This window comes from Dipteris shenzhenensis, chromosome 2 (genome assembly GCF_047967505.1).
Source record: "Dipteris shenzhenensis isolate YYH24624 ecotype China chromosome 2, Dip_SZ_1.0, whole genome shotgun sequence".
NCBI classification, from domain to species: Eukaryota; Viridiplantae; Streptophyta; class Polypodiopsida; order Gleicheniales; family Dipteridaceae; genus Dipteris; species Dipteris shenzhenensis.
In genome coordinates, this window is record NC_141597.1 from 30939592 (window position 1) to 31011680 (window position 72089).

Sequence of the window (72089 nt, forward strand, 5' to 3'; positions counted from 1 at the left end):
CCGTGGGGAAAATTGATGTCGCAAATTCAAACCATGTGTGTATGCAAGATGCGTGAAAGAACGGCATTTCAAATCAAAAGGAGAAGTGTTCAAAAGACAAACCATTTGCGAGGGAGTTCCCTGAAAGAATGACAGGCGTTTGAAATCCAAAGAGAAAGCATTCGTGAGCCAAAGTGGGGTGATTTTGCAATCTCCGGAGAGCGATGTACTTGTGGTGCTTTTGAAAAAGTTTCATGCGCATTTGGTTCTAAATTTCATCCAAAGTTCTAAGTGATATGAGTAATTGGTGGATTTTGAGTACCTCTTCTGAGGTCGAGACTTACAAGATACCAGTGGACATTTGAGCTACGTTCCTATCGAGAACGGGAAGCTAGACTACTAGTTGACAAGCCGAGCAACTACGCATGCGCATTGCTTAAAACATCAATAAATCAGCGTGTCACACCGCACCTACCACCAACATCTCACAGACTACAGTTGATCACAAAGTTAGAGCGCTTACACATTCTTGCCAGATATCATCTATATTATGAGCATGCAGTGATTTCATGAATCGTCTACTGTTGCATATCCTATTCAAACACCCATCAGACATCTCATCATTTGTGATCGATTGATCCAACAAGTCGTTTTTAGCATGCTTCAGACGTTCGTCTGTGTATAATTTCTTAAAATTTGTTCGAAGTTATTATAGTCTCCGTGCCTCCACGACTGTGTGTGCATGTATATATATTTGGTTTTGCTTTCTCACTAGAGATACGTCCAATTTCCACCCGTTCTTCCTCTTGCATGGGCTTCAGACCATCGAGCCTGATATCTTGATACAACGTTGACGTACGAGTCTCCAATAAGGGCCATAAGGAGAAAATCCAATATACTGCTGCCGCTGCGCACAATGTTTGTTGTAATGAAACATGGTATCAGTCTTACGTGCAGTCAATGAACGATAGATGTATCAAATAAATCCATTGTTCGTATATGGATCAAAATCCTTGAAATGAGACTTGGAAGCTCTGTTCAAAGAGAAAATTTACAAAACAAGTCAATCTGAACCTTCTAAGGCCTATGAGAAGTTCAAGAGATAGGCTCTATAACGTACACAGCAGCCGATTTAAAACTGCTAGCATGTTCGAGAGTACACAATGCAAAGCTAAAAAGGATTGGAGAGGCTTCTCTTTGTACTCTTTAGGTCCCCAGCTTCCTTCTTTTGATGATCGGACTGCTCATCATAAAGTGGATCTCTATAGGCAACGAGAAGCAAATCCGCATGGACTTGATCAAATGGCTAGGTTTCTTCCTCTACTTCTACCAAGACAACGTCAAGAACCAAGGCAATTACAAGCTCACATACAATAGAAGCAGTGCCAACGACAATCAGCTGCTCTCTCTTGATATGCGAGCTTGGATGATAGCTCTATGAACATTTGCCAACGAGCTTCATCCTTCCAACACCTCCAGCATCATAGATTTGGCCACACCAGCAATGGCAAGGACCTCTCTAGGTTTTGTGTTGTAAAGCTGACATAGAGGGGATTGAGGCACGCTCGAAAGTATGCAATACAACCTTGAAATGCAGGAGAGCTACTATCATGGTGTGTAGGAGACTTTCATCCAAGTTTCCAACCACTCGAGATTCGAAAATTCATCAAATTAGGGCTGCATTTTTTACATGCTCAGATAGCAACTTGCTATGTTTAAGATCCAATGGAAATACTAATAGCAACTTGCTATGTTTAAGATCCAATGGAAATACTAATAGCAACGGATGAGTATTCATTTGTCTATTTGGGTGATCAATCACATTGTGCCTCACCTGCAACTCACAAAGGGATATTTATATTCAATTCTTACACTGGGCAGATTTGTAGCCTACAAGACTTGCCCTTGAATTACAGAATCGAACATGAGCATGAGATGAATGCTCCATTTTGTAGGTTCTCTTGCATAGCTGAAGGTCTCTCCCCCTAGGGTCTTGAATAATCTATAGCATTTGAAAGTGAAATGTCTAGATGTTCTCATGAACAACATCCAACTCTTCTTCATAAAATGGATTATATTTTTCATATGCCTAGTGCCATATTATGCTTGCTTATGCTTCTTTTTCTTCGTGTGTTTGTTACCACCACCTATTGTCAAAGTTCGCTAAAGACAATAGCCAAAATCATGCCACATATGATCTAAGCACTTGCTCCTTCTTCTAGAACATGAGCATCATTGTATGGTATCATCCTTCTTTGATTTTCTTTTTAAAAAGCCATATGTTCTATTATAACCATCCTTCTTTGATTTTCTTTTTTTAAAAGCCATATATTCTATTATACACTTAGAAGAAAAAGATGTGAAGAAAAAGGTGTGTTTTTCAAAAAGCCATATGTTCTATTATACGGTTAGAAGAAAAAGATGTGACCATGTGACCATGTGTTTTCTACACTTGCATTCTGTTTATTGTTATTTAATTATCACATGGGTTTTTAGAGTAGTGAGGTAATGTTCATTTCCATCTCTACATCATGTGCTAGATGATACTCAAGTTTATTTTGGAGAGAGAAGATACACGGAGGCTTGAACCTTAATGTTTTGATTTTTTCTTTGACATTTTTCTTGCAAGAACTCTAAAGCTCACCAACTCTTCACCTTATGAGAAGCTCCCCCTCTACCTCCTTTAGGTTGGTGTTGTTTCTTTCTTTGTTTTTTTTTGCAACAGGTTCTTTTTTTAAAATTTTGGTTGTAAGAATATTAAAGATACACCTTAGACATAGATATTTTTCTAAAGTTGTTTATTATTTTTCAATAATGTTTTTGTTAAAAATAGTGTAAATTGCACTATCCACATAGGGCATAGGGGCAAACCCTAACCTTAACCTTAAGGGGTTCACACGTATATCTTCATGTTCATTCTCAATACACTTAGTGTACAGGTAGCTATATCGTGTGCACTCCTCTCTTTCTCCCTCTCTCACTTTTGTTATCATGGTATGAGAGCACGAGGTGCTCCCACTCCCTTCATAAGTGTCAAGCCCTCCTTCAGTGAGGCATCTTTCATCATGAGAGAGATTTTCGTCAAAGAGAGTGAAAGCCCTTGTTCCGTCAAGGCACGCAAGCCCTTGCTAAGTCAAGGCACAAGCCCTCTCCTTGAGGCATTTCTATTCCATCTCTAGCTCTCATCGTAGAACTCATTCTCGTCTGCAATTTGAGATGGAAAGCTCCAGATTCCGCTTCTTGCAACTCACGATATCCTCTATTGAGTGATGCTGTCCATTCTTGAGAGAGAGATCTCGATCAGCCGGCCTAGCAGCTTCGACAACACGGCCATGCACAAACAAAGGCACACAGCTCTACAGCTAGCTAGGGCTACTTTGATTAAAATAGCTCCTTCTCCGCAGCCATTTGCAAGCAAATGCGACTCTTGAACAATATCCTCCTCTTGAGCGACTCATCGCAAACGGCCTCCCTCAGACTTCTCTAGTCTAGAGCAACAAAGCACCAAAGGTGGTTGTACAACTCCGCAAGTCTGCGGCGGCTCGACACAGCAACGACCTGTAGCAAAGAAGAACGGCATCTATGTCAAAGCTTCGTGCAGGCAGTCTCAACGGCGCTATCTATGCCAAAGCTTCCTGTAGGCAGTTTCAATGGCGCTATCTCCATAGCGCCTCCCAGACATGCAAACAAGGATGACGCCAAGCATCTCCAAAGGCTCCTGAGGCGTAGCCCAACAAACTTTGGCTCGCTTCAAGCTCTCGGAGCAGCAAGCAACCAGCCTCTATGGCTCCTCTGACCTCCCTTAGAGCCGCCTCCACGAGTACACATGACGGGCAACACAGGAATGCCTCTCCACCATGAGTGACTCCACGAGCAGCAATGCCGCTCCTCCAAAGACTGCTCAAAGTCTTCACAGTCAGCCTGGCTCCTCCACTCGCTCCCGCTACGGTGACGAGTCAAGTCTTCACAGTCAGCCTGGCTCCTCCACTCGCTCCCGCTACGGTGTCGCCTCGTCCAATGCTCGTCAACAAGCAAGCACCTAAATCTCCAACGCTTAGTTCCACGGTCTGCAGTGCCAAACGACCTCCAGCCCTAGCATTTGCACCCATAGCTCCAGCAAGTGCTTGCACGTCTCCAAGCTCCAAACGGCTGCTCGGCTCGCCTCCTCTATCAACCGTCATCGCAAATGAGCACACTCAGCCGAAGCAATGAGCAGCTCCAAAACCTTGAACCTATGCCTGGCTGACTGCTAGATGACTCCAATTAACAGCCCAGGCTTCAAGCGACACATGCAAGCGACTGCACAACTGCGCGTCCAGCACTAACTTGGACGACCAGCTAGACAGCCAAGGCGCTATCAGCCTCAGCTCCATTCAAGCTGACCCGCTGCGCTACACCACCTTCAACGCGCTACTCCATGTCCAAACCTCAACAAAGGGTGACTTTCCATGAAGCTTTCTTTCCACATGTTCTTCAAAGGCTACCTTCACCAACGTAGCGTCAATCAACGAATTTCGTACGTCAATCGATTCTAGACTTCTAGGACTTTATACTATCAGCTCCTTCTCGACGAGCCTATGACAGATGCTACATCCTATGTCGATGGATGTTTACCTACTATGCACACATCATACAACCTTCAGCTCATGACAATTGAGCTTATAGGTTTGACAGGTTGCCATACCTTGCCAGTTTTATGTGCCTCTTCATCAACAGAGCATCGTATCATACCTGTACCTTTGGTCCCAGATTTTGAGCCCTTGGATCACTTTGTCCACACTGACTATGTGGTCTTCTTCGACCTTGCATCATTTGACCGAGATTATACCTCTATTGTAGCATACCTCACACATTGTTGTTAGTTCTTTTGGGTTGGTGACACCCTTGTTTGTCACAACCTATCGGATTGTTTCTCCATCATTGCATCGACTAGCCTCACATCCAGATGCCTCTTCTTCAGAGCAGCTGCATAGTCCACGGTGACTTATGACATGTTCAGCACGTAGCCATACATACCGTTCTTCACGCAGTCATCATTCGATCGACTAGTCTTCGATCCAGGTGAGCTTGACTTTTTGCATATTTCCTTCCTCTTCCTTTCGGCCTATATTCTAGGTTTTATTCCCAAAGGCAAAGGATGACCCACAACTTAAGAGGGGGAAATCGACGATATGTACAGGACCACATAAGTTGTACTCATTGTACATGCTTCCAGCCACTACATAGTCACTGTGCTCACATACGCACATACTACTTTGATTTCTTTTCAATTTGCATGGGTTGAGAAGGGATTAGTGGAGGTATGGGCCGATTAGTGGGCTTGGTGTGTGGGGTGGTTTAAAAAAGAGTGTGTAAACAGGAGATTTTAATGGGGGGTACATAAAAGAATAATTCATAGTTGGGAAAATATACATGTGTGTGTGTGTGTGAAACCCCAACATGCACATACAAGAAACCTGTGTGTGGTCAACAAACATGGTCAAGGTGGAGGGAAAGTGGTATGTAGTGTGAAGCATGTAAGAATTGGTGAAAGAAGGACATGAGGTGGCTCACCATAGAGTACAAGGTTGATGGATTGTGGTCAAGATGGTAGATAGAATCTAGTACATAGGTGAACCCTTATAATCCCTTATAACAAAGAGTTGCAACTCCTCAAGGAGATGATGAGAGAGATTGAAGAGATGAAAAAAAAAGATATCAAAATGAGTTGAGTAGACAATGGAGTAGCCAAAGAGAAAAAAAAGGCTAAAACAAAGTCTCTAGGATGATTAGAGAGTGTTTCCTTCGATGTCCCTTTTGTGCACTGTTGCACAAGAAAGAAATAGAGAGAGGAAGGTGTCCTGCACAAGAAAGAAATAGAGAGAGGAAGGTGTCCTCACACTCACAAGAGCTAGCACTATCATGGAACATCAACTATTTGTAGTATCATGCATTAGCATCAACTATTTGTCCGGCCTAGAGCTCCCTTTTGTTACTTAACACTTGTACTCTTGCATCTCCATAAGTGTTCATTCTAATCATCTTCATATGCCTTTACAACCATGTTACAGCAATCTGTTAGGATGTTGATGCTCAATTCTTACTCAGTTACCCCTTAGCAACCAGAGTAGTATCACTTAGTGTAGGTGACTCATTGTCTACTTGAGTTACTAAGTATAGAGCAATCATTTTACCATGCTTTCTTTCCAATGTGTTGACATCAATGTTGAAAAAGAGGCTGTAATAAGCGTCACTAATACTGTTGAAGTATGTATTCATACTGCATGTCTCTCCAGGTGCTAATATAGCTTGCAAGCAGCCCCATAAATGGTTTTTGGTCCGACCATAACATGCAAATCACACTAAATGCAATACCTTGTCTTGTTTGCAAGGATAAGGTGCTTTGTCAAAGACAAAGCTCAATGGCTAAGAGAAAGAGTTATTCTACAAGCTTGAATTCCATTTTTTTGACAATCCACCTTCATGCTTAAATTTGAGAACAAATGTACTGGGAAATGAAGGACTAAAGTGCCAATCAGTATTCATGCTTCTTGTTTCATGTCCTCTTCTAAAGTCTCTCTCTCTCTCTCTCTCTCTCTCTCTCCTTTATCTGTGTATCTATCTATCTATCTATACATACATACATATATATATACATACATACACACATATAAATATATATAATATTTATATTTATATATTCCTTCTTCTATGTACAAAGGCTCACTTTTTGGTTCTAGGTTCCAACTTGCAAATGAAATGCAAGCTCTTATCTTGCTCATAAGGATACAGGACTTCATAAAAGACATAAGCTCAACACCTAGGTGAAAAAGTGTGGTCCACAAGCTAGAGTTCCATTTTTTTGAATACCACCCTCTTGCTTAAATTTGAGATGGAAGACTAACGTGACCATGGGTTTCATGCTTCTTGTTTCATGTCCTCTTTTAAGGAATCTCTCTCTCTCTCTCTCTCTCTCTCTCTCTCTCTCTCTCTCTCTCTCTCTATCTATCTATCTATCTATCTATCTATCTATCTATCTATCTACCTATCTATCTATCTATATATATATATATATTTTTCTTCCTTGACATGATGAAGATGATATTTTTGTGGGTCTTGATGGGCAAAATATCATCTTCTAAATGTGTACTTATTGTGCATGTAACCTGAATTCCATTACCCACACTAGGAAGGAACTTTGCATTGGTGAAGTTTCTCCCATCCAGAGTCTATCATTACAAGCTCATCATGAATGATAAGAAGAGGCATTTGCTAGGTATTCCATGTATATATGATGAAAAGTTGAATGACAATCCTGAATGTACAGGTGAGTCTAGTGTCTTGCATGTCACTTCCATCAATTGTTGTTTTTGGGATTAACTCTTGGCAAAGTTTTGAATGGTGTTTACTTCATTTGGGTAAGGAAAGATACAGTCCATCCCCCATTGTCATTTGTCCACATGCACACATGGACCCCACCTAGGTGCCCCACGGGTCCAACTCCCTTTCCGATAGTCAAACATAAACTCCAATGGGTTGAGGTTGTCGTTTTAACATGTGGACATCCACATCATCCTGCCCACATGGACACTTATGCCCTGTCACCATCAACATGGATGGGAATGCCTTGTAAGTTGTTAGACTGCCACAAAGGCATGCAAACATGGCGTGACATGACAATGTGGATGCCATGGAGGAACGTATGGGGGTCAATTATCAGACTCTTACATTGGCATGCATAATTACCTTCCTCGTTCTCTTTGAATGCATGATTAAAACATCCAAATGATGATAGCACTATCATCGCCACAATTGGAGATGCCAAGTCATCCATCTTCCTGCCACCCAAAAATGGTCACATATTTTGAATTGACCAATGGAAAGGACTGGGAACCCCTATAGGCATAATTTCTTTGAAAGAAGAAAGACATCACATGGGCACATGCCTTGTGGATAGAACTGACTGCTCAACTTGACCCACATGGAAATGCCATATCAGTTAAGTTGCCTGAAGAGGAACATCCAGAAGTCACCTTGGACAAGCAACATTATTAAAGTCACCATAGACAGCCTGCTAGGGTTGCGTGTGGAAATACCACATCATTAAAGTGGTATGGACATGGCTTTTGGATTACACGTGGACATGCCATGTTGGTGCGGACATCTCAATTAGATCTCGTGCATGCCTTGTCACTCGTGGGCATGCCCCACCCATACACGTCAATGTGAAACATCATTAATGTCAGCATGGATAGCCCATTTAGGGAACATGTGGACGTGCCACATTGGCAAGGACATCTCCTTTGGGTCTCACACATGCCTCATCACTCTTGGGCATGGCCCACCCATCCACATGAACATTACATGTCATTAAAGTTTATGTGGATAGCTCATGTGGACATGCCACATCATTAAGTCGGCATGGACACCTCAATTGGGTCACATGTGGGCATGCCATGTCATCCATGGCCATGGCCTACTTCCCACATGGACATGCCATGATATCCCTATCAACATGGACAAGCGCGGGTAGCAAGAAAATATTTTGAGGATGGCCCACCATCACATGAGTACATGACACATCATCCATTGTCCACATTAGCATTAGTGGCCATCACACATGGCCACACTTGGCAACGTGGCAATGGATAACTTGTTGGGAATGCAAAATTTTCTAGAAATGGCCATTGGAAAGGACTGGCAATACATGATTTTCCAAGATGGCCCACAGATATTACAACTATCACGTGAGGACATCAATTTTTTCACATGGAGACACAGTGTCACATGTGGACATGCCTCTTGTCCATTGAGGGCGTGGTAGTTGCATGGCATGTCCATGTGGGAATCATGCACTCATCATTATTTAAGACCTGCCACATACAACTCGGAGGAATGTTGGCATACATTTATGATGATTATCCCCACCTGAAAACCGGTTTGAAATGCTTAAAAGCATCTAGTTGGTGCTCCACCATAGTTGATTGTAACTCCACACTAAGCTTATGTCTGAACTCAAAGATTGACTATCTTTAGTTGCACAAGAGTTCTCCAAGGTACATTTCCAACCCTCTTACCTTCTGTTGATTCTTCAAAGTACATGCATTTGTTTCATTCCAAATGTGTAAGAAGCTCCATGATCAGATTGAGTCAACCCCATCAGATTGAGTTGGATGTTACTTGGCCTTTGTTTCCCCACAGAATGGCAAGCAGTCAGTCAAAATCGAGGTCACTGTGCATCACATGATAACACAATAGACTCTATTCGAAGGTGCTTGGCTACAAGGCAAAGATGCACAATGATTGGCACAAGGAATGATGGAGAGGAGGTCTTATCGGAGAGCAACAAAGAAAGGGAGAACACCAAAATTGTGGGTGCTAACTCACCCAGATCAAGGTAAGCTCTTATTATCTATGTATGGTACAAAGCAGTATATACTAGGCCATTGGCCTTTACCCCAACAACCTCCCACTTAAAGGCCAATGTGCCTTTAAGGGAGAAGATGGGCATCCTAATGTCATCTGACACCCATCAATACTCTGCAATGTGCAAACTGCTATGAGGAAAGACTCTTTGTAAGAAGATCTGCAGGGTTCTCATCTGTGTGAACGTTGACAAGTTGGATGTGCTTGTCCTCAATCACCTCTTTGATGAAGTGATATTTTACATCAATATGCTTTGTCTTCGCATGGAAAGACAGGATTCCGTGCCAACTGGATCGCACTCTGACTATCACAGTGCAAAACTGGAACCTCTCCTGCAATGCTCAAGTCTCCCACTAGATGAGTAAGCCATATAGCTTCCTTGCATGCCTCAGTGGCTGCAACATACTCTGCCTCAGTGGTAGACAAAGCCATACGTGGCTGCAAATGAGAGACCCATGAAATTGCACCTCCAGTGAATGAGAAAACATATCCTGTAGTAGACCTCCTGGTGTCTACATTCCTTGCAAAATCAACATCTACATATCCAACAACAGATGTGTCCTTCCTCCCAAAGAAAATGCACATGTTCTTTGTACTATTCAAGTATCTCATGATACCTTTCACTGCCTCCCAATGCTTCTTGCCAGGATTTTCCATATACCTGCTAATAGCTCCCACTGCAAAAGCAATATCTGGACGTGTAGCAACCATGGCATACATCAAGCTTCCTATTGTGGATGCATAAGGTATCTTTGCCATTTCAGCCCGCTCCTCATCTGACTTAGGGCTGTCCGCTTCGCTGAGTTTCACATATGGAGGCAACGGAGTACTTATGGACTTCCCCATCTCCATATTGAAATGCTCAAGTACTTTGCTAATGTACTCTTTTTGTGACAAATGAAGAAGTTTCTTGTTCCTATCCCGAACAATCCTCATGCCAAGTATGTGATTGGCATCACCCAAGTCCTTCATGTCAAAGGTCTCATGCAACCTTTTCTTCAAGGCATCCACATCCAAAGTAGATTTCCCAACAATAAGCATGTCATCAACATATAAAATCAAAATAAGAAGGCTGCCATCTGATGCCTTCTTTGTGTAGAGGCAATGATTTGTCTCACTCCGTGTGTACCCTTGGGATCGCATAAATGCATCAAACTTATGGTACCACTCCCTAGGAGCCTACTTCAGCCCATAAAGACTTTTCCGAAGTTTGCATACCATCCGTTCTTTGCCTTGCACAACAAACCCCTCTGGCTACTACATATAGATGTTCTCATGAAGATCTCCATGTAGAAAAGCTATTTTTACATCCATTTGGACAAGCTCCATGTCCTCTTTGGCAACCAATGCAAGCACTATATGAAGGGTAGTCATCTTCACCACTGGGGAAAAGATCTCATCAAAGTCAATACCCTTCTCTTGCTTAAAACCCTTGGCTACCAACCTTGCCTTATACGAGCCTTATACTTAGGTGATGCATCTGCGGGAGACATCTTCAGCTTGTAAACCCATTTACATGGCAATGCATGCTTTCCTTTGGGAAAATAAACCAAATCCCAAGTAGCATTCTTCATCAAAGAATCCATCTCTGACTGCATAGCCTTCTTCCACTTATGCTTGTCATTCCTAGACATAGCATCCTCAAAGCATGAAGGCTCACCACAATCTGTCAACATGACATAATCTAGAGATGGAGCATATCTCTGTGGAGGTCGTGAGACTCTAGTGGAACATCTCAACACTTGCTCACCATGAGCATCTTACTGTCCCAACTGATTTTCCTGCATAACCTAAGGTTGTTCACCTAGATGTGGCTCTCCCACCTCACGATCTATGGGCTATCCATGCCCTGCATCATGTGGAATAGGTTGTGCATGCCTCTCATATGGTGGTTGTCCATCCTCTTGAAACACCACTTTGTGTATCTCAATAGTCTTTTTTGGCTTCTTGTGCATCTTGTCCTCATTAAAGATAATATCATGGCTGCGTACTATCTTCCTAGTCTCTGGATCCCACAATCGATATCCCATCTCACCTAATCACCATATCCAAGAAAAATGCACTTCCTTGACTTTGGATCAAGCTTGCTGCGTTTTTCCTTAGGGATATGAACATAAGCTTCACAGCCAAATACACGAAGATGCCCATAAGATGGTGGCTTGCCTAACCAAACCTCTTCTAGCACTTTCCCATCTAGTGCCTTGCTAGGCGATCTATTGATAAGATGTATTGCTGTCTTGATAGACTCAGCCCAAAAGACATGAGGTAGACTGGCATTAGAAAGCATGCTTATATTCCTTTCTTAAATAGTTCTATTCATCTTCTCAACAACCCCATTCTGAGAAGGATTCTTAGGAGTAGTCAACTCCCGCTTGATGCCACGTAGCTCACAAAAATTCTTAAATACATGAGAGGTATACTCTCCTCCATTATCAGTGCGCAAGCATTTGAGCTTCTTGCCTAACTGATTTTCAGAAAATGCTAAGAACTTTTGAAATGCATCAAAGACATCACTCTTCTTCCGGAGAGGATAGACCCACACTTTCCGTGTAGTATCATCAATGAAAGTAGAAAAGTAAGAAGCACCGCCCAATGAGACAGTAGGCATAGGTCCACACACGTCATTGTGAACCAACTCCAAGGGTTCAAGCCTCTTCTTGCCCAAAGATTTTTTATGTGAAAGCCGTGTTTGCTTCCCATACATGCAATGCTCACACATGCTAAAATCTGAAAAATTAAACATGGGAACATACTGCAAACCAAAAAGTATCTTCATTCCTGTCATGCTCATGTGTCCCAACCGACAATGCCACAAAGAGACGGATGGCTGCTCGGTCACATTGATTACATTATCTCTTATGCCTAACACATGCATTGAGTACAACGTTCCATGCTTGGAACCTCTAGCAATCACAAGTGACCCTTTGCTAATTTTCCATGTATTGTTGCCAGAAAACACATGATAGCCATCATCATCAAGCTGTCCCGCACTTATCAAGCTCTTTTTCAAATTTGGAACATGCCTAACATTCTTGAGTACAAATGTAGAACCATTAAGAAGAGACAAGTGAATATCTCCCACTCCAATAATGTCACATGGATAATCATTTCCAAGTCTCACGGTTCCTTTCCTTCCTCCATCATAAATGGTAAACCACTCCCTATGTGGAGTGACATGGAAAGATGCTCCTAAGTCTAGTATCCAATTCTATGACAATGCATCATCAATAGTCACAAGAAAAGCATGCTCAAACATAGAGGCATAAAGAATGTCACCCTCATCACTATTGTTACTTATGGCATTCACTTCCTCTATTTTGACCATGAATTTCTCTTCCTTCTTGGGTTGCACATTAGCTTTGCCTTTGCCTTTATCGTTCTTCCATTTGTAGCAATCCTTTTTGAAATGGCCTTTCTTCCCACAATAGAAGCATTCCAAATCCTTTTCGCCATGGGATTTTCCTCTAGATTTGCTTTTAGACTTGCTTGTATTTCTGTTGTGGTATTTCCCCCTAGAATATGACCTCCCTCTCACATTGAGAGCACTTGAACTTTTAGTTCTAGCATTGTTCTTTCTATTTACCTCCTCAATGAGAAGGCTACTCTCAACATCACTACTTGTCAGGCCTCCTGCATGGGCTGAATTGCTTATAGCAGTCCTAAAAGTGTCCCAACTTTCAAGAAGGGTGACCAATAAGAACATTGCCTTAACTGAGTCATCAAAGGCAATTTTTTGAGTTGAAAGTTGACTGAATATTGTGTTAAACTCATTTAAATGGATAGACATTGAAGTCCCTTCTTCCATGCAAAGATCTATGAGTTTCTTCAGCCAATACACTTGACAAGCGGCACTCTACTTCTTATAAAGATCATGCAACTTTGAACACACACCATAGGCACCACTTGTAGTATCTTTCACATTGAAATACACCGATTTTGAAAGTGTAAGCATGATCGTGGAGCATGCAAGCTCATCCAATTCCTTCCACTCTTTATCATCTCCTAATCCTCTGGTTTTATGCCTTTGCGTTTTATAGGCTTTATTTGCTTCTTCTGCACCAGAACATTGTAGATTTGCTCCTTCCAATAGGAGAAGTCTGTGCCATCCAACTTCTCAATGTTAAACAATGCATTCTCTGATGCCGAAGCCATCATAATGGATGACAAAACAATCAGGATACACTGCACCAATGTGCCAAACTCAAGCCCAAAAAATAGCAATGACAACAGCCACACTGTCACTGTCACAAATACATGTTCTACTGTAAGTGACCTCAGGGCATCCCAAAACTAGCTAATAGCTTTTGCACGGTAGCTCCGATGAGAAAATTATAAACATAAGAAATGTAGTTGTAGGAAACTCTACAACTTCTCAGTTTATAGCAGGTCCAAAATCCTTACAGATTTTTCAAAATTTTCTGTTGAAGACAACCACTTGCTCACTTTGTACTACTTTCACAAGCTGCAGACCGCAACTCTTTGCTATTTTGCAGGTCTAATAACTTTTCATAGATAATCTAGATGAGAAAACTTTCAAAAGCAAAGTTGTAGCCCTTGAAATAGTTTACAACTTCTTTGTTCAACTCAAATTCTGAATCCTGACAGTTTGAGAGATACTCTTATGAAAGTGACTTGAAAAGCATAAACCATGCATTGACTGTTACATCAAGAGCATAAACCACTTTCTGTAATTGCATACCAGAGAATAAGAAATGCCTTGCAAGTGCCCCCAAAATGCATATTCTGCATGTACTTGGCCTCACTGCATATGAGCATCCATTTAGGCATCAAATATATGCATTTGCCACCCAACTTAGTGCCCCAAAAGTGCCTGCACAAGTCAAAAATTGCTTTTGTTGCTCCAAAAGTTGCATTAGCTCCCAAATATGATAGGCAATGATGTAGTATTCACATCCAAATGATTTGTGGTGCTTCCACACGCTATAGGTGACCTTCCAAAATGACAAAGCAAGGCTTCCTGCAACAATTCCAGCCACTGTAGATGGCAATGTAGCGACTATGGCTTGTTCCCAAATGAACTTCTAGCTCCGTGGAAGGCTAGAATATATAGAAAATAGTTTTTAGAGCCTAATAGAGCTCAATTTGGAGCTTCCAATGTTGAAAAAGAACACTTTTACTGTACCGGACTGTCAAAAAACTGCTTGAAGAAATTTCCAGCCTGCTAGTGTGTGCTTAAAACTACCATTTATAACTCCTCCAAGCTTGCTACAATGCTCTAAATTGTCGATTAGGTGCGCAACTAGTATCCAAAGTTTGGGAAAATCTCAAACAAGCTTCCAGATGCAGGAAAGAAGCTCGCAACCATGTGTACCTGAGATTTTTCGATTGCAGTTCTGTAGGAACAACCTCTAGCATAGATAACTCATAGAACACAACTCATTACAGCCTTGTTTTGGATCATTATAGATTGGAGTTACTGCAAAAACTCTTCCTGTTGCAAGGCAAGCTGAAGAACATCTTGTTTGCAGTAGAAAAGCTTAAGAACTTGTGTAGAGCTCAATTTTGTCCCTTGAGAGTTGAGAAGCAATTCAACAAGCTTGTGGGAAGATAGAACAGGATCTCGAGAGCTTTTCTAAAGCTTCTATAGTGAAAAACGAGCTGTTCTTGAAGAGGAGAAATTGTCCTGTGCTTCGCATTGCTCTTCAAGGAAACTGCTATGTATCAAAGATGAAGCTGTAGCTCACAAACGAAAACTCCACAAGATTATGGATGAGATCTCCACCGATGCACGGAAGTCTCTTGCAATCCTTGGCAATCTCCATGGTGGCGATGTCCTCACCGACCTCGTTCTGCAAATGCCTCTCCCTCAGAGATCACCAAGTACATCGAAGGCAAAGAATGCTTTGCACCGCCTAGTGCATTCTCTTCTCCATCTCTAGGATCTCCATACACCGTGAGCTCTAATACCAGTTGATGGAGAGGAGGTCTTATTGAAGAGCAACAAAGAAAGAGAGAATACCAAAATTGTGGGTGCTAACTCATCTAGATCAAGGTAAGCTCTTATTATGTATGTATGGTACAAAAGGGTATATACTAGGCCATTGGCCTTTACCCCAACAAGGAATTAATGCATGGTCTGGTGGTGAGAAGCGAAGAGCCTTGCAACTATTTGAATCCCAACATAAATAATATTTCCAGTAGCTCTTGGGAAAATCCTTCAATCGAGGAGCTTTAACCAAGGGATGTATCCTTGGCTTTGCATCGAGGGACCTTCGGTCAGTAGTTTTCTAAAATGAGTGCAAGTATGAGGAGGGGGCACATAGATGAATGCAAAAACGGGTAGCTATGGTAGAAGCATGGAAGAAGGTTGAATGGTCTTATGTTGTGTGAACAACATGATCTCAACACATTGATATTAAAATAAAGATGGGTTTGATGGCACCTCTATTGGAAAAGTTGGAAAACCCACCTTTTTGAACACCATCTATGTCCCTGTTCTCTAGAAACACAAAACACCTCTCAACTACATAAATGTTCATCTCATAACATAACCTATGACCTTTGAAGTCCAATTCTAGAGGATACCAAAGATACCAAAATGGAAAACACACTATGAAGTACAATATGTGATTGGTTTCTATGGTACTCATTTCATTGTTGCTAGCTTTTCACGAGCGTCTAATGCATCTAAGCTGTATTGGTTGTCTGTAGCATGGTAGATCCCTCCATTTATATTAGAGATTTGCATTCAAATTGTGGGAGCAAGGTGGATCTGAATTCTACTCCAAACTTCTTTACGTTCTGGTCCATTCATAGTGGATATCCTATAGTGGGAGGCTGTGTACAACAAGCATCCATTCCAACATGTTGTTAGAAAGGACCACATTCCATGAGAGGGAGTCAAGTAGATGTTATTGAGGGGGAGAGTAAAATTGTGGTCACAAACACCAAGTTTATGAAGCAATCGACCCCATCAAGGAAGACACCAATGTCATCAAAGATCCAAATGAGTCGTGCTAGTTGAGCCACACCATGTGAGTCCTACTTGATCAATCAATTTATCACCATGTGAGTCCTACCTGATCAATCAATCACTACACAAGTTTCTAAATTGCAAGGGTGAGTCTAGTCATGCTCTCTTACTAATCCTCTGAATCTCATTGCGTCATCTAGATATTGGTGCTCTTATGGGCCAGCCACAACAAACGAAATGGGTAGTGCACTCCTTCAACCATGGCTAGCCCCATGCATGAATGTCATACTTCGGTACCTGACTACCACACCAAACACTCCTATAACCTCCAGACCATGCAAGAAGTCAACTTCCTTTAAACATGGATATAGATGGCATTTTGTAGTTAACAAACTATATGTCTTGCTAGATGTAGCCTCCATCACATACATGGAGATGAACCACATCAACAAGAACGATGAGATTTGCCATAGCTTGGCATATTATGTACATCTTTCTGATAGACCCACTGTCTATGCTCCTTGGCTATCCTCGACCATAAAGGAGTGGATTTTTTTCCAAGTTGCAAAGGGGTACACACCCATGCAAGTTATGCACTTCAAAATTGGGCTGGTACAAAGCAAGTAGCATGATGATCCATTAGTGTCTCTGGGAAGGGATGATTTCCTCACACTTAGAGACATCTAAATGTCACCGTGAAGGTGGTAGGTGACATACATACATACATACATACATACATGCATACATACATACATACATACATACATACATATGTGTGTGTGTGTGTGTGTGTGTGTACACACACACACACACACACACACACATACACACGTGCGCATGTGAAGCATGTGTATGTGGTCATTGTGTAAAATAGAGCGCGCACACACAAACGTACATATACACATATACAGAGATATATTGATATATATATAGATAGATAGATAGATAGATAGATAGATAAATAGATGGATGGATAGAGGGAGGGAGGGAGGGAGGGAGGGAGCGAGAGCGAGAGAGCGAGAGAGAGAGAGAGAGAGAGAGAGAGGAAGAATGAGATGTATATAGTTGTGTCCATTACAGGTCCAATTGTTTGTGACAAAGGATTGAGGGTGCAGATTGACGTCTTGAAGGAACAAGTGGTAATGTTGCACACTAAAATGGCAACATTCAACGTCAACTTAAACAGGTTGATAGCTATAATGTCAAGGATGAGTCGCAAGCTTGACCACATCGTTGTGACCCCTTGCATCTGCTTTGCTCTTATAAATTCTACATTTATACTTTTGATAGACCTAATTTCTTTTCATGAATATTTTTATTTAAATTACTTTGTGGGGTACACCTTTTGTATGCCATACTCCAAAGTTTTCTTTTTCCTTCTTGAAAGTAAGAATAAAAATTTCAAGTGCCTCTACTACATCTATAGTTAGAGCATGGTGCTACTGTATACAAAGATGTAAGCATGCGCAACTCAAACAAATATGATGAATAAGTGACTGATAGGTTGAGGGGCTCACATGTGTAAATGATTGTGTTATTGAAAAGGAACATGTGGACATGCATATGTGATAATATTTGGATGCACATCCTTCGGCTATGCAACCAGCTATAGATACATAAATGCGAACATGTAAACTTTGATTTTCTTTTTCAAAAAGCCATATGTTCTATTATATGGTTAGAAGAAAAAGATGTGGCCAAGTGTTTTCTACACTTGCATTCTGTTTATTGTTATTGCATCATCACATGGAGTTTTAGAGTGGTGAAGTAATGTTCATTTTCGTGTGTACATCATGTGCGAGATGATACTCAAGTGTATTTTGGAGAGAAAAGATACATGGAGGAGTGAGCCTTAATGTTTGGACTTTTTCTTTGACATTTTTCTTGTCGCAAGAACTCTCAAGCTCACCAGCTCTTTGCCATATGAGAAACTTTCCCTCTGCCTCCTTTAGGTTGGTGTTGTTTCTTTCTTTGCTTTTTTTTTCAATAGGTTCTTTTTTTAATATTTTGGTTGTAAGAATATTATAGATACACCTTAGTGGTCTTTCTAAAGTTGTTTATTATTTTTCAATAATGTTTTACTATTCTCTTAAATTTAATGTTGCAAAAAATTACCACCTAGCACAATCTATCTATTCACCTTGAGTATCTTGAACATAATTTCCTTTTATAGATGATACTTGGGGGAGAGAGAGAGAGAGAGAGAGAGAGAGAGAGAGAGAGAGAGAGAGAGAGAGAGAGAGGGAGAGAGAGAGAGGGAGAGAGAGAGAGAGGGAGGGAGGGAGGGAGGGAGGGAGGGAGAGAGAGAGAGAGAGAGAGAGAGAGAGAGAGAGAGAGAGAGAGAGAGAGAGAGAGAGATAGATAGATAGATAGATAGAGAGAGAGAGAGAGAGAGAGAGAGAGAGGGGGGGGGGGATTCATAAGTTTTTCTAGGTAATGGTAGGGATCACACAAAGAATATGTGTATGTGTATTATAAATTTAGCCTTCAAGAGATAACCAACATCATGCACATAGCCACCTTAATATGCCCCTAGATTAACATGTATAGAATCAAGCCACTTTGTGGAGAATAAAATACAAGTGATTGACTTTAATACTTGAGAGAGAGAGAGAGAGAGAGAGAGAGAGAGAGAGAGCTTGGCCTCTACATTTGGGGGATACGACACCCACAACAATGATTGTTTGAGGCATACTTTCATTATTTTTCTTCTTAAAGTAAATCTTATTCTTGCCTTTTATCCCAACCATCTTGATTTTCATCTTTGATGCAATAACCATCCCTATAGATTCCCTAGCATGACTAATGTGTTTCTTTTCAATGTGACCAACATAGCCACCACTAAGGTCTAGCTTGAAAATTTCATGAGATTTATAAATAAAAGCTCAATTTTTATTTCTTGAAATTAAAGGCAATCCTCAGGCAATGTAAGCTGCCATTGATCTTATAATTCGTGGATGCTCTGCTATATTGGGAGGTAAAAACTGAACTCATTGAAACCCCTCCCTAATCTTATAATTCGTGGATGCTACTGCTGGTGTATTGGGAGGGCAAAACTGATTTAAGAACCATATTTTCAAATGATAATGGACGTGAGAAAGAGAGAGAGAGAGAGAGAGAGAGAGAGAGAGAGAGAGAGAGAGAGAGAGATAAATATAATGGTGGCTGGAAGTGAAATTAATGTCTATTAGTTAGAGAAGATTTAAATGTTTCTAAGGAATTTAGATTAGATGTTTTAGCATTTACTCACATAGAAGGGTAGCTCTATGTTTAGATTATATATTTACTTACATAGAGAGAGAGAGAGAGAGAAGACAAGCTACCTGTTTGGATGCTACTACTTGATTTAAGAACCATATTTTTCAAAAGATAATGGAGAGAGAGAGAGAGAGAGAATACCAATGGATTTATCTATCTATAAGTTGAAGCTACATTTGCATCATTTAAGACAAGCTACATTTTTCAAATCATCGAAACCATTCTAATCTTATAATTCGTGGATGCTACTACTGTATTGGGAGGTGAAAACTGAACTCATTGAAAACTCTCTAATCTTATAATTCATGGACACTACTGCTGTATTGGGAGGGGGAAACTGATTTAAGAACCATATTTTCAAATGATAATGGAGGGGGGGGGAGAGAGAGAGAGAGAGAGAGAGAGAGAGAGAGAGAGAATGGTGGCTAGAAGTGAAATAAGATAGTCTATTAGTTAGAGAAGATTTAAATGTTTCTAAGGAGTGTAGATCAGATGTTTTAGCATTTACTTACATAGAAGGGTAGCTCTATGTTTAGATTATATATTTACTTACATAGAGAGAGAGAGAGAGAGAGAGAGAGCCATGTACAATTCGCTTAGCTTTTTTTTTTTTTTTGGGTTGTTTTTCTTGCAGGTGCTTCATTTTATTGTTGGACTAGCACTAGCTTCTCTCCACAACTTTTGTTTACCCAGGTAGGTGATTTCTTTTTTACCAATTGCCCTTTCTTTCTATTTGGAATTCCTTGCTTCCTTAGGACACATTGTGTGTGTGTGTGTGTGTGTGTGTGTGTGCGCGCGCGCGCGCATGTTTGCATTGTTTAAGACAAGCTACATTTTCAAAATCATTGAAACCATTCCAATCTTATAATTCGTGGATGCTTAGATTCCTGGGAGGGGAAAACTGAACTAAGAACCATTTTTTCAAAAAGATAATGGAGGCAAGAGAGAGAGAGAGAGAGAGAGAAAGAGACAGAGAGAGAGAGAGAGAGAGTGTGTGTGTGTGTGTGTGTGTGTGTAGTGATGGATTTATCTATCGATATGTTGAAGCTACATTTAAATCGTTTAAGACAAGCTACATTTTTAAAATCATCCAAACCATTATGATCTTATAGTTTGTGGATGTTTATATTATTGAGACGGAAGAACTAAAAGATAATGGAGGAGAGAGAGAGAGAGAGAGAGAGAGAGAGAGAGAGAGAAATATGATGGTGGTCAGAAGTTTTAAATGAGGAAGTTAGTCTATTAGTTAGAGAAGATTTAAATGGTTCTAAGGAGTTTATATTAGTTGGTTTAGCATTTCCTTACATAAAAGGTAGCTCTAGGTTTAGATTATATATTTACTTACATAGAGAGAGAGAGAGAGAGAGAGAGAGAGAGAAAACAAGCTACATTTTTGGATGCTACTACTATAATGGGAGGGAAAATTTGATATAAGAACCATATTTTTCAAAATATAATGAAGGCGAGAGAGAGAGAGAGAGAGAGAGAGAGAGAGAGAGAGAGAGAGAGATGTACAGTTTGCTTAGCTTTAATTCTTTTTTGGGGTTGTTTTTCTTGCAGGTGCTTCATTTTATTGTTGGACTAGCACTAGCTTCTCTCCACAACTTTTGTTTACCCAGGTAGGTGATTACTTTTTTACCAATTGCCCTTTCTTTCTATTTGGAATTCTTTGCTTCCTTAGGATACATTGTGTGTGTTGTGTGTGTGTGTGTGTGTGTGTGTGTGTGTGTGTGCATGTTTGCATTGTTTAAGACAAGCTACATTTTCAAAATCATTGAAACCATTCCAATCTTATAATTCGTGGACGCTTAGATTCTTGGGAGGGGAGAACTAAACTAAGAACCATTTTTTCAAAAAGATAATGGAGGCGTGAGAAAGAGAGAGAGAGAGAGAGAGAGAGAGAGAGAGAGAGAGAGAGAGAGAGAGTAGCGATGGATTTATCTATCGATATGTTGAAGCTACATTTTAATCATTGAAGACAAGCTACATTTTTAAAATCATCCAAACCATTATGATCTTATAGTTTGTGGATGTTTATATTATTGAGGCGGAAGAACTAAAAGATAATGGAGGAGAGAGAGAGAGTGAGAGACACAGAGAGAGAGAGAGAGAGAGAGAGAGAGAGAGAGATATGATGGTGGCCGGAAGTTTTAAATGAGAGGAAGTTAGTCTATTAGTTAGAGAAGATTTAAATGGTTCTAAGGAGTTTATATTGGTTGATTTAGCATTTACTTACATGGAAGGGTAGCTCTATGTTTAGATTATATATTTACTTACATAGAGAGAGAGAGAGAGAGAAAACAAGCTACATTTTTAGACGCTGCTACTATAATGGGAGGGGAAAATCGATATAAGAACCATATTTTTCAAAAGATAATGAAGGAGAGAGAGAGAGAGAGAGAGAGAGAGAGAGAGAGATGTACAGTTCGCTTAGCTTTAATTCTTTTTTGGGGTTGTTTTTCTTGCAGGTGCTTCATTTTATTGTTGGACTAGCACTAGCTTCTCTCCACAACTTTTGTTTACCCAAGTAGGTGATTACTTTTTTACCAATTGCCCTTTCTTTCTATTTGGAATTCTTCAAGCTTCCTTAGGACACATTGTGTGTGTGTGTGTGTGTGTGTGTGTGTGTGTGTGCATGCATGTTTGCATTGTTTAAGACAAGCTACATTTTCAAAATCATTGAAACCATTCCAATCTTATAATTTGTGGATGCTTAGATTCTTGGGAGGGGAAAACTGAACTAAGAACCATTTTTTCAAAAAGATAATGGAGGAGAGAGAGAGAGAGAGAGAGAGAGAGAGAGCGAGAGAGTAGCGATGGATTTATCTATCGATATGTCTTGAAGTACTATGTGGTTGGACCAGTAATCACCAAAGTTAATTATATCTTTCCTAGGAGCATCTTGATGAGCTGGTAGTATGTCTAGAGATAAGCCAGCACACTCTACCCTAAGTGATCTAATCTAAGCTCATATTCGAGAAGCTAGCCTTGCTTCTCAACGAGCGTAAGGCATCGTGTATATTTCATGTCGTGGATTATAGCGATTGGATGATAGGTGGGGCTACATACACAGAGAGAGAGAGAGAGAGAGAGAGAGAGAGAGAGAGAGAGAGAGAATGGTTGGATGTGAGGCGATAGGATGATAGGTGGGGCTACACACACACACACACACACACAGGCACAGAGGGAAAATATAATGGTGGCCATAAGTGAAATAAGTTAGTGTATTAGTTGGAGACAAGTCCATGATGTGGTTGGATAAGTAGGCTCCAAAGTTAATTGTATCTTTCCCAACAGCACCTTGATGAGCTGTCAGTATGTCTAGAGACAAGCTTGCGCCCTTTGCCCTAAGTGATCTAATCTAACCTCTCAACAAGAGTAAAGGATTATGTATGTTTCATGTCATGTGCACTATAGCCAGGAGAACTAACCTCATGAGGTGAGGCGATTGGATACTAGGTGAAGCTACATCTCGAGAGGGTTTCCTCTACTTTTGAATCAAAGGCTAGAGCCATTTTCTTTGCAATTGGATTTTCCATTCTGACACACCTTATGATGTCTACCTCCTTCTGCCACACCCTTAGGCTCTCTAAGCCAATTGGATGATGATGAACCTACAACCTGTGAACGAAGGCATCTAAGCATTGTGTTTTAATAGATTGGCTTAGCTTGATTCACAAGGATCTAAAGCCATTAAACATATTGCTTGGTGATGATCATACGAGTAAAGTCTCAGATTTAGGGTTGGTAAAGCTCGCACCTAAAGGTAACAAATGCCATGGGGTGGGTAGGGGATGCTAATGCATGGCAAGGGGAGGATAGGGGGATTTGCTTTTCGAAATAGATGCTAGAGCCATGTTCCTTGCATGTGGATTTTTCCTTTTAACATGCCTTATGATTTCTACTTCCTACCACCATATCCTTGGTCACTCTAAGCAACTTACCGCCTTTGAATTGGAAAATATTTGCATGGGTTCGCTTGGCAAGAGCTCATTCACAAATATCTCAAGCCGTCCAACTTGATTCCAAATTTTTTGCATAGGAGATGGGCTAGAATCTTTGGGTATCTACCTCCTAAATATGTTGGTATGCTCGCTTTTGATTTGGCAATCATGCCAATTGATTTTTGCTCATGTTAGTTCTATGGAATCTATGCAATCAAATTATACAATTGAGTCAATACATACCTAAAAAGGTTTTTGTATTTTGTGTTGCATGCAGCTACTGCAGAAATGGCTTCTACCATTGTTCCAAATCTTGGGGAGTCATGTTTCCATGGGGGACAAATCCTTCATGCAATGAAGCAAGCTGCAAGGGTGGAGGGCTCTGCAATTTTTGACATTGTGTTGCCATCTTTTTGTGAGCCACACAGCCTTTGTGCAACAAATCAAGTTGTTGCAAGGGCGAAGACTTCAACCCATGGAGTGAATCAGGGTCCCAAGTTGCCTTCAAAGCGTTTTAACTCTAGCCGTGAACGTCGCACTGCTGATATAATGAAACGACTTAGAAGGGGGAGAGCTTCAACCCATGCAACTAAGCATTCAAGTCATTACAATCTTTTAAAGTCCATTCAAGCCATGTGCGAGCATAATAAGGATGCATGTGCCATGAACACACGATATTTGGCCTCTTTATGGGGAGAAATCCATTCAGATAATGGTGTAGTAATAGCACAGGGCATGGGAGAATTCCCTGGAACTTTCATTGCAAGGATTTCTCAAATTGAGAATAGTGTAAACGATTCTAATGAATGGATGCAGCAGATTTTGGGGAGAGGTGGAGAAGGGGCAGTTGTATGCGAGAATGGGTGTAGACTACAAGTTGATAAGCTAAAAGATCAAGTTCAGCTACTGTCCACTGAGGTGTCAATGTTCAAAGTTGGTTTAAATAGGCTAAGTGCTTTGATGACCAGGATGAGGCATAAACTAGAGCAGGTCGTAACCCATGACAATTAAGAGACTTTTGAGACTTTTACGTCACTTTTTGTACTAGAACCTTAAATGCTTCTATGGGATTCCTGTACTTGGGTTGCCCTTATGTTTTTTGGCAGGATAAGTTTTTTGCAAAGGATTATATTTAGTTTTATTTATGAAAATAATCTATTTTTGCTTCTTACTTTCATTTGACGTATATCTATGGCAATGGAAGCTAATTTAATTCAATATTTGAATTGCATATTGTTCCTTCCCATTTTCGTTTTGTTTGAGATATACTCAAATATTTGTAATTTTTTGCATCATGTATTTGCATAAATGCTGATGCAATGCTTATACATTTTTATTTGAATATATTCTTTCATATATACATCGTTTCTTAAGATGGTCACCTTTAAGTTTTTAGATATGTTAGCTTTGGTTTTTGTGTTTCAAATGATGGTTGCACATATGGTATTGTATTTTGCTCATATGTTGAAAAGATATGAGCATTACACTTACCAAAAGATAGTGAAACACTGAATCTTGGTCTTGGGACACTATGAGTTCAATGCATAGATGGTCAAGTATCAATTTTAGATAAATGGGAAAAGGATGACTCTGCTAATTAACCTTGCTTCTTGCTTTTGTAAATTGTTTTCTTCCTTAGGGCACATTGGTTGAGATCCATCAACTTTGTCATGGTTAGGGATGATGCATGAGTTATTTGATTAAGCTATTTTCCCTTTGAGGAATAGATCTTTATGTAGTTGGTTGATGGATACAAAAGATGGCAAGATGAATTGAAGAGAGGCTACATTCAATACGTTCTCATAAGAGAAGATTGTTGGATCCAATGTGGGCGGCCCGTCGCGCTTATGCTATACAAAGAACAAGATCTAAAACACTAGGTGCTAGAAGCATGAGGGTGGTTGTGGAATCTATGGGTGTAGAAGTACGACTTTGTAGTCAACATAATCAGATACATGGATGCAGCAATGTAGCGTGCATTGTTGCTGAAAATACAACGGACCTCAATACTTTAGTAATAGTAGGTAGAGAGCATTCAATAACAGTAGGTAGAGAGCATCAACATGCTTCAGTGATAGGTACATCTACTCAATTGGATTCAACGCGCGCGACCCATCGTAGTTATGCGATACAAAGAAGGTGGTCAAAAACACAAGGAGTTAGAAGCGTGAGGGTGGTTGTGGAATCTATGGATGTAGAAGACGGCCTTCGCAAACAACACAATCAAATGTATGGGCATAGTAGTGTAGTGTGCTTTGCTGAAAATACAATGGACGTCAATATTTCAGCGATTGTAGATAGTGAGCATGAACATGCTCCAGTAATAGGTACAACTACTCAAATGGATTCAACGCGGGCGGCCCGTCGCGTTTATGCTATAAAAAGAACAAGGTCAAGAACACAAGTAGCTAGAAGCATGAGGGTGGCAATGGAATCTATGGATGTAGAAGTCGGCCTGTGCAGACAACAAAATCAAATGCATGGGTACAGTAATGTAGCGTGCATTGCTGAAAATACAATGGACCTCAATACTTCACCAATAGTCGGTAATGAGCATGAACCTGCTCTAGTAGTGGGTACAACTACTCAAATGGATGCAACCAAGGATGCTACTCATTTAAGAGCTCGAAGACGCATTGTTCACAATAGGGGCACTGTGATTTTGGGTGCAGGGGGGAGCCTCTCTATCTTGTGTACTTTTCTGTTAAGGGATAATGTAGAGCATACATCTTTGTATCCACTGGTCTTCAATGCTCCCTTTCTTCATGCACTCGGATCCATGGATCATACATGCAGCTTTTTCCAGGCTCAACTATGGAAACAAGAGATGCGAATGCATATGCATCAAGTTGTGGGCAAGCACTGTTGCAAAGTTGGTCGTGTGTCATTGTTGCCCTTAGAAGAACCGCCATAGATTTTGAGAGTTCTAATGCACGGACATGATGCTAGAAGCAGACTATTTAAGAAAAACATTAGGGCTTATAATAGTGCCATGGTATTTGTTTCATCGGGAGCCCATGTTGATCAAATGTTCCATGGGAATGGCAGTATACAAAACTTTCGGGTCCATGGTAGTGTGTATCACCGGGTTGGAAATTTATTGCCCAATGAGACTAGGCAAGAGATGCCACATTTTGCACAGTTATATGTGTATGACATTGATCATGAACTAGAACACCATTTGCATGGGATGCCTGGTTTGGATCTAGGCATTTTGGAGTTGTTGCAGAGAATGATGCACGAGTGCAATCCATATGCTAGTGCATTGATGGCTATCGGGCAAGTGCTGAGAACAAATCCACATACAAACCTGAGGATGGTTATTTGTGAGAGCCGCTCCACCTCAAGGCAGTACTTGGCTCCTATGGCTACCGAGGTTGCTGTAATCATGCCAAGACAAGGGGAAGACTTCGATATCAAAAATCGGGACATTCAGATTTTTAGCCGCAATGGGTTTGTGCGTAGAATATCTAATTTGCACCGATCATACATGCCTCTCATGTATGTTCTTTTGTTCCCTCGGGGGGAAGATGGTTGGCATCTATATATCCCATATAGTGATGTTCCTAATCACACATCATTGCATGAGATACGTGGACAGAGTTGTGTCACCCAGAGACAGTACTACAGATATCGTTTGCAAGTGAGATATGATACAAATGCATGTCTTTTGCATGGGGGTAGATTGCTGCAGCAATACATGGTTGATGCCTACAATAGCATGGAAGAGTCCAGGTTGGTGTGGATACGAAACAACCAAGCTTCCCTACATGCTGAAGTCTATCAAGGGTTGATGGACATGGTGAATACATCTGATGGGACACGTACTATGCTGGGCAATGCTGTAAGGCATATGGTGGTTTTGCCTTCTCTTTTACGGGAGGGCCTCAGTATATACGTGCCAGCTATACCAAGATGCTATGGCAATTGTCAAGAAAAGGGGTAGACCTGACTTATTCATTATATTCATCTGTAGTCCCAAATGGCCTGAAATATATGCAGCATTATTGCCAGGGCAAACTGTGCAAGACTGGCCAGATTTGACAGCCCGTGTGTTTTTTCAAAAGCATAAGGACATGATGCAATCAATTACAAAACATAATTTGTTTGGTAAGGTGGCTGGATACATGAGTGTGATAGAGTTTCAAAAGAGAGGTCTACCACACTCACACATATTGTTGATATTAGAAGGTGGTTTCAAACCTGTGGAGATCGGTCATTATGACCGATTAGTCTGTGCAGAGTTGTCAAATAAGGCAATGTTCCCGGAGTTACATGATATTATTGGGCAATGTAATGTACATGGTCCATGTGGTGCACTAAATCCATCTGCAGCTTGCATGGTTGATGGAAAATGCATTCGTCGTTATCCACATGCATTCTCGTAGACTACTGTTGTTGGCAATGATGGCTATCCAGTTGACATGCATCGTGATGATGGTAGAAAGATACCAGTGAAAGGGGGTGTGATAATCGTTGGATTGTGCCATTTAATCATTTCCTCTCCGTGAAGTACAAGGCACACATAAATGTTGAAATATGCTCCACAATCACTGCAGTTATGTATTTGTATAAATATGTGTACCGAGGTCATGACAGAGCCATCATCAGGATGCAGCTAAATAATGCAAGAGAGCAAGGGCATTTGCACAACACAGTCGACGGTGGCATTGATGAGATTAGTAGTTACTTGGATGCACGTTACGTGTCAGCATCAGAAGCATGTTAGTGGATTTACGAGTATGCCATGCACGATAAAAAACCAGATGTGCAAAGATTGCAGGTTCATCTTCCAATGTGCAATAACGTTATATTTTGAGATGATGATGATTTGCAAAATGTTGTAGGTAGGGAACAAAATCAGAAGACCACCCTCACAGAATGGTTCACTTACAATTAGCTGCATTATGACGCAAGCAACTTGCTGTATGGTGACTTGCCAGACAAGTTGGTTTGGAACAAAACTAGTAAGCGGTGGACTAGAAGACAAAAGGGGAATACCATCGGTCGGATGTACAATATTTCCCCCTCAGCTAGTGAGCTCTACTTCATGCGTATGCTTCTTATTGTGTGCATGGGATGCAAGTCCTTTGATGACCTACATACTTTTGACAGTCAAGTCTACCCTACTTTCAAGGCAGCATGCATAGCACGGGGATTGTTGGAGAGTGATGATGAATGGTTTGTGTGTATGCAAGAGGCTGTGTTTTACCAAAATAGTGCACAACTGAGACACCTGTTTGTCACAATATTGGTTTTCTATGAGCTAACATCTCTTGGACTTTTGTGGGAAAATTTTCCACTGAGTTTTTGAATGATTTTTTTCATATATTGGAATCAAGTATGGGGAATTTAATTGGTCATCGTGCACTAGCGATAAAGAAGGCTGTATTGCACTTGGAGCACATTCTTCAACAACATGGCGAAGGTTGGCTGAGTTTGACGGAATGCCTCTGGTAGAAAGAACATCTTTGTCAGAAGTTGCAAATGGCTTACTGCAAGAAGAAAGAATGTTTGATTGTGTGAAAGAAGCACAGACTGCCCAGCAAATGGAAATGTCCTTGAATCACTGCCAACATGCTACATTCGATCAGATTTTGGCAAGGGTCTATGGAGATGATGGTGGGGGCATTGTTACTAGCCAATGGACGCACGGCACACTCACGATTCAAAATACCGTTGGAGTTGGATGGTACTAGTAGCTGCAATATTAAGGTTAATAGTCACCTTGCAAATGTTTTGAAGATGGCTAGGCTAATAATATGGGATGAGGCACCCATGACTCATCAGTTTGCTTTCGAGGCACTAGACAGAACATTGCGAGATATCATGTCCAATGAGCAACTTTTTGGTGGGAAGGTGGTATTGTTGGGGGGGGATTTTAGACTAGTCTTGCCAATGCTTCCAAAGGCAGGACGAGAGGACATTGTCGATGCTATTTTATGCCACTCAAGGATTTGGGGTCGCACTACAGTATTGAAGTTGACGCAGAATATGCGGGTCCTTCGGAATGGTGATAATTGTGCCAAGCAAGAGTTCACGCAATGGGTTTTGGACATTGGCAATGGGATAAATAGATGTACAAAAGAAGATACTATTGTGATTCCATCGCAGATGCTTTTAAAGACAAAGTCCATGGAAGACCTCATTGGATGGGTGTATCGAGGGCTTGCAACTGTTTTGGACTGTGCACCATACTTTTGAGAGCGTGCTATTCTTGCACCTTGAAATATTGAGGTTGATGCAATTAATGCTACATCATTGAAGGCAATGCCCAGTGAGAAAAGGGAGTACCTAAGCGCAGACCTAGTGGACAACTTAGGGGGAGACTCCTTTTTGTTTGCAGTCGAGTATTTGAACAGTCTTGATCTTGGTGATCTTGGTGGTGGATATCCCCCACATCGATTGGTTTTGAAAAGAAATGCTCCTATAATTTTGTTGTGCAATTTGAATCCTCGCCAAGGTCTGTGCAATGGGACACGGTTGATATGCAAAGAGTTTCACACGAAAGTGTTAGAAGTTGAAATCATTACCAGTACCAATGCTGGTGATAAAACGTTCATTCCAAGGATAACATTCATTCCAACCAACCTTAAACTTCCATTTGACATGAGGAGACGGCAATTTCCTATCCGATTGGCATTCGGCACGACAATCAATAAGTCACAGGGCCAAACATTGTCTGTTTTGGGGCTATACTTGGTGACACTGGTATTCAGCCATGGCCAACTTTACGTGGCATTTTCACGTATTCGAGCATCAAACGTTGTTAAGGTTTTCATTCCGGAGAGTGCGTCTGATGCCAGGAGCGAGGAGGCAGATATACTTCTACCACAAATGTTGTTTACAAGGAAGTTTTGCAATTGGCAACAGCTATCGAGGGCAAAATGGGGACTACACGTACACCTTTGTCCGCACTGTTGATAGCCCTTTGCGTCTGAGTAAGCACTCTAACGAATGAGTTGGGTTTTACCAACATACATGGATAAAAGTTTTATGGCTCAATAATTATCTTTCTATGTGATGCTGGTCCAGATACGATTGTTGGTACTCCGCTGTATGTTCGTAGCCACGGTGGACGCAGTGGATGTGGTGGACGTGGACTGAATGGCCGTCGCAGGCTTTTTCCTATAGTACATGGCCGCAGACTTTTCCCTTAGGGATGTTTGTGTGTCTATTGTAGATTTTGTATGTTTAGTTATGACTTTGTTTGCGGATGTGTATTTGGACATATCAATTAGTTCTCTGGCTTCACTTTTGGATGTAATATTTTGAAGTACTATGTCATAGAGAATTTTTTGGTTAGAGTATGTTGCTTGCATTTAAATGTTTCTTTTGTTATATTGTTGGTTTAAGACATTTTAGCATCTTGAGACTCGGCGGAGCGGGTTGCTAGCCCATCGTAGACGGGTCAAGTTACTCATTGTTGATGATGTTATCGCCATCAATTTGGAAGATCAGGGGAGTGTGGGTAACCTCCTCGCCGCTCTTCATCAGTTCTGCTCTATGTTTGGCTTGGCCCTATAGCCTTCACATGTCCTATGCCCTACGGACTAGTTGAGAACCTCCCCCTGAGTGGATCGCCAATCTCCATATATATTTGGTCGACCATGGTAAGGTGATCAGGTACCTAGGAACCCTGCTGGGCATCGGGGTTAGCCTAAAGCAAAGGTTTTTGTGATACAAAGACAAACTCAAGGCTAAGTTGAGATATTGGCAAGGTGTTCTGCTAAGTTGGAATGCAAGGTTGCTGATTATAAGACAAATCCTGTCTACTTCCTCCATGTTTATCTCCTCAATTGCACAAGTCTTAAAGTGGGTGAGATTGAGGCTCTCACAAATTATCGTAGCCATTGAAGACTCACACATATGAATGAGACATCTCATATTGAATATGTTGAGTCAAAGCATCAATCAAACATGTGTGGGAAAGACGACGCAGAGGAGAGGTCCGAGTGGAACATGTAAAGAATTAGCTTATGGGATTGTGGAGGTGATGTCCTACCACCATTTCTTAGCATTAGCGAAGCAATGATCTTGACCGTCCAAGATCAATAATCATGCATCTCCCCGCCGTTGCACAAGAATATCCTGCCCGATCGCCGATCTCGATCGAAAAACCGAGGCAATTGGCTGGCGGCCTTGCGGGGGTTTCCTCATGGGAATGGGCTTGTGGAGCCGATGTCGGACAAGCCATCTTGGAATACGAGGGGGTGCCAACATTCTGGGTGGAATGGGGTGTGCAAAGAAGAGAATGGGCGTGGGTGCCAAATGGACGGTTTGTATGGGGGGATGTTCTCCCACCAATTCCTGGTATGAATTGTGGTGTGAGGCGGTAGTCTAGTTCGTCGTCATCGTCTTCTTCATCTTCGGAGGGAAGGGGAGGGGCGATGGCGTCCCGACCTCCTCCTCCTCCTCCATTCCCATTCCCATTTCCATGGGACCTTACGGCCTCTTCCTCTACGGCTATGGCGTCGTCGCAAGCTTCTTCCTCCGCCATTCCTCCCCCTCCTCCTCCACCTATCATCACCTATGGCTTCCCCTCCCCCTCCGTAGCTATGGCGCCCCGACATCCTCCTCCATTTCCATTTCCATGGGAGCTTCACCCTTCCTCCGCAGATATGGTGCCTTCCGTCCAAGCTCCTCGACTAATTCCCTCTACTTCGGCCATGGCGCGCCCTCCTCGGCCTCCACCCCCTCCTCGCCACCCTTACTACACCTCCGGACCACCACCAGCAGCTATGGCCTCCTCTTCTCATCATCCACGCCTTTGCCTTGACGCACCTCCCTTCTTTCCTTCCAATTCTACTCTGCCTCTTCGCCCTCGTTCATCCGTTCCTTCGCCTTTCGAATATAACACCCCCCCTCCTTCTGCATACTTGGCTCCGCCTTTCCCTTCTCCGGAATTCGTCGGAAGCGCGGTATTGACATGGGATCTCTGTGCGCGCGAAGAGCGCCCTCCCATTCCGCGCTATGAGAATCCTGATCCTAACTGGCCATGGACATCGGGATCATGGCGCAGTGACCATAGCTACTTCTCACAACAGCCAGAGGTGAGAGTCATTGCGTAAACGCTGAAATGAATGATGAAGGCGTAGATGTCGTCTTTGTTGCCTGTTGCTGAAATGCACATTCTCTCTGCGGAATCGCGCACCAAATTATGGACAGTATCTGCGCTTTAGCTTCTTGAATTATCCATTCTCCAAGAATTATGCTCGTATATAGCTAGTTTCCGTGAACAACGCTGAAACAAACCGTCGGCCTTTGCACTTGAGGTGGAACTGCGGCTTAAAATTGGACATATCTACGCCTGCTTGCTCTTGAAACGGAGTATTTCGAGACGCAACGTTTGCCACTAGGCGTCGTCTATTACCAGCTTATGACATCTCTGTGCTGTGCAGGCAGCTCCGATGTCTAAGCCTTATATCTATTGAGCATTCAGGGATCTTTCAGAGGTTGCGACGCTCCAATAGGCTTCCTGTGGGAACGATACGAGAAGGTTTATTGGAACCGATCTGGTCAATCCCATAACCATCATCGATACAATTCTCTCAGCGGAGCAGAGGTATGATGACAATTATTTTTGCAAAGCACGAAGCGGAAATCCACATAGGTGTACCAAAAAAGCTAGACGGTGCTGACGAGTCGGTCCGCTCAGGCAAAACATCAATTCTGACTGCTACGAAAGATTGAGGCTGCCAGAGTGGAGAGGTTTGGTAGCAGAGGGAACCAGAGCACGTCGTTAAAAGTGCAGAAATTAGTGATCGATTCTAACGCCAACAGAACGTGTTGTGAGACGTTTAGAGATTGATCCGCAAATTAGAAGGTCGCGGTTGGCCGTCGATGGATTGTATGATAGAATAACATGAGACAGTCCCTTTCACCACCCCTATGATTCAACCTGGAAGGCAAGAGCTGGGAGAATGTTAGCACATCGACAGTAAAGATATGTGCCTTCCCGTTGGCAATTTTCAGTTAGCGGAAGAGTTCCGTTTCGTCGGTGAATTATGCTGGTCTGAAATAAGATCGCACTAGAGAATTACTAGAACGTAGAAGGTCGATGACCTGAATTGCGTGGAAATGTAGCTTCTGAGAATCTCATTTCGCACTGAGCCAAGAGCCTCTGTTTCTCTTGTGCTCATCGTCATCTATTTTTCAGCAATCCTCTCGAACATGATAGTTCGATTCCCTATGTTTCTTATAACTTCTTCAGCAGTTTAGTGGTCGCTTTGATGATAAAAGGTCTCAGTAACCACAATGTACTCGGTCTGAGTTTGAGATCTGTTGTTGTACAACATATAAATATAAGATCTCATCTCAATTCTCCAACAACAAATGAGAGTACATGTCGGAGGAAAAATTGAAAATGAAAATTAGGGACAAATCAAGGAATCCTCCCTAAAAATCTAGAAAGAAATATCTAAATACAAGTATGCATTTATTCATGGGTGCATAAGAGGATGGAGGGGGAAGGGATCCCCCTCCAATGGAAGACATTAAAGTAGGGGACTATCACTAGCGAGGGGAAGGGGTGAGGGGAAACGTTAATGTTAGGGGTCGCTCTTAGTTAGGAGGGGAAATATTTAAGGCTTCATGTTTTATCATAACAATTATGTCTAGTGTAGTGGTAAGTTGAATTGAGAATGTCATTGGTTCAAATCTTCTGGAGTATACATAACCATCCCTTTTAGATCCTCTAGCTCATTGGTAAGTCTCATTGAGAAGGTCATTGGTTCAAATCTTCTTCACTACGAGTTTTGAAGATCCGTCCCTTTTAGATGTCTAGCTTCATGGTCAGTCTCTTTGAAGGTCATTGTCTTAAGTTTTGAAGATCCACCCCTTTTAGATGTGTTAGCTTCCTCCAAAGCCTAATCTTAATTATCGCGCTACGCTTTTACTATCCTAAAGATATATTAAATTTCTCAAACAACAAATAATTCCTTGTCACTAGGGTAAGTAAGGGAAATGTAATAATTTTATAAAATTAGGGGCCTTTACAATAGGTTAATGGGGTGTGTAGGTGAGAAAACAAATGAGTGAATGAGGTGAGAGCCATGACTAGGTCTCAAACTTCATGCTATTAAATTATTTGAGTTGAATTGTAAGCTAAAACCATGCAATTTCATAAAAGCTTTTGATTTGATATTAATACATTATTGATAAATGTCATAAATTTATTCATGTAAATCATGCCTTGCAAATTTTAGGAATTTGATCATCCAAACATTTATGGGCTATAAAGTAGTAGCTTTCAGGTCACTCATAGGAGAAGCACACCATTTACCTTACTAAAAATATTTGAGTTGTCCACTTGGAAGGAATTATTTTGTACAAAAAAGACAAAGAATGCTTACAAAGCCCAAAAAATGAATTCAAAGAATCGTGGTTTTGTAGCTTAAGTTTCGTAAGGTGAACGCCACTTCCGTACATTTCAAGATGTTTGAAATGCTTTCGGTTGTGTCTTGCCCCATTCATTGACATGGTTGACAAGAGTGGATAGTTGACATTTAATGCTTTGGTTGTGTCTTGCCATATTCATTGACATGGTTGACAAGAGAGGATAGTTCCATTTTGATTACATACAGCAGCATGATTCATTTAAAGGGGTCAAAACCATTCTTGAGTATTTTGTGTCCCTCACCTTTTCTTCGAACCATAATGGTATATTGTCTACTTTTCTCCTATCAAAATAAATTAAAGCTCGATTTCAAAAATATTTTCAATAGACTCTATTCTAATCTATCACATAATACTTTTCACAACGCTCGAAATTTTGCATCGAAGATGTCCGATGAAGATGAGGACCTTCTTAAACTCTTTTACATATGCAAGAATTCCATTACACTGTGCCATGTGGACCTTTCTTGCCATCTACACCTTTTATTCTCTCCAATAGAGACCTCCCCGAACACATTCAATTTGAATTTGAACAAATGTTAGTTTATGGATTGAATATCAAAGTTTCCAAGAGAAAATCATAGGATTATAACACTTCAACTTGTATTTGAAACCTAACATTGCTTTTGAATGATAAAAGATTTGCATTGCTAAATAAAGGTTATATTTACAACCTAAGAATTGAAAATTACATATAATTTAATTTCCATGATCCAATCATATTTACTTGGAGTGGAGGCAAAGATCCTTATGCCAAATCTTATGGATGGTATACAAATGTTTCAAAGAGGGATTCAAATAAAAAGGCACTTTGGTATATCAAATACCAAAGATTGTGCTTATACACGAAAATTTGAAATCTACTATTTTCCTCTCTTTCTTTCTTTTTTTTGGGGGGGGGGAGATTGTGTTTAAAACTTAAGCTTCTAAAAGATATCAATTGACCCCAAAAAAATGATGAATGAGGTGGTAGACTCCCAATGCCTTCCACAAATGAAGTTCTTTATTAACTAGTTCCAAAGGGACTAACATAGTGGACAAGACGAGAAAGGGACAAGGGGGGAACGCCATATAATTAAATATGCATTTACCTCCCTACAAGAATAACCTATTGGTTTCATGGTTGGTGGCTTGAGATAAAAATCCCCTTTTCCCATATACACAAAATGACTAGAAATATCGAATTTCTTCATAGCTTTTAGGGACTTTTTTTTTTTTCTTCATAGCTTTCTTCAATGAAAACCCTATCAAGAGTTCTAAATTTGTAAAATGTGATGGCCAATTAAGTATAAGTATTATGGATATTATTAGTATTGCCTCGGTAGAGTGCTTTACTTAAGCCTTTTTTAAAACCAATCTCTCTCTCTCTCTCTCTCTCTCTCTCTCTCTCTCTCTCATTACTAAGGGGTATAAGTCTTGCATGAAATCCGAGTGCTAGTGCTTCCAAAGACACTTCAAAGGTCCACTAGCGAGATTGATCACATCACGATATCCACAACATGGCAATTGGAGATTGATCACATCACGATATCCACAACATGGCAATTGGAGGCGATCCTGCTCTTCAATCAAAATACACAGACCACTCATATAGTGTCTTTAGTGTGCACTCTCCTTAGAATTCAATGCAATGCGGTCCGAGCCATCACAAGGACATTCATGTTTTGGGACATGCATGACAAGAAAATGGGAAGAATGGTGACTTATATAAAGGTGGTTAGGCTGGTATTGTCCCGACAAACGCTAAATGCCCCTACGTAATTAGCGCTAGCCCAAAGTTAGAACGTAAATTTCGCTCACTCATACAAAAAAATGCATGACCACGCGTATGGCCAGCCGCTCACATGCAACGCTCGCTCGCTAGCTGGCATCAATGCACCATGAAATTGTAAGTCGGCCTGAAGTCGGCAAAACATATATGTATGTGCAGTCGAGCGCCCACAGCCTAAAGAGTGGCAGCGCCTTATTCAAAGTTTCCGCTCCATGCACGTCGTGAGGAAGAGGCTTAAGCAATCCTGAAAGGCGATCAAAAGTACAAGTCGCTGGTTCGTCGTGAAGCACCTTGAGCCTGAGATATAATCCAGAGGAAGACTGAAAAGCATGCCAAGACCATTCTGCTATTTGGAACATTTTGTTTCTTAACTTTCTTAGGACTATTGACTCGAAGAATTAGTCATTGTTGTTAAACTTGCTTTTAAAAGCTCGAGCTATAAATAGATTCTTTTTAAAACTTGCTTGTAAGTAGCCTTGCATTTTCATGCTTTTGCGTTTAGAGCTTGGTCCTGTGAAAGTAAATTTTATCGGTGCATTTGTTTTTGCCATAGGACTTTTTACGGGTGCCTTTAGGCTATTACCGCTCACAATACATGGAGCCGCCTATGCAGAATCAGGTAAAGGTTATACATGCTATACATTCTCTCCTTGTTTAAAAAAGGAAAGGACTCATACTCGTGCATAGGAGTAAGCAAGAGGATGAAGTTTTAAAATAACTTTCTCGATCATTTAACAGCCACAAGAAAGTCAGGTTGAGACGATCCAAAATACATCGACGATGCCCATAATACTTGACAAGGATGGAAAAGAAGTGCCACCACAATACTACCCTGTTTGGCCTGATGACTCCCACCTGACGGTAACAGTCGTGCATAGCTATATTGCTTGATGAGATGGATTTTTGTTTTGAAATTATTGATGATGGTTGTGGGTTTTCAGCCCGGGACAAGGCTTTACCCTTTTGGGCGTTCACCACTGCAGGAACGGCAAAAGAAGGTACGTAGTATTTAGCGTATACACATCTGAGCTTGCATATGCAGTACTCTTCTGAATTTCGGTCTTGCAGGTCTGCAGAAATTTCATCAGTCCTGCAGGCTGCAAGTATGGGAGTAAGTGTCGCTTTGCACATACTCGAGAAGATTAAGGTCAGTAGCTGCCTTGGAGATGACTTACCTTTGTCCTTCTGTTGTTCTGGTGCACCTTATCTCATAGTGTATTTTTCGTTGAAAGGTGCTGGTGCTGATCCCGCCCTCCAGTGTCAATCAAGCTGCAAAAGAAGACATTGACCAACAGGCTACAAGTCGCCTATTTTTTTCCTCAAGGCGGCATCATAAGATTTTGAAGCTTTCACATTGCTTAATTTAATTTCATGATAAATTATCATTTTTGCCATATGACCTTTCTTTGGAGTAAGGATCTTACGGCAGTTTTGAAGATCGATCATCTTGCATGAGGGCTGCAACAACTTGTGTGGTTGCCGCCAGAATATTCATGATAGTTTCACAACTTTCCCAAAGGTCAGGAATGCAGAGAAGCCCTCTTGAACCATGGCGGAATGTAAAGTCCCATGATGATTGAACTGCAGAGCAGTGTAATGTAACTTAGGGGGTTACCCCATTTTGTTTTAGTGATAAAAAAGGCTATTTATTAGGACTTTTTTTTGGCCTGCAGTAGCTCATGAGGAAAACAGATGTAGTACATAGCTGGATGTTCTATGAACTCCAAGAATACCAATAGTGCTACCCATATGATTTCTGCACATTATTATTCTTCTCTTTATTTGTGCATATGTGTGTGCGCCATGCTTTCTATTGTCACTATCTTCCTTGCAAGAAAACAATTGTCTCATAGAACGCTTATCTGTGAATGACATCCTCTAAAGTGGGGATTTTATGAGTTCTCCGCTAATTGGCTTTCCATATCGCTAGTAGTGTGCTTTTCTGCTCCATGGGATTATAAATTGAGTAGCATCCTCAGATTTTGATTGAGTCTTATTTTGACGAGATTATGACATTCACAAGATGAAGCCAGCAGAGAGGTAGCCTTTGCTTCTTATGGCACGCTCACTGTTGTTCAAAGTTCCACATGTGGAGAAGGGGCCTTGCCAAATGAAGAGCATTCACTATGTGACAACGTAAGAGGGAGGAAGAGAAACCAGTACCTTGTGTTTTTGATTGCATGGGCTTACCAGGTAGATGACACCAAAAGGAAAGAAGACATGATTGCATGCATTACTGTTGTTCAAGGTTTCTACATGTGTAAGGTTTCACATTTATGTTTGTACTGTTGTTCAACGTTAACACTTCTTCAGAACTATATGTAGAGAGGTAGCCTCTACATCTCATGAATGTGACTGCTGTTCAAAGCTACATGTACAGAGCTCATGACTGCATAACACTATTGTTCAATGTTTTCTAATTTTGTTGATGCAACATAGTTGTTCAGAGTCATATGTAGAGAAGAGCTCCTGGTTCTGATGGCATGCATCAATGTTGTTCAAAGTTCCTATATTTTAACTTTCCAAAGTTTCTACATTAAAGGAGAACGGCGAGAGATGGGAAATAAGTAGAGAATTTCTTGCAACATGCTGGCGAAGCTGGGGCGTCGACTCTTGACAAAAAGGACCTGAAGGTCCAGCCAAGCGTGTTGGTAAATAGGAATTGAGATGTGAGGAGGCTAAGAGTTGGACAAAATGGTGGCTTGACAAACCTCCAGTCGAGTCTTCCCAACTGTTGACTTGTGATAGGTATCACTCACAGATATTGACATGGTTTGGTGCCAACAAGATGCCACCATTCCAAACAACCCTGGGTGCACCACGCTCTTCAAGCAAGAGATTAACCATCCAATTAGACAGGATCTTCTGCAATTCTAGGTTCAGCAGCTACCCCACTCTTGAAAGAAAAGACTATTGTACATGGCATACTTCTTGCATTTCACACTTGTTAAAATACATGGTGGAGAAGAGACAGACAATCAGGATTACATGACTGGCATCCAACTGAGGCAGCAAACCATGTGATAGACACTTTTATAGGCTAGGCTAGCCTTTTCTTATCACATCACAGGTGGTGCCATCCCGAGGTCACACCACGATCAAATCTAGGTCAATTGACCCTGCAAACTCCTAAACGACACACAAGTGGCTCAGTGACCTAAGGATGCATTCACCCCAAAGGACACTCACACTAGGCCTAGTTCCCACACCTTTGGCTACGAATTCCCCTTCGGATCAAAGGTGGAGAAACCCAACACACAAAGACAAGACCACTCTCCAACTCCAGTGCAATACTGCAAAGAGTGGGCCTTGCTGTCCACACCTCCCATGTTACAGAAAAATCCCCTCAATCAGCTCGCGATCGGCAGTTGAGACCTTCATCCCCCTTACTTCACAGCTAGGTATAAGGCATAAATCACAAGCCTGGAACTAAGGCTCTCACACAATAAACGAAAAATACATTCATTTTAGGGGGGCAACCCAGGGAAAAGCACCCTTATTGCCTCTCAAGACTATGTAAAATAATAATAAATGTAGATGTCTCGGGATGAGAGATGCTCCCTGTGCAGCTGTTGCACACGTGCACATTCGTCCTCTTTCGGTGATATGGCGGTCAAGCTCTCAGTAAAAATGATGTCGAAGAAGTCCATGGGAACAGTTATGCAAGGCATTTAGCCCATGACTCTCGAAACCACGGATTTGGGGTCTTCAATTTGTTGATTTTACTAGTCTCTAATTTTAAGCTAATGCTTCAGCTTTGTAAGGTTGCAAAGGCTTTAATATATCTTATATCTAATATTTAAGCCTTAGTATATTAAGATTGAGGGAAACATGTGGCGAGAGCTCCAAAGCATAAGTTGATTCCAGCACCCAGCACCCAGAAGAGGCGCAGGCGATGTCCAAGATCAAGGGTCAGGAGGTTGGCAGAACGCAGGCCTTTCAAAACTACTTCTTCGATCTGCTCATGCACATTTCTTGAAACTTCTTCTCAGCTTGCTGGAAAATCTGTTAAAACAAAAGTCGAACAGGCTATTGTTGTAGTGACAATAGCAGGAGATGGCAGACTTTTGTAGATGTTTCGTGTCACACAGCAGCGGGTAAGTGCCTCAGGCTGAAGCAAACTCCACCAAAGTAGGGGCGGTGAATTGCAGCAGTAGTCCATGCACTGGTCGATGGAGATCCACAGATGTAACCAGAGATGAAGAAACCCTAAGCTTGATCGATGAAGCAACCCAAGAGGACAAGGTAGATGCAAGAATTAAGCCGGAGTCCGTCCACAATTTCAAGTCGACGGAAGAGGGAAAACCAGCAGCATACAGCCTCGAAATCCAAGCAAACAGTGCCATACAGCCAGCAAAGGACCTTGATTTGTGTAGCAGCAAGGCATGGAGATGGTCCCAAGGAGCAAGAAGCTGTACACAGCTATGCAGGCACCTTGGGCTTGCTTTCAAGAGAGGAGAGCAGCATGGACTTCAGGGACAATAATTGTCACCAACCCCGGTAAGTGTCGCCAAATAACCTCGTTTGGATCCTTCATTTAGCGTTCATATCAATAAGAGTTGGTTATGTAGCAGTTGGAGTTGATGATGCAATCATTAAGGATGCTTGTATATTTAAAGAAATTGATGAGATTCAGACATTGGGTCAAGACGTAGGCTCGAATGAATGTTGCTTGGAAAACTCTTCATGTCTTTATAATTTTATATGTTATTTTGATATGTACAAACTGTATTATTTATTTCTCAATCAACTATTGAATAATATTTGTTATTAAGTAAATCATAATCACTGCATGAATGCACTCCATGCTCTATGATATGAAACTCATGTGTATGTTGGCAACATATCGAGCCTGCTCCAAGAGCCAATTCAACCAGTGCAACTCGGCGTACATACATATATATATACCTTTGTAAGACTAGAATATTTCTAATCGTACAAACTCAGATTTTTGTTCTGAAGTCCGAATTTTTTTATTGAAAATAAAAAAGTAAAACGAAAAAGAAGAAAAAACAGCTAACAAAATGAAAAAACAGCATACATATCTTCTGTTAAGGATATGTATCTCTAGCAACAAATTCATGCACCACAATATTTGCCCCAATAAAATTATGACCTAACACTTTCTTCAAACTATATCTATCATTTATTTTCTCATCTGCACTACATCATTGGACATACCTGCCTTAGCATGGATCTTTGCTATCAATACATAGGTGACACATTCCTGGGATCTAACTCAAAAAAAAAAATTTGCCCACAGAGCACGCTCCACATCATTGTGAATTCTGCACGATGAAAGCAAGCTCGACCATCCTGAAGAGACATGTTCAAATGGCATACTCATGATCAGACCCTCTGCTTCATCGAATAGTCAACCATGCAAACATAATGATCCGCAAATGGTGTTATGCCATCGTCTCTATTCATCGAGGTAAAGTATTGCCTGCCATCAGCAACCAGACCAGTGTGATTGCAAGCGGTGTAAAGGTGATGTTATTTGGCTTGAAGCCTTCAGCCTGCATTCGACTAAACAAGCGCATGGCCTCCTTGCCATTTCCATTCTGGGCACACGCAGCTATGCTGGCATTCCAGGATACTTACTTCCCGTTGTAGCATCTCTGCAAATACTGCCCTCACATCATCTAGGCTCCCACAGTTGGCAAACATTTCATTAGGGCGTTTCCCAAAACATCCTCCGACTCCCATAAACAGAACAATGTATCACTCGACCCTCTTCAAGGGCTGCCACACTGGCACATGCATCCATGACAGAAATGAAGGTGACCCTGTCTGGCTCAAAGCCTTCAGCTTGCATTTGACCAAATTATTGAAGGGGCTCCTTGCCACACCCAACAGTACAATGTATCACTCGACCCTCTTCAAGGGCTGCCACACTGGCACATGCATCCATGACAGAAATGAAGGTGATCCTGTCTGGCTCAAAGCCTTCAGGCTGCATTTGACCAAATAATTGAAGGGGCTCCTTGCCACACCCATTCTGTGCATACACAGCAATCATGGCACATCCCTCTGTGGCATCTCTGCAAACACCATCCTCGTATCGTCTAGACTCCCACACTGCCATACATATTGACAAGGCCATTCCCCAGAAGAACATCCAACTCCCACACATGCATCCCATTTGACCAGACAGTTGCAGGGCCTTCCTGCCATGCCCATTCTGGGCAAACACAGCAATCATGGCACTCCCTGAGACCACATCCCACTGTCTCATCCTTGTAAACACAGCTCTGGGCTCCTGCACTTGTCATACATATTAACAAGGGCATTCCCCACAATAACATCCAACTCCCATCTATTGCCAGCAGCAGTAGAACGGATCAGCAGACCATCTTCTAGGGCTGCCACATTGGCACATGCATCTAGGGCGCAGACTTATCTAGCTCAAGGCCTTGATCTTGCATATGCCCAAGCAGGTGCATAGCCTGTGCATAGCCTCCTTGCCATGACCTTTTTTTACAAACACAGAAACCATGGAGCTCCAGGAAATCACATCTCGTTGTGGCATCTCTCCAAATACTGCCCATGCATCATCAAGGCTCCCACACGTTGCCATAAATGTTGACGAGGGCTGTCCCCACAACAATATCCAACGACAGCAACAATAGCATGGATCACTCGACCCTCTTCTAGGACTGCTACATTGGCACATGGATCCATAATGCAGATGAAGGTGATCTTGTTTGGTCAGCCTGCAATCGACCAAACAGTTGCAGGGCCTCCTTGCCAAGCCCATTCTCGGCACATGCAGCTGTCATCGCATTCCAGGAGACCACATCCCGCTCTGGCATCCCTGCAAACAATGCCCTCGCATCATCCAGGCTCCCATTCTGTGCAGATGCTGCAATCATATTATTCCAAGAGTACACCGATTGATCATTTTGTCAAACACAGCACGTGCAGTCTCCAGGCTGCCACACTGACTGTACATTTGGACGAGAAAGTTACTCAGAAATCTATTACCAGCACATCCACGAGTGCTCATGTGTTCACGCACTAGTTTGCCCTCTAGGAGATCCTTGACTATGACTATGCAAAAGGCCAGCACTCTTCTGAAGCTTTGGGAGCAAATCTTGCCTTAGACTTTGAAACAATGTCGATCTTCCTAAGAAGAGTGTTATAGCTGATGCTAAGTGCTCTCTGACAGACCTCTGAGAGGGCATTGAAGCAGCACGAAAGCCTGCAATGAATTACTCCGACATACTCCGATGGCAAGCGCTGACTACAGAAAATGGTTGTTTAACGGTGACAGTAGGCAGGTGACCAACGTCGTCGTCACATCAAACGGTCTCTGTGGTCGCCATTATGGTGGTATAGCTGAGCTTCCAAACGGCAGGCATCAACGACACAAGGGCATTGATCCTAATGGATCTCATCATTCGAAGCTCAAGGCGGCCATCAATGTGTGATGGCAGCAAATTAGAGGGAAGGGAACAGTTTCAAAACTTCTGAAAGCAAAGTAAACACTATTTGAAGGTGTTTTGACGGAAATTTAACATAGGCGTTAAGCATAACACAAGCAGATTGGTGGCTGTAGATCCTTGACTGCAAGGGCAGCAGAGAGCTTGTAGCAGCAAAGGGCTTCTCCTCTACATCAGAAACTCTAATTGGCAGGCTGCACTCATCACTACCATAGTAGAGAAGGTTGGAGCCAATAGTGTAAGGCTGGGGTTTTATTTTTGCTAAAGGTAGCTCTTGCTGTGAACCCTCAAGAAAAGGTAGCAGCAGTGTGAGAGACCCTAGGAGATTATTAGGCCAAAGAAGTAAGCTTGAAGTTGAAACTTTAGAGGAGAGAAGGGGAAATCAAACCTTAAGGGGCAAGTTTGCTCACAAGCCTCAAAAGGAAGGTGGGGGGTTTGAAAAGATGTTAGTGTGCCTTGTTAAGCTCCTTTTATGTGCATAGTACAAGTTCGAACAAGGTTGCCCGTATTTATTACATGACTTTCAAATCTATCAGTACTCTATTGAAAACCATACCTTGAATTTTTTCAAGAAAAAATTTGACCACTAACACGTACTTTATTTTTCACCTAATTTTATTTCTCATCGAATTATTTTTAGTCACTTATTTAGTCCCATTTGAATCAAGTTGTATATTTTTAAAAGTGTTTAAAATAATAATTAATATACTCATCTTGATACGTACTTTCTACACCCATGCGGCCCCACCAGATGCTATTTTGGCTAACTAGGATATGGCTGGTTGTAGCCTAGCCGGCTTGCCTGAGGCAAGCCATTACTTGGCTGGCCTACCTAAGCTTGGCCAATCTACATGGCAAGCCACATGCTAGGCTCTAGGGGGTCTATGGTTGGGAATGATGGCTGATGGATGCCTATGCTTATGGGGAAGAAGTGGTGTCTGATATCCTTTGGTAAAGGATCAAGAGAGAGCAAGGTGTGCTGATGGGGATGGACCCCCAACTCTAAACGTAGATTACTCGAAGATATGGAGCAAAACACATCTAAATATGGTTGACTCCAAACTCTCCTTTTATAGGGGATAATTAGGAAGTCGAGTCCAAAATGTCCAAAAATCTATTCATATTGTGCCTAAAAGTAGGCAAATAGGCTGCTGCATATAAGTCTTGCAGTAGCGTACATTTCCTGCAGTGTGTACCTATGTTGGTGAGGATTTATAGAATACCTAAATAAGATTCCCTTCATTCAAAAAAGTGAATGAATCACAAGACATGGTCCAACCCCAATCAATATAGTATCTCTAGGAACACTTCTACAAGGCATCACGGCCTTGTAGAAAGGTGTGAGCAAGGACGGCAAAATTCTAAGTCTTGTTGGGAATTTCAATGTAAAAGGAGTCACTTGTGTTTGAGCATGTAAACACTCTCTTATGACTAATTATGCACACACCGGCACGTGCTTGAGCTAGCTCTTAGGACTATGTGAATAATATCTAGATATCATTCTATGCAGTAGGTGTGGACACATTATGCAATAATATCTTGTATCCTAAGGTGGCCCTCTTCTGATGGAATTTGTGTGGTTGTGCACAAATGTAGCCCCATTGAGCTTCCATCTCTCTCTCTCTCTCTCTCTCTCTCTCTCTCTCTCTCTCTCTCTCTCTCTCTGTCTCTGTAGCACGTCTCTCATTAATCTCTCTTTATGACATCACCATCACAAGAAATGGTATCAAAGTTTAACCTCTCTACACTTCTTGTGCTACCCAACTCCCATCACCCACAATGTGATGCCTATCTAGCCCATCATTGATGGACACACCTATCTAGCCCATCATTGATCAACACACCTATCTAGCTTGTCATTGATCAACACGCCTTCTATCCCATCCTACACACCACCAATCATGTATATTCCATCCAACACCAATGTGTTATGCTTGTCATCACACGATTTCTACCCAACATGTGCAACCAGTGCCAGTGCCTTCCACCCTAATGAAGTTCTACCCATTGCATGCCTTCAATCTAGGCTATGTAAGAGAAGGACTAATAAGTCTATGTAAATTATATTTAATATGTGTTTGATTGCTATCAAGGATTGTGTCACTTTTTTCCACATCCATATCCATGCTTCTTTTTTAGACTTTGAGTCCCTAATTTTCAACAATGAACGATGCTTCCCACTTCCACTTCAGTTAGCTCTCTTTGTTTCTCCTAGTTTTAAATGTGGCTCTTTGAATACCTTCCACCATCCCACCTATTCTTCCTTTCGAGAATATCTGATGCTTCATTTCTCAATTCAATGTAAGATGTTGTCCATCTTTAAAACATCCCTTGACTTCAACTCTCTAGAGATAACACCAAATATTGGATTTATGTCTTCACGTTTATCGCCGACAAGAAGAAAACCGACTTTCACTTCTTCAAATATTTTCAAACCAAGCAGCATATAGACAATTAAAAAATGCATCTATTCTTATTTCTCTCTAACAATTATCAACTTGTATACATAAGATGCAAGGTAAACATCCATGTGCATCCTTGACCTTTTATATTTCTTTCATGATGGATGTCACCACTTGGTTACTATCATGTTCATGCAAGCTATCAATTCATACATCACAAAAAGTATCGGTATCCGTGTACTATTACTCCACACAAGTGTGTTTTTTGTCCATGTTTACCTTCCAATGGAGATGCGTCTATAATGGATAAAGAAAGAGCATACTGTGCTAGAAAAGAAAGTATGTAACTTTTAAGAAGTGACGAATCATGGCACCAATTCCGGAACCCAAGAGGCATGTAATGTTATCCCAACATAGTATACAAGAAACTATAATGAAAGTTAGTTGTAGGAAACTTTGCATTAGAAGAGTTACACAAGAAGATTGCGAGGCTATATGTGAAGGTATTTGAAGCAATACAAAGCGAAATAAACATAATAATATTCTTTAGGAGTTTTCTTGCTTATGGATAAGCTCAAGACAACTTAAAGACAATGCTATGCAAATCTCAGTTGATACCAATAGTTAACGTGATAGTCATCTGCAATGGAGGATATCAATCATTAATTAGACAAGCTGCTAGTTGTGGGAATTGAGTGGAATGAGTGCAAGAAGTCTAGGATTGAGTGCATAGTCATTGAGAGATCCATGCTACCGAACAATGAACTAAAGCAATTGTTTAGCATTGCAAACTATTACAAGAAACACCTGTGAGTCACTACAGAGGAGTGGTGGGCACTTTAGGCAGCAACTAACCTAATTCACAACTTAGCCAATGTCTAACACACTCTCGAAAAGAAGACAAAGATATGCGACCCGATGAGAAGAATTTCTCAATTGGCTACATCCTAGTATGCGAGGTGAAGCCATCTCAGAACCATAATTAGGGCTTTGAGGAGGGCTGGCAAAATATTCAATGGCCCAATAGGAGCATAGAATGTGAGAAGAGAGACTCGATCTCACTACCCCAGGGGCAGGAGTTGATTACTATGCAGAGCCAGAAGGAAGGACCACTAGGAATCAGTAAGGCATTCCAAAAGATGGGCAAATGAATGTCCGTCATGATAGGAGGAAGATGAGCCCTCGTCTATCGAGAGCTTGGAACTAGATTAGATGGCCATTTCTTCTTTAGACCCTCAACATGAGAATGAGGATATTGATGATGAAAGAACCGTCAGGTTACTTCGATACTCGACTTTGTAAGAAAATAATACAACGTCTGTGCTCAATAGATAACTGGATCTCGTACGCAAGAGAGAAAACAAGATAGTGGAGAATCAAATATTTAATTAATGTACAACTGATACAATAGATGGTGCTGCCTCCCAACCGTGCGCTCCTGTGAAAGAAGCTTCGATGGCATGTTGGAAACAGTAGAAGACAGAGGCTGGATGTTAAGGAATCAGGGTTGCTAAAGCCAGTGATAAAATGGGCTTCACAGGCTTGCTCTTATATAGCCACCAGTCGTAGTCAGTTAGGCTCAATTGGGTGACCGACCTAGTTCGCCCAAAACGATCGACTGGGGGTCGGTCTCGAAATAGGCCACCGACCATACGATAGAACCGGTGCGCAAAATAGAGCAACTAACCTATGGTTACCATTCAGCCCAGAGCCATCCGGGATCATCTGAGGCTCCAAACGGGCCCCGCAACCCGAGAGTGGGCTGCCCCGAGTAATGCTCTGTCTATCCTCAATGCAGTCAATCAAGGGATGCCTTCCCGCACTTGCATGTAGCCTAGTTGGCGGTGTGCCAACTCTATCTGAAGCTGTCCAGCCATCAGGCCACACATGGCCTCCATCTGGTGTCCAAACCAGGACCTACCGGATAACTGAGCTACTCAAATGCCTTCTCCTCATATGGGGGGCTTACAAGTAGAGTTAGCTAGTTCCCGCATAGTTACACGAGAGTGGAGCATTGATATCTAACAGACTTTTCCATTAAAAAGGAACCGTTGAGTGAGGCATGACTAGAGAAGACCAGCTACTGTAGCAGATGGTCAAGGAACTAATAGAATCAAATGTGGGCATGCTTCTAATGGAGAAATATACCAATGAATTCCTAAAGTCCATATGGATTAGTTAAGGCAATTTAGCCGAGTCCCTCTTTGACTGGAGCAAACAGTTGCTTGGACTAAAGGTGAATTACCTAGCCCACACAATGGATACGAGGATGTTCCTTTGGGATGACTCTGGATCGATTGACAGCAGCAAATGCCACAAGAGGTTGGCCAGGGGAGGACACCTTGAGTTGTCAAGCAATGCACAGTGCCTGATCAATGTGGGGACCGACTTGGTACCTATGTTGATAGACGCAGATATGAATCCTCTGAATGAACGTTTGGTTTTTCCAACTTGGGGCGTGGATCGAATAGAAGATTATGTGAGACCCAATTTATGGAGCAGCCCGAGTAGAAAACCCCGTGGAGTAGACAATGAAGTCTAATGTAGCCCAAAATATCAAGGTCAAGTCTTATAACTTTAAAGGTATTAAGGATGAAGACCCATATAGTCATTTGCAAAGTTTTTTGCGAGTTTGTCACATTAATGGAGCCACTAGAGAGAAGAGTACATGGATTATTTTCTCTATACCTTAGTCACAAATGCACAGAGATGGTTCAACCAGTTTCCAATTGGGTATTTCCTCGATTGGTGAGCAATGTGTAAAGCATTTTTGTGTCGATTCATATAAGAAATCAATGAAGAAGATGTTCGCACTAGATTGAGAGAACTCAAGCTGAACAAAGGGGACTCAGGAGTCTATCCAAGACTTTGTACTACAAATGTGGGCTCTCATTAATCAATTGTCAACTATACCAGATGATAAGTCTATGTGGGCTTGGTTGATTACACGATGTACTCAAATTGATTTGTTTAAGCTAGAAATCATCAACCCTACTTAGACTTATGAAGAATTTCTTGACTAACTAGTGGCTCTAGACAAAAGTGAAGATCTCAAGGGCAAACCGAAGAAGAAGGATGCTGAGAGTGATAATGATGATGTAGTAATAATAAACGAAGTAAAGAAAGCACTTAGAAGATGGGCATACATAGTAAACGGGGTCCAAATAAAAATGGTGCATCAAATGTTTAAGGGGTGGACACACAAAAGAAAGTTGCAAAAATATGGTAACACTTGCACTAAGTATCGGCATGATGATTCCAAGTGTTGATTTAATGGCAAAAATTAGTCAGCCGGCTATAATGAGGTGACAACTAATGCTAAACCAACAAGTGGTAAACCACCATGTCTTGAAAACAAATGCAAAGGCAAGGACTACAAAGCAAAGACAGATCCCTCTAAAATTAAAATTTTTTTGCTATGGAGAAAATCATCTTCAATAAGATTGTCCAATTTGGGCCATACATGTGAAATTTCTCTAGAAAGAAAAGAAATGGATCCTAACTGCAGAGCAGTTGTGGCTGAGCTACCTGACTCAATAGATGCACAAGTGATTACCAAATCAAAGGGTTTAGTAAACAATATAGGTGCTAATCGAGCAACCCCTCATAGTCATCAAACTAGGCAACTCCTCAACGTCTAAGGATCATAATATAGAATAGAAGAAAAGTACTCTTCTTCCAAAACAAAGAACTAGCTTGAGCATGGGAAACTTTTAAAAACATGAAGCTTAGTTTTACGTTTGCCGAGTTAATGCTATTGCTCTGTATTGTCATGACTTCTTCACTCAACAAATCAAGGAGTCCGAAATAAAACCAAAGGATATAGATGCTTTGGTCACTTGGTTATTTCATTCAAATGTACTTTTGAGCAGTTGATTTTACTTCAAACATTATTCACATCATGGATATTAAATTGCTTCTTCAAAGAAAACCATTAATGGAAAGGCATAATTTCAATGCAAAATACCATGTCAACACAAATGTTCTCATATGTATTTTGCAATTATTTCCAAGCCTAAGTTATGAACAATTGTTGAAAACTTTATTTGAGAACATTGATCCTAATAGTCAAAGTTGTAGTAATCCATGGATAGTATATCAAACAATAGCAAGTGAATCATTGCTTACAATGGAGAAAGTTAACAAACTTAATCAAAATTCTTCAAGATCCATTGCACTAGTAATTAACATTTTGCAGTGATTTCATTCCATCTTTGGTACATCATTTGGTTTATTATGTTACGATGGAATTAAACTTCAACTAAAAACCACTATGGGTTCAACCAAACCGATGAATACAAACAATTTGCTATTAGATCAATCAAGTGGTGTTTCTAGAATCATTCCTTTAATTTGTTTGCCTCCAAAACGTGCCTATACATTGTGGTCCAAAGAACACAAAAATCAATTGGGGCAAGTAGTCCTTCAAAATTCAACCTTGCCTACCAAAGACATTTCAAACATGTTTCTTGAAAGTAGGTATTCAATGCAAACAATTTTGAATAAAATTTACAAAGTCAAAAGATTGGTTTTTGCACCAATAACTGTGGTTGCAATACAAACATGTGGTAAAGATGGTACAACAATTGACAAGACCTTGTTTACTCAAAAAGGCGATGAAACGAGAACATACATTTGCAAGAATACATTAAAAAAGCATTGGATACTCCATCTTTCCCATGTGTTTGTTGTGGTTTATTGAAATTTTACTTAAAACTGAAAAAACCCAAAAAAGATATGGTGATATTCTTGCAAAGCAATGGAATAAACATAGCTTCAATTTTGCTCGAGAATAATTTCTTGTGCTCTATTTGTTGGAAATATATTAGACAAGGAAAAATCCCTCTAATGAATAAAAAGAACATTCAAATGGTTCCAATAAAAACACACACAAAAAACTTAAATGATGTGGAAACTCGATTGATTTCCACTAGAATATCATTTGCACAAATTAGAAAACTAACTTGTGAGGGGAATATGGTCTACATGGAAGTGTTGTAAATATTTTCGCTAATGTTGAGCATAGTTGCAAGAAACACCCATTTCTTGCAAGGAAACGAAAATGGCAAAACGGAAATGGCATTTCTTGGATAAACAACGTTTCATTATCTTTTTTTCTTTTTTCCTTTTTTTTTGGGGGGTGGGGCAAGAACGAGGGTTTGGGAGGGGGCGGCTTGTTGTTGTTGTTTTGTTGGGGGTGGTTGGCCCTCTTTTGATTAAACTGTTTTTTGCCCTCTTTTGATTAAACTGTTTTTCACTGATTCGTCACCTCCTGTCGTCGTTTCCACTGCCTCCTGTGCTACTGCTCTCCAACCTCTCCATCTTTGATTCCTGGGCCCTCGCATCCACAGCCTGCTCTTTGGGAAAACCACATTTAAAAAATTCAAGAGTTAGAAACTTTGAATGAGGATATTCAGCAGTGCAACGAACCACAAGAAGAGAACATTGCAACAGACACTTTCGTTCATGGAATCTATGCAAGCCAACAAGTTGTAGAAAGACCAAACTGTTATTGTTGCTCCTTCAGAAGGTTTTTCTCCCTTAAGCATTTTCAAAGATAAAAATTGTGAGGAGCTAGCCTATCCAAGACTATTCTTTGGTCACCAAAGGAACTACAATATCCCCGAGCACACATCCTATCAAGATATAGCATGCTAGGAGCTAACAAATGCTAGTATGTCAAGTTCTTTAATCTTCTTGGGTACGTATGTGAAAAGCCCAAACAAAAGGAAAAAACTTGAAAGTTAAGGACACACTTTTGGACACAAATATTGAAAAACTCCTACAATTAAACATAGGATTTCGAGACTTCACTCATTTGAGAACATCCATTGACTATAAATTCTACCTCAAGAAAAATTTATTTGTAATGTTGAGACAACTAGGCCCTCCATGTTTCTTCATCACATTATCAGCAGCATAAAAACTTTGGGAACCACTACTCCAATGTTTGAGAAGCTAAACCCTTCAAATGGAAATACCAATTTAAACCTTAGTGCCGATACACACGACTTGATTCTATCTGATCCCGTGACAACATCTCAATATTACGTTAACAAATTCAAAGCATTCAAAACATTGCTTAAGAAGGACAAGTCCATTTTGGGCAAAATCACTGCAGACTATTGCATAAATAAATCCAATTGCAATAAGCTGGTCCAACTCATCCTTTACTTGCTTGGCATTATAGGATTCATTCCATACCTCTGTTGTTTGTTGAATAGGCTTGGCATTTGGTATTAAAGGAATTTTGTGCTGACATAGCTCTGGTGAAACTCCCCGAATATCTATGTAGTTCCAAGCACAAATACATCCTTGTATGTAGTAAAAAGATATTTGACAATATGAAGTTGAAGGGATGTCAAATTTGCACTTACCACAATAGTTTGGCTTTGCCTCTGTGCCAAGATTAAGTTCTTGGGTCAACTCTAGGACCAATTGTTCAGTCCCAAGTCAAATGATAGCAACTAACGTCTCAGTGAACTCCCTTTCACCTACAATGTCTTTGGTGAAATTGCTTGGAAACCTATCCTTCTGAGCTATTATTTGCTTAGCCTTCACTTTGCACTTAACCTCTACTACAAATTGATAAACATCAAGCTCACCAACTGGAATAATTTGTAATTCCATCAATTAGGATTCTATATCAAAATGGATCAACCACTCTTAACTCCTTGGGTTGACAATTTCTCGGTATTTTTTGAGGGTTAGTTGGAATGCATACATCCTTTCGATCAAGTGTAATTATCATCTCCTTGGATCCCTTATCGTGCAACACCTTAGTGGTTTTAAGCCAAGGCCGTCCTAGCAAAGTAGGATAGGCCTATTGCTTCATGCCAATCACAATAAGATTGATAGTGTAATAGATACCCCCTATAGAAATCATGACATCTTGTAGCGTTCCTTTGGGGTCAACCAACCTTTGATTAGCCATACATACTCAAAAAGGAGATGGCTTGAAATTTTCAAACTTCAACCGAGTTTCAAGCTCTTCTGAAATGATATTGACTCTCGATCACCTATCTACAATTACACCTGTAATATTCTACTTCTTTACTTTGATCGTAATAATTGGGACCTCTTCATCCATGATTGGTGTGTCAAAGGAACCAAAATGTATTATCAAAGTTTACAAATATTTCATGCATTTGGTTCGAATGCTATAACAGCACTAAAACTATTAATAGTGACACTTCCACCAGGCTTGCATGTTTTAAGCTTGGTTCTTGACATCATCAGATCCTCCTCATACATTTGAAGGAAAGGCACGCCCAATGCAAGTACAAGGTCAACATAGGGGCCTTTAATATGGATGGGCACTTGTTCTCCATTGCGTTGAACAATATCTCCTATCAAGGTAGGGACTTGCAAAATTCCTTCTGGGCTTTTGCAAGAATAGCAAAATGGGTGTAGGGGATCTCTGCTCACACATAAGCCTCCACAAGTCTCACACATATGCTCCACAAGATCTGCATTGACATTGGTGAAGTACAATATGCCTAATATCTACAATTTGGACCGGGCAAAATTTGTTATTGCTGTTGCGTAGATGGAAATAAAAATTTAGTGGTCACTCCGAAACCCTATGCCACAAGATTTTAAATGGTAAATGCTTATTTGGAAAGAAGGACAAGCATAGCCACATCAAGGAAATGGTCTAGCGTTGTTACTATCGAAGGGAGAGGAAAGACTATAGTGGTAAAAGATTAAAATTACAATTAGAAGCTTGACACCCAAATCCCTTTTTAAAGCACAAGCAACTAGAGAAGCTCAGGCAAGTAGGAAAATAGAATAGGCACCTTTGTCCTATAGCCAAGACGAGAAACTTGACTAGAGAAAGCTTCTTTCAAGTTATCCTTTGTAGGACCATTAGGCACCTCCGCCAAAAAAGTGAAGTCAAAAACACATATGGTATTCTTTGACTTCAAGAAAGAAATGTTTTTCAAGATGTACATAACACCCTCATCGTGAAATTCTTGCACAAGTTGAGTAAGCATAGGTTTTCTTTCGTTCACAAATGATAGCTACAAAACAAAAGTGGTGGAGCATAAGTGAAATTTCCAACAATTACTTTGCATTTGAGGAAAATATCACAAGAACACTATGGACTTACTGCGGCTCTGTCTTCATCACATGGTCCATCTGCAATAATTATTTGGTCGGCCATTCCTTCTTCATTTGCAATTTTTATGATAACAATTGCAACTATCCCCATCACACTTGCTATGTTGTGCTTGTCAAAATCATCTCAATTACCCAAGATACATAAGTGCAAAGGGAATGATCGGGCAGCAAATGAAGATTACCTTTGAAAGGTTCACCTCGTATGATGCATGTAGTAGCATCAAGAAGCAAAGAGAATCTAGATGTCCCACCCTCAGTTGCACCTTTCAATACAACACTAGCTCCTTCTATTCTATAGAATTTCCCAACTTGCAAAAAATTTACAAATTGGTGAATGTAAGTGGGAGGAATGAGCAATGTAACAGTGTGTGAACAAAACTTATCAGTGAAATCCCCTTCAAGAAGGTTGGGTACTTTAGATTTGCTACTTTGTAAGTTCCATACTTACAAAGCAACTTCCCCTCAAATACAAATCTTTGAGGAGTGCAATCTAATAATTGCATAATGGTGAGTGATATCAATGAATTCCCTCCCCCTGTGAAGTTATCCTTGGATGGAATGATTGCTTTAGTATTCAATGGGAAAGAATGAGGTGGTGGATAGAAGTTATTTGCAATAGTAGGGCCACTTTAAGAATTAACCTCATCATTCTCTTCCTTGCATATTAATTGCTTACTTGTTGCTGACAAATGTTTGAAATAATGAGATGCTATTTGTTGTGAAAATATTTTGTGCATAATAATTTTATGCAATTAAATTCCTATATCTTTAACATTACATTGAAATTCTAACATGGTAACAAAGAATGTTTCAATGACAATTTCAAAGTAATTAATTGTAGAAATTTTTACATTAAGAGGCTACAAACTTTAATAATATATATATAATGATTAAATTACAAATGAAATTGCATAATATAAAAGATAAAACTTCTTCATATGCAATAATAAACAAGTCCCAAAAATATGTTCTAATGAAAACATGTAGAACTTCTAAACTAGACATTGGCCTAACTAATCTATCACAATAACATCAGCATTGTCTTTTTTAGGCGAGGAAGTTTTTTGCTCCTCATGTTTGAATTTTCTTGATGAAGTTTTACATTTCACTTTAGAGGTTATGGTGGACTTAAAACTAATGTAGTTTGGGTTTTCACGAAGTATCTTCTTCACTACATAGAAGAAAACAAAGAAACTAATCAAATACTATTTTGCATTTCAAAATTAAAATAGAAAATTCATGCAATCACCTTGGGCATACGCCTCTTGAGCTACTTCTAGGAAGGAGCTCTTCAACAAACGCCATGGTGTTTTCTTAATTGGAGAATTCTTTGAAAGATTTTCCTTTGGCGGCTTGCTTGAGGTACCTAACGCCATTGGAGTAGACCTTGGACTAGGAGGAGATGCATTCTTTTTGGCATATGAACACGTGGAAGTAGCATGCAAACCTTAAAAACACTATCTAATTAACCAACTAATATCAAAAACAAAATTAAAATAATGCATATACATATGAAACTATAATTCAAATTGCATGGTATCGAATAGACTATGTTTGAACTATAACAATGATACCCAATGCTATGAAGTGCATAAAGAGGGGACATAAACCTATTAAAAGGGAACAAATAGAGACATATTTTTTATTAGTACTGCTATATTTTGCTGCTCATCGAAATGACAACAAATAAATAAACCACAACATAGAGATTTCTATTCACAAAAAAATGTATTGAATAACGAAAACGAACGTATTGAGTCACACGTGTGAAGACTGGAGGCACATCAACAAAGAACAGGAACGCGTCAAAGGCACATAAATAAGAAGAGAAGTGTCTTGTCTGGTTCACAAAAGGTAGAACGCTACATGATTGACTAAACACAAAAGACAAAATTGACGAGACTGCATCAATCTACATGCGAAAATGACGAGACTGTGTCAATCTATGTGCATACAGTTCTCATTCGCCAGACTCATGTCACAAATAAATTGTTGCAAATGTATAAGTAACAAACGTGTATCGCTAATTGGTAGATAAGGAGATATAACTACCAATCGTATCTATAGTGTAACTATTACTAATCAGTTGCGCCAACATCATTGCATGGATTTGTGTACATGCACATACCTTGGATTCCATCAGATGAATTGGCAATCTTTTGGATTCGTTCACCAGTGGACAGTTTTGCATGGATGGGAGTAGAAGCAGATTGTAATACCTCGAGGCATGCCTTCTCAAGTCTTGTAATCAACAAGAAGTTGTAAGAGCTAGAAGCATAAAAGAAAGAATGAATAACGTAGAACAAAATCAAGCAAGGAAGAGCTTTAGCGACAACAGCCTTGTCCTCAGACCTCTCACAAATGCACAACTATCTGTGTCTATGTCATCAATGGAATGAGCCATTTTATAAATTCGGAGGACTATGAGAGAGGGAAGAAAGACTATCGAACCATGCTATTCTGATCACCTAAATAGAATGTGAATGTAGTTATTGCAACCACACAATATTTTCATGGTAGTCAGCACGAAGAAAACGTTTGGTTCTTGACAGCTAATACGTTATGGATTACACTTCATTCTATGCAGGGAAATGGTGCCTAATGAAGCTTTTGTTAGCCAATGTCCAAATGAATCAGAAGTAGACCAGAAGTCGGGGTCCAGCCATGCAGCATGCGAGAAATTGAAGATGAGAGGAAATACAAAATTTGCCCGCTCTAGAGGTAGACGGGAGGAGGTAGAACCAGAGCAGATCTAGGCTTGGAGCGCAAATAGGGAGGAGGTAGAACCAGAGCAAGTCCAGCCTTGGAGCATGCACAAAATCGCCTTGGAGTATATGGGAGGAGGTAGATGCAGAGCAGGTCCCACCTTGGAGAATGCCATGGAGACGATGAACCTTGTTGCATGCACCATGAACAAATTTATTGTACACTTCACCACATGGACCAATGAAATATTGAATAATAAACAAATGCCAAATATTCATAATTTTGGATTTGCCAAAAGGGTGCCATTGCTTAGGCTACCCCCCAGGGCAGGCCAAAAAGAAAGTGTGTGTGTGTGTGTGTGTGTGTGTGTGTGTGTGTGTGTGTGAGAGAGAGAGAGAGAGAGAACCAAAATAGAAGGGGGCCACTTGGCAACAAAGTGTGTGGGATACTTTTTAACAAAACTATAAGTAGAGCGTGCTGCCTAGAAGGTAGTGCTAACAAGGTAATAGCATTTATCCTGCCTTACACGTAGTGCTCTCCTTACACTTTTTGGCCTACCCTTCCAAGGGTAGGACTTAGTTTGCGGTAGGTAGGCTTTTCATCATGGAGAACTTAACTACTAACTCAAAATTGAACATGACTCCTATCATTTTATCAAATTTTTAAAAGGAAAAGAGCGAATGAGTAAAATGTGGACATGAGACACTACACAGGATCCATTAGAACCCGATCCTTCCTGTAAATATTAGGAGTGGTGATTTATTATTGACTTGGCGATGTCCATATTGTTTGTGCATTTTGGGAGTTGAAGACCACAAATAGATGAATAAGGCGACGCTCACAAGAGCTCACACAATTAATCCTCATCGCTGTCTATATAATATTGTCATGTGGACTACAATCATATGAATAAAGATGTTGATTTCTTTTGAATTTATGTGCAACTTGGCTTTCCTTTCTCCCTCGCATCGAGAACATGCATCAAAAGAGAGGAATGTTGTAAGAATTCAGAATGATAACAAGCAATTTTGAATCGATGCACAATTGGAAATATTTGTATGATAATATATAATATGTAATTACTATAATCACACATAGTGTGGATAGGGAGGTGGCGTGCTTGACATCGAGAATATAAGTGCTAATAATATAACTCTCCGAAATTCTCTCGACCTTCCCTTTGATTATTGATCCTTGCACGCGGCTCTACTCTTGGCCATGCTAAGAATATAAGCGCAGAGAATAAGTCTCGCAAATGGATAAGATACTTGCATATTACCTAGATGTTAATAGTCGTAATCATATTTCTGCATATTGGCCATAAAGCCCACATCTTTCTAATGACTCCCATGTTAACCTCTGCCCACAAATAGAAAACGAGCAAAGCATATGAGGGTTCTAAAATTCAAATTTGGTAGAGGACTTGCAAAACCTAGCTTTTATCAACACTAGATATAAATTAGTAGGTGGATCATTGGATTCAAAGACAAAACTTGGAGGATACATTTGACCTTGTTAGAAGAACCCCTTTTTGGGGAGCTATTGTTGTTGACGCCCAATCTCCTGAGGTTGGGTTGTAGAGTGTACGTGGGGCCAATCTTGTTAGGTGTTATGTCACTCATAGAAGCATCAAGTTCCAAGATCGCTACTACCATGCAAAATCCAAATTGAATGTTACTCATTGCTTCATTCGCTACAAACTTGTAGATCTAAGCTCTTCTCCAAATCTTTGTGCTTATCAGTATTGTTGGCACAATTCAAAGCTAAATTCCTCACCACGCCTTCTCAAAGATGATGGACCTGACAACCTCCCCGAGAGCTTATCAATGCCATCGCCTACAACTTGCCATTAATGAGCCAGTTGCCACCTGCAACTTAAACTACATCAGCTTGCATAACGAGTGGTTTCCATATGTTTTAATCATCTGTTGTGTCTCCGCACATTTTTAGAACGCATGTTTGATTGCCTACTTGTCGCCCTAAATGGACAAAAGCCACTTGATTTTGTTTGCTCACTCCCCATGCTCTCTATAAAGTAGCAATTTTAACATAATGGTGACAGAAAGTTGCTTGAAGAATTACTCACAATGGAAGAGGAGTATCACAAAGCTGCTTTGTTCTCACTACTATGAAAAGATCATCATACGTCTACTTTCCCAAATGCCCTTTATCCCATGATTATTGCAACTAGTGCCCTCCCATGGGTGTACAAGCATGCTCTTTCTATTTAGTGAAGTGCAAAACCTCATACAGCAGCCACTTTTCATTGCTTTTCCGTATTTTTGGACAAGCATACACTCCATGATATGCTAGTGATGGGTCTTGATGGTCACAAAATCGACAGTGGCCGCTCTACTTTTCTGGTTGGATCTAGTAAGATAGATCCATGCGAGAGTGGAAATGCCCTCGTACTCAAAGTATAATTAATCTATTAAATTGCACTATGATTTGACAAAGTGAGGATCCTACTCTCCTAGTCACTAAGACAACATCCTAATACAACACTAATCTACGGAGGATGCAACCTAAGTGCAAGCATAGTGAAGAGAGTGCTCGTGACATGTATCTCAAGTCAATTAGGTTCCAAGATAGATTAACTTGGACTCATAAAGAGAATCTTGAGATAGTGCAAAGTGCTTGATTGATATTCCTTCAAATGAACCTCCCTTTTATAGGTGAGGGTACTTACATCCATTTGCTTGCTCACATGTGGGATATGTCCTCCATGCCATGTGGCAGCTTTCCCTTTGCTCATACCTTTGCTCTACATGTGCTCATGGCACCATAACTCTCAACACCTCCCCTTGGTGCCATGATCCTTTGGCTACTGCAAGGTGGTCAGATGTGAGTTACATTCCATCACCTCCACTTAGTGCATGCATGCTACTTAAGGTGGTCAAGTGTGGCTTCTACATGTCAATACCTCCCCTGGGTGCTTTCATAGCTACTCTCAGGTGGTCAGGTTTGATTACAAAACATAATAGGCAAGGTTGGCAAGGGTTTTTGTTTTTCAATACATTCCATTGATGTCACCATTTTGCTCATGGCTTGATGACGATGGCATTTGCTTCTTTGCTTGGTGTAGCTTCATGCATGATGCTTTGTTCTTCCATGTGCCTTGATGCTTTATGTGTGGATGCCATGCTTCATGCTATGGTCATCTCATGCACTTGTGCTTTTGGCTTGCTTTTTACATCGATGTTTGCATTCATGCTTTGCTTTTCCATTTGTTGCAAAGGTCTTACCAATTGAATTCTTTCAATATTGGCAGTGTCTAATTGCATACAATGATTTTGATCTGACAGGCGCCTAGAGCTCGAAAAGACGATCACTTTTCCTTTTTGGAGCGTGTGCAAATTCTTCTTGGGTTGCAAGTTATGGCTTGTTGAATTTTTGTGAAGAAGAGGGGGCCTTGATGATGTGGCATAGGCATTCATATGCTGCTTGCAGGTTCTCTTGAAGGCTTCTCACTGAAACCCAAGCATTCAAACACTCTAGAAAAGCCTCTCTCAGCATTTTTGGCACAGATTTTGAAATGTGAGCACCATGGGAAGGAACTCGGACACAGAGTTAGTCCCCAAAACAGTATCTCTCTCTGATTTCAAAAAAGGCTCACTCAGAATGAATCTCTCTAATTGAAGAACTCTCGAGATCTAAAACTAATCTTACATTCTAGAACTAATCTAGAGAACTACTAATGAGCTAAACTAGGAGAGCTAAACCTATGCTCTGATACCATGACAAAGTGAGGATCCTACTTTCCTAGTCACTAAGACAACATCCTAATACAACACTAATCTACGGAGGATGCAACCTAAGTGCAAGCATAGTGAAGAGAGTGCTCATGACATGTATCTCAAGTCAATTAGGTTCCAAGATAGATTAACTTGGACTCATAAAGAGAATCTTGAGATAGTGCAAAGTGCTTGATTGATATTCCTTCAAATGAACCTCCCTTTTATAGTTGAGGGTACTTACATCCATTTGCTTGCTCACATGTGGGATATGTCCTCCATGCCATGTGGCAGCTTTCCCTTTGCTCATACCTTTGCTCTACATGTGCTCATGGCACCATAACTCTCAACATGATTCCAACATCCAAACTGCTTCCTGAGTTACCTATTCACCTACCAACTGATAGGGAATCAATGCGCTTTAAATTGTTATGACATCCTATCCCAAATCCACCATCCCCAAGCATCTTGTTTGGGAGAAACCGTATGTTGCATGAGCAAGCTCCTTGTAAGTAAACGTCATCTTCAGGAAACAACCAACTGAATCCGCCAGGATTTGCTCAAAATCCACGGTTGAATCATGTTGAAGAAATAAACGATTGCTGGCTATCTGAATTTTGCAACAACTGTAGATGCCCCTATGATGAGGATTGTGATTTAAAGCAAAGAGCACCCATCAATGTAATAGACATCACCTCAAAAGTAATAATTTGCTGCCCATTTTCCAATGTGCAAGCATGAGTGACAAACAACGAATGTATCTTACAACAGCCCAGAATTGTATTTGTTAAAGTTTCTTATCTATCTTACAAATGGAAAATACCTACATATTTTCCAATGTGCGCCGACATGTTGTGTCATGCTGATATAACGTATGTTGAAATTGCCATCTTGAATGTCTTGGACTTCAATATATTTGACCAATGAACACCAATCATCGTCACTCAAAACGGTACCTAGTCTTATCAGATTAACACTCACTAGTGTGGTGGGCATGTGGGGTTATGAATAATATTGCACACAATTAGTTTTGGGAGCTACAAATGATTACTTCAATGTTGATGCGCTTCCATAAGGACCTGCGCTCCAATCATTTATGCAATGATGACAGCCACATGGAAAAGCATTTGTATTGGCCCATGCAACTTACAGAGTCTCCACCCCAAATGCAATAGCAAGCATGTTTCTCAATAAGAATTTGACTAAGATCATGTGATATCTTGGATTGACTCCTCTAGTGTTGCAAAAATGGATCCACATAAGGGAGATGCCCATGACAGCCACACTCAAATTTAGGAAGGCAAATGCACCTAGAAGTTGAGGATTGAGAGGGTTGATGGAGGACAATGATGGAGATGGCGATGGTGACCTGTGTCCTTCGCAATCTAGGCTCCCTCTCCTTCCTCTCAGACCTAAGTATGGCTCCCTTCCTCCAACCTTTTTCGTCTCACTCAACTCTCACTTTGCCACATACGACACTCATAGAGAATCCCTTGTTCTGCATGCATGATGTGATAGTGGGGCTGCACTCCTTCAACCTTGTTGCAAAGAGAATACTTCGGTTGTGACTTTACTGATCTCACATCCTTCCCTCCACTAGTTGACAACTTTCTTGCTTCACCTCAGCAGAATGTCAGAGACAAAAGAGAAAATCTGGGCTTCCCCTAGTGGTTCCCAAGAAGGAACCCAAAGAGGAATCCAAAGAGGAACCGGTGAATGAGGAAATGCCTTTACCTTATCAGGCCGTGGAGGAAGCATTCTGGGAAAGTCAGGTCATGGTTCTCTCAACTTTGGAGCAACAGCTCCTAGCCACACTAGACAAGCTTCAGCACACCCATCTCCTCGCATGCAGGGGCTTTCCACAATAGAGAAGAGGGGGCTTCTTCTTATCCCCCTTCAAAGAAACAAAAAACCTTTTGGTAGCTTTCGGACAAGCAGGAGTACAAGAAGCGAGGCAGGGGTCCTAGACCATAGCTGTGAAGCCATCCCAAGAAGATGATCCACCATCCTCCAAGAACTCCCACAAAGCTAACGCCCCCTCCGCCGATGGCACAAAGTTAGGAAACTAAGAACCTAAAGCTCCATGAGGCATTCAAAAGCCAAGCTCAAGTCTTCCAACAGAGAGGATGTCTATTGAACCCGGTAAAGCTATCTTTGCACAAGTTGATGAAGATCTACATGACGAATCTTCCTCTTCCCCCTCAACCAGATAAAGATATAGGGTTTAAAGGTAAGCCAACAACCACTGCTCACAGCAAGAGGAGACTATCTACAGCCAACGGTCTGACTGCGCATGCAAGTATCCCAAACCCCAAGGCCAAAAAGGGGCAAGAAAAGCATGGTAAGTAAACCCATTTCTTTCTTGTCCCTGAATGTTCATGGTCTCACTAACCCTAATAGGGTAGGTATACTGGCCACTTGGTTGAGAGATAGTTCTCTTTCTTCAACTTTTTTGTCTTTACAAGAGGTTAAAACAATAGCAGAAGCTATAGACGCATGACTCAAGTGTATTGATAAGAGGAGGACTTGGTTTGCCAGCTCCCATGAGGAAGGTAGAGGTGGGTGTGCAATTGGAATTTTGTCACACTATGCCCAAAGCATGCTAGATGTTGTTGACACTAACAATAGATGGATTCTGTTGAAATGCTTTCTTAAAATAATCAAGTTCTCGTTAGTGTCATTGTATGCACCTACAAGCTATCATGAGAGATGTACTACATGACAGTCATTATCTAATCTAGGGGATAAGATTGTGTTGATAGGTGACTTTAACATGGTTGAAGAAGCTATGATAGATGGCTGGGTAAAGGTAACACATTAAGAGGTTCTAAGCTTCATTCATGGAGTGACCTCAAAGAGTCTCTTTAGTTGGTTAGCACAATATGTACAGGGGACTTCACTTGGTCCAATAGGTAGATTGGGGAGACAAGGAGAGAAGCACGACTTGACAGAGCTTATCTTTCTTAGACTCTCCTCTAAGCTACTTCTAGTTACAAAAGTACCGTCTACTCCACATTTGTAATTTTTTATCACAAACCGTTGTTTCTTTAGTGCGACTTTGGTTCAAGAACTAGAGCCTCATCTTGGTTTAAGGAGGTTGATCCCACCCTTTTCCAGCTAGGTACAATACAAGCCAAAGTGAAGTAGCTGTGGACTACTCCTAGACACAATGATGAATCAGCGGTAGTTGACTTTTGGATTCGGAATGTCCTTAAAACACAGGAAGTTCTAAAGTAGGCCAGAAAGCTCAGGGACAAAGTCTGCCATTTGAGACTAGATGCTGTCGAGAAGAGTCTCAATATGCTTGAAGCCTAGGTGTGTGGTGGAGATACTCAAGCACAAATCGACCTTTGACTTGCCAAGAGTGAACTAGCCAGACGGGAAAGCATAAGGTATTCCTCAACTAGATTATACACCAGAAGATGGTGGGCATGTAAACTTGACAGGACCAACAAAGAAACGTCAAGCTCATTCGCAGGAAGAGATCTTTAGAGGAAATTTATTTCCTCGAAGTCAGCACAAATAGCTGGGTGCAATCCAACACTAAAAACGGAGACTTCATTTGTGAGCATTTTAAGAACCTGCTGTCAAGGACTATGCAATCAGATGATGTTGTAGGTCAAGCAAGGCACATATGCCAGTTTGCAAGATAAGGAGTAGTCATCACAAGTCTAGACCATCAGAGCTTAGAGGCCCCTCTTACTCTTGAAGAACTCAAGGAAGCACTCTAGTAATGAAAGATGGCAAAACCCCTGGAGAGGACTCTTTACCGATACAATTTTACAAGATCTTCTGGGATTGGTGGATAGGCCCCAGACTTCTGGAGATGTGGCAAAAAAGTATCTCTACTTCTTATCTTTGTGATCACCTAAATAGTGGAATAATCAAGCTGATTCCAAAAGAAGGAAGAAAGTATTTGATTAAAAACCGGAGACCTCTTACTATGCTTAACTACAACTGCTGCAGCTACAAAATCTTTGCCAAAGCTTTAGCACTAAGAAATCAGCACAAGATGGACATATGGATTTTGCAGGAATAGAAGGGTCTCATAAAAGGAAGGCACCTCTTGGAGGCTATTGTAAATATCTTGGAAGGGTGTGAGCTTGCTAGGGGGTTGAGTCAAGATATTTGCTTCATCAAAATAGATTTTGATAAAGCTTATGCTAGGCTTGATTGGGATTTCCTAATGCAATCCATGAAAGACATGGGCCAAATTTCATCTTTGTGGTCAAACTTGTGCTTTCCAATGCCTCAGCCAAGGATTGCATTAACGGTGAGATGTCCTCACCTTTCTCGTTGAGAAGATCCATTAGGAAAGGCTACCCCATTGCCCCTCTCCTCTATGCTATAGCAGCTAATGATTTGGGCTGGTTGCTCATAGAAAAATCTTCAGAGGGAACAATCAAAAAAATGGAGTTGCCTACTGGAAAGTAGATGGCTATACAATAATTCATAGATGACACTAATCTTATGCCTAGAAACACCACACAGGATGTGAGCGAAGTTATGGAATGTCTAGATACATATTGTCTAGCCTCAGGTGCTCTCATCAATCATAAAAAAACAAGATATTGCACTCTCAACACGGAAAGACACAAGATGAGCTAGATCGCCTGGACTATCAACAACTGATCAATAAAGGCACTATGTTTAGGCTGCTCGACATACCCATAAGCTTCGAAGAGTCCATGAAGGAATGATGGATTTCAAGCAAATCTGGTGGAAGAAGAATGGTTATCAACCATTGCTTGTACCCCATTACCATTTTCTACCTATCTTCTTGGCATCCAAGTCAGGTTGGTTTGGACAAGCTTATCTCCAAATTCATATCTTTTTTATGGGGAGGAACTAGCAGAATCGCCAAATTGAGATGGAATTTTTGCACCCGACCCAAGAGTGAAGGAGGACCTGGGGTAGTAGACATCAAACAAGCAGCTGTGAAGTTGGCTGCTATGTGGATTCTCAAAGTCCTATTAAGCCCTAAACTTGATTGGGCTACACTGCTAGCATGGAACGTCAAACATATTCGACCTATCAGAGCTAAGAGGTAGGAAAAATACCCAATTTTGTCTATTGTTTTCTATTGTGAACCCTACTCAACCAAAGGAAGTGACTTATGGAAATCTCTGTGGAGGGCACTTGAATCAATCAAAACACAATTGTGCTTCTCCGAGAAATGCTCTTATACGAGGCTGGACTCTATGTGGGCTTCTACAATACATAGAAATGCTTTACTTAGCAACACTAACTTTGAAAGAGCCTTCTTCCTTTTCAACAAGGGCCTCCAATCTTGGGGACAGTTGTGGCAAAGGGATCAATTCAGATGAAAGACTTTGCTAGAAATCAAGAGGGAGTTCAAACTTACCAATCAAGATGCGTTGTTTGTACTAAGCCCCCTATCCACTAGACGCACAGTGGATAGGGGGCTCGGTACTTAACTATGCCTTAGAGTTTAGCTCCCATCTGCTTCATGTACATACACCCTATGAGTATATTGAGGATATGATCCCTCTCTTAAATTCCCGGTGGAACACCTCCACCTCGGTGCTTTGCTAGAAGTGGAGATTTTGCTATATTTGGTCTAAAGCCATTCTGGAGAAGACGTCAACCCTGCTCTGGCTTGTAATGCTTAAGGTTGTTTGGACAAATGCAAGGGGGCTGAGGATTGGAAAAGGTGATGGCAAGTGTCGACGCTATCTAGGATCTCAAGAAGATGTTTTTCACATATTTGTGGCATGCCTGTCAATTAGGAAGGTCTGGAAAAAAGTGAAGTTACAGCTACATGAGCCAGCCAACTGGAAAGCAATTCTGCTTGGGGATACATCTAAAGTCAAACACACATGATGGGCACTCATGTGGGCACATGCATTGTGGTTTGTTTGGATTTCCATGAATGAATTTCAAATTAAAGCGAATAGTACTGATGTAGAATCTATGTTTTTTGAATGCTTAGTAGGCATCTCGAACCTATGATAGTGATCTCGAACTATTCTTCACGGAGATCAAGAGCCACAAACAAGAGCACCTTAAGACCTTCAACCAAGAGTGCCACTTCAAGGGATCCATCTACTATGAAACTGACTCGGACTGATCTGGTTATGGAGTATCAACTGGATGTTTTGAGTTGTGCAGATTTGCTATTAAAACTATAATCTTGTGAGCATAAATGTATATCTTATGAATTGCTTAAAAAAGAAAAAAGGAAGGCAATGAAGGCAGAGGCAAGGAGAGTCGAGCATGCTAACAGAAGGGCGAAACGAGAGTCTTGGTCATTCCAGAGGAGGGAGAGGCGAGGAAAGCCGAGGAGGGAGGCACAGAGGAGGTAGAAGAGGAGGAGGAAGGGTTTGTCCCCTTGCTGTTGTAGATCACCAGATTTTCTTTGTTTCGCAACATGCACATGTAACCTTTCCCCTTCTAACTAAATGACACCCACATAGGCTAATCAACAGCTACTTCATCGTGGGTTGAATTACTAGTTGAGTACAGCCCCAGAATGTTACCCTGCTCCATGATCAACTTGTAGCCATTGTACATGATGTACTAATGGAGCTCCAAGGATTCTCTACTTTTCAACGAGCTTTTTCAACGAGCTTGGACCCATGAGTAGTCTTGCAAGAAGGGTTGCACCTATATTATAGCATGGCTGAAACCATTGATGGCATATTCACATTTAACACTGATCCGTTCCTTACCCTTTTGAAAGCATACCCAAGTAGATTGTTGAAAGGAGGCCATCTCACTAAGATGGCAAACAACTAGGGTTTGAGGCCGATGCTCCTTAGCACAGATGGCATCATGGACCAAAGACTTGCACATTATGTTCCGTAATGGAATGCCGATTGCAATGCTTCTCAGGGCAAAAGAAGGCAAAGCGCAAATTCTAGCTAGGACGAAAGGCAATTGCACAATTACACATCTTTGTGATCTGTAAATTTTGTGTGGGAGTGTCTCTTAGCAATCTTGATAGGAGGACTTACATCATTAAAATGGAGACAGGCAGAAGGAGATCTCAACACCCCTTCATGAAATGTATGGTTGCCTGTAGGGCACATGGCAACCATGAACGTTTAATACAAAACTCCAAAAGGATGTCATCTTCTTTCTCTTCCTAGGTAGAAATATGTTCTCACATCACATCACTCAAGCTTCAATCTTCCTCTTTCTCTTGCAACGAGTCCACACTTGTGAGCGAGAGACAGAGACAAAAACAAAGCTAGTGAGTTACGTACGGATATGTCATCTAGCATGACAATCAAAAGAAAAAAAAGATGAATCACACGTCATTCAATAGGGCTCCCCAAAATAAATGGGGAGGCGAAGGGGGGGCTAACGAGTGGTGGAGTGAGGGAAGCTAAGAGAGAGAGAAAGAGAGAGACTAATGGTAGAGTGAGGGAAGCTAAGAGAGAGAATGGGGAGGCTAAGGGTAGGTGGGGGCTAGGGACGAGTGGTGGAGTAAGGGAAGTTGAGAGAGAGAGAGAGAGAGAGAGAGAAACTCAAAATAGTTAGTTGTGCATAATCGCCCCATTTATTGGGTTGACAGCTTTAACAAAGGCCAATGAGAAAAATCGAGGAGCTATGAAATTTAAAAACTCCCCTATTTTAGCTTTGCCAAAGTAGAACCATTGCTAAGGCTACCCTGTAAGGGTAGGCCAACAAGATGAATGATATGTATCATTCAATAGGCCTACCCAAGAGGAGGAAGAAAGAGAGAGAAAGGAAGAGAGGGAGTCTAGACTCAGAGGAAGGGGGGCGAGGGGGGAGAGAGAGAGAGAGAGAGAGAGAGAGAGAGAGAGAGAGGTGAGGAGGGGACTAAAAATGTGGAGAGAGAGGAGATCTCTAGAGTTCTACCAAGTGTTGCCAATCCCGTTTTGTGGTACTTAACCGTTACGTGGGAAGAATGAAGAAAAAAGAAAAATTCATACTCTATGCTATTGGGTAGGCCTTGGCTCCATGCTACAAAAGCTAAGCAGGATTGGGGAGCTAAGAGGATTACTGTCAAGAAGGGAAAGAAAAAGTACAAGACAAATCTGACCTCAAAGGGTACTCTTCCTAGACACATGCAACCCATAGAGGTGGAGGGAGTTAATATGGTAGCAGAGTTAGAAGAGAATGAAGAGGATTGTTTTCTAAGGGGAAACCCTTCATTGGTACCATTGTTTAAAGTAGATGTGGTAGGCATTTTACAAAAATACACAAATCATAAGAAGATTGATTCGGATACAAATTCGACTGTGTAGAGCAGCAAGCCAGGGAGGATTACTAAAAAGTGAGCGAAAAGAACTGAGCAAAGTAATTAAACCGAGCAACAAAAAACGAGCAAACCATCCATTATAGAGACATTATCAATTCATAGATATAATTCAAGCTCAATTAATCTAACCAAAAAGTCTACCTTTCCTCCTCCTTTGCTCAAACATATAAACCTTTATTGAAAGTTGTTGGCACCTCTCTTGCCTCCTAGCCTCCTATTGCCCATTGTAGCTACCTTTCTTTATCACCTCTTGCCTCTAGGAATGGAATATTCATTTCTTTACACCTATTCCTCATTTAGAACAAATGGTAGAAGCACTAAAAGCCCTCATTTCTTGATGTTTTTCCTAATCTCTTCTCTTTTTATTGTGACTTTGCATGACTTTGAAAAGAAAATTTTCTTTTGCCTTTTGCATCATAAATAAAATAAAAAACTAGAGGGAATTTTGTTGCATTATAAGGATATCCAATTTTTAAAAACATTACTTAGCATCCATAGTCATGTAACCCTTATCATCTACACCATTTCAAGGTCAAGTTTTAACATGAAGCTTGAGGGGTGGTAGAGATAGCATATTAATATGATGTGCAGAGATGGTCCTAGAAGGCTCTAAATCTTTGCTTGCAGAGGCCATAACTGTTGCTATAGACCTCTAACCGAGATGATGTAAAAACCAAAATTGTATTAATCAAGCTCATATAGACCATTACAAGGTCATATTTCAACATTAAGCTTGAGGGGTGGTAGAGACTGTGTATTAATATGTGCTATAGAATGTTCCTAAGAGGCCCAAAATCTCGCTTGCAAAGGCCATAACTTTGGCTACATACCTTTGATCGAGATGATTTAAAAACCAAAATTGTAATAATCAAGCTCATCAACACATTCCAAGGTCATATTTCATCATAAAGCTTGAGGGGTGGTGGAGGCCGCGTATTAATACGCGGTATAGAATGATCTCAAAATGCATGGAATCTCTGCTTGCAGAGGCCATAACTTTTGCTACAGACCTTCGAGCAAGATGATGTAAAAACCAAAATTGTAGTACTCAAGATCTTCTACAAGTTAAAAGGTAAAATTTCAATATTTAGCATTTATTTTTTATTGTTCATAAGGATACAACAATTATGCAGATTAAATGGGAATGGTATGTGATTTTTTATCATAGTTTTTTGTTGTGCTTAGGGAGCTTAGGCTCTCAACATCTTTAACCCTAAACTTGATGATGCATGGAAAAATGATTCATTGTTAAATTTGGACCAATTAATACTCTTGATTGTTTGAATGTTGGGATTCATTTTGTCATTTTTTTATGAGAGTTCACCTTATGTTAATAAAGAAAATGAGGAGAGCATCAATCAAGATCATTAAGGAATTTCTCTTTTTTTTTTGGATATTCATGATTTTTAAATAATGATGATTCTCTATTTCTAATATTGTGAGATTAAATTACATTTTTGTTACTGATATCATAGAGTTAAAGTTGTTGTGGAAGAGATCACCACTTATATATTTTATCATTTTTCACCTATGGATATCATCGCGTGTCATGGAGACATAATTAAGTATTTGGGGATTAAATGTCCATGGGATTGGAATTTTCTAGTGAAAAAAAGCTTGGTGGATGAAAACATCGTAAAGTGGCTAGAAATAGTATGTCCCGGACACTTGCTATTTGAGTAGTAAAGCACTAATATTTAGATTCTTCTATATTTTCCAATATTAAGAGGTGATTTTTAGCCTCTATAGTATCTTTACTTTATAAAATGCACAATAAAGTCAAAGATTTTGATTTCTAATTATAGATATTGTGTTTTGTTTTATGCTACATAGCTAAAATAGCATTCCACCTTACCATGCTTTCACCATGTTGCTTGCATGCAAGTAATGTGTTTCTTGACTTTCCCCCTAGCTTTGAGATGTGTGGAGATGGTACACCTACATGGTACCATCTCACAAAGGATCATTTAATGTGTGGCATAGTTGTGATTGTAGCAATATGAGATGATCAGATGGTGGCTAGTCCTTATTTCCCATTAGTGATAGGAAATACTTTATTGTAGTTCTATACTATTTAAGAGTTTAAGCATGGATGCTCTTTATCAATATGACTATTGTATAATTTGCCTATGAATGAGAATGCATTGCATATATAGAATGATATATTTGCATGCAATTATTGGAGTGGATCATTGCGTGTTGTTCTAGATAAAATTCTACATGGTTACCTAAACAAGAAGGAGAAGATATGTTGTTTAGAAAGCTCCTTCCTTTGAATCATTATGCGATGTAAGAGATAAAATGTATTTGATATACTTTCCTCCATGTTGCAAATTATTCCCTAGGGCTTGTTTTTATGATGTAATTAAGCCATACACCTCCAATATTTAGTGTATATATATTAAATCTACCTTTGAGAAGTTGGATTTTAAAAAAAGAGTAACTAGTGGACTCATTATGAGGCTCGAGGTATAGAAGAAACCTAGAGCATCATCAACCATGCATTTTCAATAAGCATTAAGGGATCCACTAGTTTTTTTAAATGTATTATGATCCTTTTGTGTCCTCTATGTGGCCTATGAATGGACATGGGATGTGATATTGTACCTCTCATGAGAGAATTCTTGACAAATGGGCATACATGATTCTCTTTTTATAATGATACTTTGATTGTGGGTAGTGTTGTCGAGCCCCTTGTGTAGGTTGCTAATGCCAAGAGAGTGGATTGGATCTTATATT

The 72089-nt window shown here is 40.7% G+C and overlaps 2 protein-coding genes across 2 annotated transcripts; one reads left to right on the forward strand and one right to left on the reverse strand.

Moving 5' to 3' along the window:
- Positions 1 to 32189: 32189 nt before the first annotated feature.
- Positions 32190 to 37976, forward strand: LOC147904612 (uncharacterized). The gene is made up of 6 exons (XM_087391918.1): positions 32190 to 32573; positions 37242 to 37307; positions 37427 to 37549; positions 37630 to 37686; positions 37757 to 37835; positions 37921 to 37976. Exons 1-5 carry the CDS (start codon positions 32190 to 32192, stop codon positions 37832 to 37834), a joined length of 708 nt encoding a protein of 235 aa, XP_087248044.1. The 3' UTR covers position 37835; positions 37921 to 37976.
- A 4539-nt stretch (positions 37977 to 42515) lies between these two features.
- On the reverse strand, positions 42516 to 43563 carry LOC147904613 (pentatricopeptide repeat-containing protein At2g34400-like). Its single transcript, XM_087391931.1, has 2 exons — positions 43416 to 43563; positions 42516 to 42901 (listed from the first exon to the last, which is right to left on the reverse strand). The coding sequence occupies exons 1-2, from the start codon at positions 43561 to 43563 to the stop codon at positions 42516 to 42518; spliced, it is 534 nt and encodes a 177-aa protein (XP_087248057.1).
- Between the last annotated feature and the right edge of the window lie 28526 nt (positions 43564 to 72089).

What these genes read in the sequence shown, in the direction of transcription:
- LOC147904612 (XM_087391918.1), top strand. Translation starts at nt 32,190, where the DNA reads ATGGCGCGCCCTCCTCGGCCTCCACCCCCTCCTCGCCACCCTTACTAC. An exon ending in ACTTCTCACAACAGCCAGAG is followed by an intron (nt 32,574 to 37,241) that starts GTGAGAGTCATT and finishes TTTTTGCCATAG; the next exon opens with GACTTTTTACGGGTGCCTTT. An exon ending in AGCCGCCTATGCAGAATCAG is followed by an intron (nt 37,308 to 37,426) that starts GTAAAGGTTATA and finishes ATCATTTAACAG; the next exon opens with CCACAAGAAAGTCAGGTTGA.
- LOC147904613 (XM_087391931.1), bottom strand. Translation starts at nt 43,563, where the DNA reads ATGATTGCAGCATCTGCACAGAATGGGAGCCTGGATGATGCGAGGGCA. An exon ending in GGAGGCCCTGCAACTGTTTG is followed by an intron (nt 42,902 to 43,415) that starts GTCGATTGCAGG and finishes ATGTGGTCTCAG; the next exon opens with GGAGTGCCATGATTGCTGTG.